General features: G+C 48.7%; 1 protein-coding gene across 1 annotated transcript; it reads left to right on the top strand.

The window, feature by feature from the left end:
• The first annotated feature begins 30,058 nt into the window (after positions 1-30,058).
• Positions 30,059-32,394, top strand: LOC119923138 (olfactory receptor 14A2-like). The gene is made up of 3 exons (XM_038742663.1): positions 30,059-30,949; positions 31,953-31,962; positions 32,369-32,394. The coding sequence occupies exons 1-3, from the start codon at positions 30,059-30,061 to the stop codon at positions 32,392-32,394; spliced, it is 927 nt and encodes a 308-aa protein (XP_038598591.1).
• Positions 32,395-72,089: the final 39,695 nt, after the last annotated feature.

Raw genomic sequence — 72,089 nt, 5'->3', positions numbered from 1 at the left:
GGGAGTAACATGCCCAGAGCGTTTCTGCACAAAGGCGATCCGGGCAGCAGCGTGAAGTATAGATTGAAGTAGGGAGAGAGGATGGGCGATCGGAGAGGAGACTGATGCAGTAATCCAGTCGGGATAGGATGGGAGATTGAACGAGCAGTGTAGCGGTTTGGATGGAGAAGAAAGGGCGGATCTTGGCAATGTTGCGGAGGTGAGACTGGTAGATTTTGGTGACGGATTGGATGTGAGGGGTGAACGAGAGAGCGGAGTCGAGGATGACACCAAGGTTGCGGGCTTATGAGACGGGAAGGATGGTAGTGCCGTCAACAGTGTCGGGAAAGTCTTGACCCCGTTCTCTCTCATCTTATGAAATCTCTAGCTCCCCTCCTTAACTTCCATCTTCAACCTCTCACTCTCCACTGGTTCCTTCCCTTCTGCCTTCAAACATGCCCACGTCTCTCCCATTCTAAAAAAGAAGCCCGCCCTCACCCAAGCACTGATCAGCACGATCTGCTGGTCTGGGGTCCTCTGTTGAATGGGGCAGGTGGACGTCCACCCCCACAAGGCCACCAGGGGAGATGGGAAGGCTAGGGGAGACAAGGTCCTGTAGGTGAGGCCAGACCACTGCCCACCCTTTGCCATTTCGACAAAGCACCCACACCTTCTGGAGTGAAACTCCTGCCCTACTGCAGGCTGAGCAGCTCTCCGACGTTGGCAGGGAGGGAGAGATTCCAGGGGTTCTGGGCAGAAGCCAGGGCAACTCTTAAACACCCACCATGCCAACACAGAAAGCCTCAACTCTCACGCCCAAATGGCACAAACAAAAGCGTGTCATTGGCCAGGGGGCAGAGGAGGCAGTGTCTTGTTCTGAGCCTAGAAAGCTCCCTGCAGACCCTGTTCATTCAGTTTTATTTATTAAGAGCTCACTTTGTGCAAAGCAGTGAACTAAGCCCTTGGGAGAGCCCACTTGGCTGGTCCTTCTAATCAATCAGTGGAATTTAGTGAATGCTCACTATGTGCAGAGCATTGTATTAACCACCTAATCATGGTAGTCTCCCATCAGTCCACTAATAATAATAATAATAATGGTACTTCTTAAGCACTTACTATGTGCCAAGCACTGCTCGAAGTACTGGGGTAGATAAAAGTTAATCAGGTTGGACAGAGTCCCTGTCCCACATGGGGGTCAAACTTTTAATTCCCGTTTTGCGGATGAGGTAACTGAGGCCCAGAAAAGTTAAGTGACCTGCTGCCCAAGGTCACGCAGCTGACATGTGGCAGAGCTGCAAATACAACCCACATCCTTCCGACTCCCAGGCCCATGCTCTACCCACTAAATCATGCTCCTCTAATATCTTCTAGACTGTAAGCTCACTGTAGGTAGTGAATGTGTCTACCGCCTATGTTATATAGTACTCTCCCAAGTGAGAAGCAGTGTTGCCTATTGGATAGAGCATGGGCTTGGAAGTCAGAAGGACCTATGTTCTAATCCCAGCTCTGTCACTTTCCTGTTGTGTGACCTTGAGCAGGTCAATTCATTTCTCTGAGATTCAGTGCCCTCATTTGTGAAATGGGGATTAAGACTGTGAGCCCTGTGGGACAGGGACTGTGTCCAACCTGATTAACTTGTATCTACTCCTAGCGCTTAGTACAGTATCTGGCACATAGTAAGAGCTTAACAAAAACCATATTAAAAAGTCCAGTTCTGGACACCATTCTATAGAGTGAATCTGGTTCTAGAAGCCGTGTTCTGGACACAATGCCCTAGAGATGCTCCAGTTCAGGACACAGTACTTTAGAATGGATCCAGTTCTGGAATTCATGCCTTAGAGTGGCTCCGGTTCTGGACACAATGCTCTGAAGTGGAACCAGTACTGGACACAATGACCTAGAGTGGCCCTAGATCCAGGCGGAGTCTGAGTGGGCTGAGTGGGAAGCTGCCCTACAATTAGCACTGTTACCCTGTCCTCATTGTTTCTTTGTCTTACTCGGGTCCCTTTTACTCCAGAGCATTGAAAGGCCAGAAGCAATTCCTCCTGGATTTTGCTGAGGAAGCAACCCAGAGTCTGAAACCGCTTGAGCACGCGTGGTTGCCCCAGAGGCCTAGTTTGGCAGATTGTCTGGAAATGGTCATGATTCTCAGTCCTAATGAGGCTCTTCGGCCCTGCTCTCAACCAATCCTATTGACAGAAGTCCCTATTTCCCCGCCCCTATCCAGAGCTGCGCTCAGTGGACAGGCTGGGGACAAATGAAGAACAGTTCAGTCCCAGAGAGAGCTTCTCCCAGGCTTAAAATCAAAATTATTTCACAGTCCACAAACCTCAGCGAGATTTGGGAGTGACACACCCCGGACCAATAGACAAGCAAAGAACAAGAGAACGCGGCCTGGACTGATAATCACCAGTCCTCCTGATGTCAGTGAGTTCATTATGAAATGTATGGTCTTCATCAAGGGTTCACACTAAACTAAGCACTCTTCTTAGCACTGGAATAACCACAAGGTCTTCATTGAGCTCAGAGAGAGTCTTGTCTATGGCCCTGAGCCTTATTGAAAGGAAGGTTTCTCCAAGAGGCCTTCCCTTAAAGTACTAAATAACCTTGGCCCCTCATAACTCACCTTGCTTCTCTATAATAACCCACCCCACACACTTTGCTCCTCTATGCTAGCCTCTTCACTGTACCTCGATCTCTTCTATCTCTCCACCGACCTCTCACCCACGTCCTGCCTCTGGCCTGGAATGCTCTCCTTCTTCATATCCGAGAGACGATTGCTCTTCCGACCTTCAAAGCCTTATTGAAGGCACATCTCCTCCAAGAAACCTCCTCTGACTAAACCCTCATTTCCTCTTCTCTCACTCCCTTTTGTGTCCCACTACACTAATGTCCATATCTGTAATTTAATTATTTTCATTAATGTGTATCCTCTGTGGTCAGGAAAAGTGTCTGTTATTTTCTTCTATTGTACTCTGCCAAGCACTTAGTACAGTGCTCTGTATACAGTATGTGCTCAATAAATGACTTACTGATTGATTAGGAATGGACCATCAGGCAGAATGAGGAAATTCTCTCCTGATGTCAATTGCTCTCCAGGCTGAAACTCAGATTTTTTGTCATGGACCAATCAGTTGATCAATCACTGGTATTTTTTTTGAGAATTTACAGGGTGCAGAGCACTGTAATAAGTACCTGGAAGAGTACGATACAACAGAATTGGTAGACACATTCCCTACCCACAACAAGCTGACAGCCTAGAAGGTTATACTGACAATAATAGAAATAAATAAATTACAGATAAGTATATTACACTCTAGAGGGCTAACGGGGTGAATAAAGGGTTCAAATCCAAGTACAAAATCAATCGATCAATGGGGTTTTTGTGTGGCATTTGTTAAACACTTACTATGTGTCAGGCACTGCTCTAAGAGCTGAGGTAGATTGAAGTAAGGTGGGGGGAAGTTAAATGATTTGCTCATGGTCACACAGCAAGCAATTGCCAGATCTGCGATTAGAACCCATGTCCTCTGACTCTCAGGCCCAGGATCGTTCCACTAGGCCACGATGCTTCTATTTTGTGAATTCTTACTGTGTGTAGAGCGTTGTAGAGGTAACTGAGGCACAGAGAAGTGAAGTGACTTGCCTAAGGTCACAAAGCAGAAAAGTGGTGAAGCAGGGAATAGCACCCAGATCTTCCGACTCCCAGGACCATGCTCTTTCCACTAAGCCATGCTACTTTTCCATCTGGGGAGGGAATCCTTTCTTGAACTCTCCTAAGAGCTTAGTACAATGCTCTACACACAGTAAACACTCAATAAATAGTGTTCATTGCTTGAATTCAATCATCTTTATTGAGCACTTACTATGTGAAAAGAACTTTTCCTTCACCTGCTCATCTGTTTTAGCTTTTTTTCCTGTCACCCCAACCAGACTCTAAACTGTTCCTTGTACCTGTAGATGGTCTCAGAAATCTCCAGGAAATGTTCAATGTCACCTAGATGACAAAAATCCTGCTCCTGAGATTCTCGGAGGTCCGGGAGCTGCAGCTGGTCCACGCCGCGTTGTTCCTCCTGGTCTTCCTGGCGGCCCTGACTGGGAATCTCCTCATCGTCGTCATCACCGCCCTCAACCGGCGCCTCCACACCCCCTTGTACTTACTTCTTCCTCAGGAATCTGTCCCTCGTCGATCTCTGTCTCATTTCCGTCCCCGTCCCCTAATCCATCTAGAACTCCCTGATGAACCATAGATCCATTTCCTTCCTCAGCTGTTCCAGCCAGGTCTTCTCCGTGGTCCTGTTTGCCTGTTCAGAAGTTTTCAACCTCAAGTCGATGTCTTACAACCGATTCGTATCCATCTGCCGTCCCCTGCACTATGAGGTCATCATGAGCCAAGGGGCCTGTGGGAAGATGGTGGCAGCTTCCAGGCTCATTGGGGGTCTCATAGCAGTGATGCCCTCAGCTGGGACCTTCTCCATGAACTTCTGTTGTTCCGAGGAGCTCCCCCAGTTCTTCTTTGACTTCTCCCCCATAATCAAATTCTCCTGCTCTAAACTTCACACCGCCTTCGATGTGACCATAGCCATCAGCGCCTGTCTTGGTATCTTCTGTCTGGTTGGCATCCTTGTCTCGTACATGCGCATCTTCTGGGCCGTGCTGAGGATGCCGGCTGCCGAGGGCCGAGCCAAAGCCTTCTCCACGTGCCTCACGCGCCTCGCTGTCATAACTATGTTTTTCACCTTGGCTGCCTTCGCTAATTTAAAACCACAATCGGGTTCCTCGCCTTCTCTGGATATGGTAATGTCCATGTTCTAAGTCGTGGTGCCCCACGTCCTGAACCCCCTCATCTGCAGCCTGAGGAACCGGGACGTGAAGGCGGCGGTGGGGAGGTTCCTAAGTAGGAGTCCTTTCACCCAGGGTAGAAAGTTTCTCCTTCTGCCTTGACTGTCATTTTTCACCCCCTGGATTGTTGCACCAGCATACCTCCTAGGTAGCAGAATTCAGTGGCATCTCTGACATCTAAGTGGCCTGTTCAATTTTGGTTGTTCTTGGGATTCCCTGGGGCAGGTTGGTACACGGCCTCTGTTTTCTTCAGGATAATCCTCTGTCCATTCCCTTGTAACACTTCCCCACAATCGCCATTGTCAATGCTATTTATTGATCGCTTACTGTGTGCAGAGCACCTTGGGAAAGTACAATACAACAGAGTTGATAGACACGTTCCTTGCCCACGACAGGTTTATAGTCCACAGGAGAAGCAACATGGTCTAGTGGACAGAGCACAAGCTCGGGAGTCAGAAGGACCTGGGTTTTAATCCCGCCCCTCCACTTGTCTGCTGTGTGACCTTGGGTAAGTCACTTCACTTCTTTGTGCCTCAGTTCCCTCAACTGTAAAATGGAGATTAAGACTGTGAGCTCCGTGGGGAACAGGGATTGTGTCTAACGTGCTGAGCTTGTATCTAACCCAGTGCTTAGAACACTGCTTGACACATAGTAAGTGCTTAACAAATATCATTATCATTATTCAGGGCTGACCAGTGATGGATTATTTATTTATTTATTTATTTGTTTATTTGCTTACTTACTTACTTACTTATATTAATCATATAAAATTAATGCATTTACATTAATGTCTTTATATTAATTTATATTAATACTTATATTAGAGAGGGAGTGTAGCTTAGTGGCAAAAGCACGGGCTTGGGAGTCAGAGGATTTAGGTTCTAATCCCGCCTCTGCCACTTGTCAGCTGTGTGACTTTGGGCAAGTCTCTTAACTTCTCTGGGCCTCAGTTACCTCATCTGTAAATGGGGACTAAGACTGTGTGCCCCGCTTGGGACAACCTGATTACCTTGTATCTACTCCAGCACTTAGAACAGTCCTAGGCTCGTAGAAATACCATTATTATTATTATTATTATTATTATTATCATTATGTCTCCCCCTTTAGACTGTAAGGTCGCTGTGAGCAGGGAGTGTGTCACATTGGACTCTCCTAATTACTCCGTACAGTGATCTGCACACAGTAAGCACTTAATAAGTACTCCTGACTGACTGATAGAGAGTAGGTGAGTTATGCTCATTAAATACCAGTGATTGCTGGATTATTTGACTGATTAATGTGAATTGGAAGAGAAGCCTGGGAACGGAAAGAATGGAAGTGGTGCACCTCTCTGGGAATGCTCTCGGGTGTTAGACAGACCCAGACTCTGCAGGGAGCGGGGGCTCACAGCGACGGGGCTGGGCTCATAGAAACCAAGATGGTGTCCTTCCTCAGAACAAGGGTGGTAGTTAGACCTTGGCGGGAGCTGCAGAGATGGCATGAGAGGCCGAAGCTGGGGAGGTGGGAAGGGGAGAGACCCTCTGGAACCTGGAGAATGGATGAGTGTCAGAGTAAGAGAGGGAGGTGATAGAAGAGGGAGAGAGCATCAATCAATCAATCAATCATATTTATGGAGTGTTCACTGTGTGCAGTGCACAGCACTGAGACGTTGGGAGAGTACAAAACAACAATTTCACAGACACATTCCCTGCCCGCAACGAGCTTTCATAATAATAATAATAATAATAATAATGGTATTTGTTAAGCGCTTACCATGTGTACTAAGCACTGGAATATTATTAAAAGCATACGATCATTAGGTCCCACATGGGGCTCACAGTCTTAAAAAATGGCATTTGTTAAGCATTTACTATGTGCAAAGCACTGTTCTAAGCGCTGGGGAGGAAATAAGGTGATCAGGTTGTCCCACGTGGGGCTCGCAGTCTTCATCCCCATTTTACAGATGAGGTAACTGAGGCCCAGAGAAGTGAAGTGACTTGCCCAAAGGCACACAGCTGATACGTTGCAGAGTCAGGATTTGAACTCATAACCTCTGACTCCCAAGCCCGTGCTCTTTCCACTGAGCCACGCTGCTTCTCTGAGTCTAAGTAGATGGGAGAAAAGGGATCGAATCCCTATTTTTCAGATGAAGGAACAGAGCAGTGAAGTGACTTGGCCAAGATTACGAAGCAGATAAGTGGCATAGACAGGATTAGAACCGAGGTCCTCTGACCCCAATGCCAGTGCTTTTATCCATCAGGACACACTCCTTCAGCTTTCTGGGACCTGGAATAGGAGTATGTGAGAGGATATTTACCTTATTACTCTATTATTCTACAATTACTACTCTACAGTCTTCTCCAATACTCTACTATTTCCCCTATTTCTAATCTATATTAATGTCTGTCTCCCCTTGAAGATTGTAAACTCCATGTGGGCAGGGCACATATCTACTAACTTTCCAATTTACCAACTACCAACTATTGTACTTTCCCAAGCATTTAGTTCAGTGCTGTGCACACAATAAGTAGAAGCAGCATGGACTAGTGGACGGTGCCTAGGTCTAGGGGTTAAAAGGATCTGGGTTCTAATCTCGGTTATGCCTCTTACCAGCTGTGTGACCTGAGGGGAGTCACTTCACTTCTCTGGGCCTCGGTTCCCTTAACTGTAAACTGGAGGTTAAGACTGTGAGCCCGACGTGGGACATGAACTGGGTCCAACAGGATTAGCCTGTCTGCACCCCAGCGCTTATTACAGTGCCTGGCACATAGTAGGTGTTTAATAAACACCATAAAACACAGAAATAAGCCCTCAGTAACTTCAATCGATTGGTTTGGAAGGCTGAAAAGCTGGTGAGGGAGAGGCTAGTGAAGAAGGAGTGATGGAGTCGTCAACGGAGAACAGGGAGAATAAGCCACTTGTCTGCAGTGTGACCTCGGGGAAGTCACTTAACTTCTCTGTGCCTTAGTTACCTCATCTGTAAAATGGAGATTAAGATTGTGAGTCCCACGTAGGACAGGGACTGTGTCCAACCTGATTTACTTGGATCCACCCCAGGGCTTAGTACAGTGTCTGGCACATAATAAGTGCTTAACAAATGCCATTATTATTGTTATCAATCAATCATCATCATCATCATCATCAATCGTATTTATTGAGCGCTTACTATGTGCAGAGCACTGTACTAAGCGCTTGGGAAGTACAAATTGGCAACTTATAGAGACAGTCCCTACCCAACAGTGGGCTCACAGTCTAAAAGGGGGAGACAGAGAACAAAACCAAACACACTAACAAAATAAAATAAATAGAATAGATATGTACAAATAAAATAAATAAATAAATAATAGAGTAATAAATATGTACAAACATATATACATATATACAGGTGCTGTGGGGAAGGGAAGGAGGTAAGATGGGGGGATGGAGAGGGGGATGAGGGGGAGAGGAAGGAAGGGGCTCAGTCTGGGAAGGCCTCCTGGAGGAGGTGAGCTCTCAGCAGGGCCTTGAAGGGAGGAAGAGAGCTAGCTTGGCGGATGGGCAGAGGGAGGGCATTCCAGGCCCGGGGGAATCAATCAATCAATCAATCGTATTTATTGAGCACTTACTGTGTGCAGAGCACTGCACTAAGCGCTTGGGAAGTACAAGTGGGTAACATATAGAGACAGTCCCTATCCAACAGTGGGCTCACAGTCTAAAAGGGGGAGACAGAGAACAAAATCAAACATACTAACAAAATAAAATAAATAGAATAGATATGTACAAGTAAAATAAATAAACAAATAGAGTAATAAATATGTACAAACAAATATACATATATAGAGGTGCTGTGGGGAAGGGAAGGAGGTAAGATGGGGGATGGAGGGGGGACGAGGGGGAGAGGAAGGAAGGGGCTCAGTCTGGAGGCCTCTGAGGGGGAGCTCTCAGTAGGGCCTTGAAGGGAGGAAGAGAGCTAGCTTGGCGGATGGGCAGAGGGAAGGCATTCCAGGCCCGGGGGATGACGTGGGCCGGGGGTCGATGGCGGGACAGGCGAGAACGAGGCACGGTGAGGAGATTAGTGGCAGAGGAGCGGAGGGTGCGGGGTGGGCTGTAGAAGGAGAGAAGGGAGGTGAGGTAGGAGGGGGCGAGGTGATGGAGAGCCTTGAAACCCAGGGTGAGGAGTTTCTGCCTGATGCGCAGATTGATTGGTAGCCACTGGAGATTTTATTACTATGGGCACAGGGGTAGCGAATGTCAGAGGGCTCATTGTCTAGGACAGTTGTGGAAAGGGCAAGGCGTGGTCACTGGAGCTAGAATTGGAATGTTAGAGGAGTTGGACCAAAAATGGAGAGGCATGGTTTACCCCTCTAAGATGGCCGCTTTCACCCGCCAGCCCAGCCTGGGGAAAACCTAATTGGGTAGGAGGTCCAGCACCTGGATTCTAGCTCTGACTCAGCCAGTAGCCTGCTAAAGAACTCACCTAACCTTTCCGGGCCTCAAAGATCTCAACTGTAAAATGGGAATGGTGAAATGTGTACTTCCCTACGTGGCAGTCACGTTGGACGCTTCGCAGTCTTCACGGTTTGACTGGAACTCCTCCCTGTGAGAGACATCTGGCCGGTGGGTCAGGTGGTCCCCATGGGGTGGTCACCTGGGGCAGGGTCATTACCCTGCCTGTGGGGCCGGGGCCTGAGCGATGCCAGCCCCCCGAAAGCCAGCCCCAAATAGGACATAATGAGCCCCCTCAGCCCAATGTGTGGCCCGTCCCCCGGGAGGAATCCCACACGGAGCAGCAGAGAGCTTCTCCGGAAAGGCTCGGCCTCGCCAAGAAGCCATCACGCTCCGAGCGGGAGGGAAGTTGAGCCGGGACCCTCCACGCCTCCCAGAGACCCTCCTGCGGTGGACGTCTGGGAGCTGAGGGGACGGGGTTGGTTGTAGGACAGTAGAGACCAGCGCCAGCTCGCCCCAGACTGACCATTCATTCATTCATTCAATAGTATTTATTGAGTGCTTATTGTGTGCACAGCACTGTACTAAGCGCTTGGAAATTACACGTTGGCAGCATATAGAGACGGTCCCTACCCAACAACGGGTGAGAAAGGGATGGGAAAGGGTTCGCAGGGGGACCGGCGGTGACAGAGACTGAGAGAAAGCTCCCCTGTCTCTTAACGTCTCCACACAGATCTCTCCCTCCAGTGTCTCAATTGCTCTCCATCCTCCAGATATCCTGGGTGGGTGGCGGGAAAGGACGGCGATTTATTAAGCACTTATCATGTACCATGTACCTAGCACTATGTACTAAGAACTGGGGTAGATGCAAACGTATCAGACTGGACACAGTCCCTGTCCTACATGGGGCTCACCGTCTTCATTCCCATTTTTCAGATGAGGAACATGGGGCACAGAGAAGTGAGGTGACTTGCCTAAGGCCGCACAGCAGACAAGTGGTGGAACCAGAATTAGAAGCCAGATCCTTCTGACTTCCAGGTCGGGACTCTAACCATTAGGCTAGGCTTCTTCTCATTGTCTGTGGACAGGCACAGCGTCCTCTGGGCCTCCTCTGCCTTCAAGGACCTTTCAATCTAATGCAGGGGGCTAGACCTTAAATGAATTACAGAGAAGGGATGGCAGAATGTAAGAATAATGTACACAAGTGCTTCATGGATAGGAGGTGACATGGAAGAGTGGGCCAATCACGTAGGAAAATGAAGTAGTAGTCTGGGAAGGCTTCCTGGAAGCTGTGATTTAGGTAGGGATTCGAAGTTGGGGAGAGTGGTGGCGGTCTGTAGGATATGAAGCAGAAGGGAGGTCCAGGCCAGAGGGAGGTGGTGAGTTAGGGGTCAGCCATGAGACCTACGAGATCGAAGTACAGTGAGTAGGTTGGTGTTTGAGGAGTGACGTGTGTGGGAAATCGAGGAGGTGAGGTAGGAAGGGGAAAGCTGATCGAGTGCCTTAAAACTGATAGCGAGGCATTTCCATTTGATGTCGAGGACGATGGGCAGTTACCGGAGGCTTTTGAGGAGCGGGGAGACATGGACGGAACATTTTTAGTAAAATATTCTGGGCAGCAGAGTGAAGTAGGGACCAGAGAGGGGTGAGACTGGAGGCAGGGAGGTCAGTGAGGAGGCTGTTGCTGTAATCAAGGTGGGATAGGATAACGGTTTGCATTAATGTGGTAGCAATTTGGATGGAGAGGAATGGGGGAGATTCTAGGGATTCCGTGAAGGTAGAACCGACGGGATTTGGTGACAGACTGAAGAGAAATAAGTGGAGGATAATGCCAAGGTTACCAGCTTGCGAGACAGGAAAGATGCTGGTGTTGTCTACAGTAATTGGAAAGTCTGATGGAGAACAGGGATTGGGTGGGAAGATGAGAAGCTCTGTTTGAGACACATTAAGTTTCAGGTCTGAGTGGGATATTAAAGAACAGTTGTGCTGAAGGCGACAGTGATTGAAAAGTCTGAGGGAAGACAGAGTTTGGGAAGTAAAATGAGAAGCTCTGTTTAAGACATGTTAAATTTGAGGTGGGAGTGAGAAATCCAAATAAAGATGCCCTGAAGGAGTACAACCTGAAGAGAAGGAGTGAAATCACGGGTGGAGCTGTAGATTTGGGAATCTATATCTGTGCTATGGATATGGGAGGGAGGATGAATGAAGGAGCAGGTAAGAGTGGCTTAGAATGGAGTGAAAGATTTGAGAATCATCTGTGTAGAGATGGGCGTTAAAGCCACGAAGGCGATTAGAAGAAAGTGGCTAAAACTGAAGTGTGAGAGACACGGGGGAAATATCCCAGACAGAAGGAAATTTAGAGATGCGATTGGGGTGACTGTTTATATGGGACGGCCTGGTTTATAGTTTGTCTGTCCCTTGTCAGGTACGGACGAGACAGAAAGCGGTCTTTTGTCCCCAGTGTCTTATTCCAGTTTCAGCCTCGCTCTGCCTCCTATCCCGCTACTGATTTCTGCAGTTCGGACACGATGCCTGTATTCCAAGGTCCCGAGACGGTGACCTACTGACTTGAGAGTGAATGGCAGGAGATGATCAGCAATCTCCCGGTGACACGTTCTTGGGGCGATTGTTGCAAAGTGGCATGTAGGACGATCACACGCTACCCTAAGGGCCCACCATCAGGTATGTACTCCCTCTCTGATCCACTCTCTTGTGCCAGTGGCCCCAGCTCGCACCCTTAGACCCTTTCAAGCCCACCTATGCACTGGGTCTCGATCTCCTATCTCCCACTACAAACCCCTATCTAAAATCACATCTCCTCCAGGAAGATCTCCAGATTTAATTTTTACTTTCCCCTGGTTTTGATACTGAAGCTACCACATCACACTTTATGCCGATCACACACTTATTTACTCTGAACATCCTATAGCCCACACCCTATTTCTTTAAACCCCACTCTTACATAGTCATTTTCCTTCTTCCTCCTACAACAATAATGATTGTTGTATTTAATAATAATAATAATGACATTTATTAAGCGCTTACTATGTGCAAAGCACTGTTCTAAGCGCTGGGGAGGTTACAAAGTGATCAAGGTGTCCCACGGGGGCTCACAACCTTAATCCCCATTTTACAGATGAGGTAACCGAGGCACAGAGAAGTTAAGTGACTTGCCCAAAGTCACATAGCTCATGAACTCTGACTCCAAACCCCGTGCTCTTTCCACTGAGCCAAGCTGTATTTGTTGAGTGCTTACTCTGTGCCAGGCACTGTACTAAGTGCTGGGGTGAATACAAACAAATGAGGCTGGACACTGTCCCCGTTCCACATGGGGCTCACAGTCTTCAGCCCCATTTTACCAGTGAGGGAACTGAGGCCCGGAGAATAAAGTGACTTGCCCAAGGCCACACAGAAGATAAGTAACAGAGATGGGATTAGAACCTATGGCCTTCTGACTCCCAAGCCCATGCTCTATCCACTGAGCCATGCTACTTCTCGCATATATTTTATAATAATAATAATGGTATTTGTTAAGCACTTACTATGTGCCGAGCACTGTTCCAAGCATGGAGCACAGTTTATCTGTAATATATTTTAAGGTCTGCCTTCCCCACTCGACTGTCAGCTCCTGGAGAGTAAGAACCACATCTACTAAATCTACTGTACTCTCCTAAGCGCTTAGTATAGAGGTGTGTTCCTAGTAAGTAGCATTATTGATGGGCACTTGGTTCTGAATTCTTTGGGCATTTCATAACCACTCCATCCTCAGTCCCACAACACTTATGTCCCTATATGTAATTTATTAATTTATATCAATGCTTGTCTCCCCCTTTAGACTGTAAGCTCAATGTGGGCAGGAATTGTATCTATCAAATCTGTTGTACTCCCCCAAAAGCTTAGCACAGGGCTTCTCGCACAGTAAGCAGTCAATAAATACCATTGATTGACAGACGGATTCCTCTAGACTGTAGGTTTACTGTGGGCAAGGAATATGCCTAACAACTCTGCTGTATTGTTCCCTCCCAAGCGCTCTAAACAGTGCTCTGCATATAGTAAGCGCTCAGTCTAATGGGGGAGACAGACATTAATATGACTAAATAAACTATAGCTATGGACATAAATGCTGTGGGGCTGAGATTCCACCTCCCGTTCTCCATAGGTGATCTCGGCAATCCCCCAGTAATCGTCAATGTCACCAAGGTGACATTCATGGTGCTGGGATTCCCAGAGGTCCGGGAGCTGCAGCTGGTCTGCTCCGCACTGTTCCTCCTGGCGGCCCTGGTGGGGAATCTCCTCATCGTCGTCACCACTGCCCTTGACCGGTGCCTCCACACCTCCATGTACTTCTTCAATCAATCAATCAATCAATCAATCGTATTTATTGAGTGCTTACTGTGGGCAGAGCACTGTACTAAGCGCTTGGGAAGTACAAGTTGGCAACATATAGAGATGGTCCCTACCAAACAGTGGGCTCCCAGACTAGAAGGGGGAGACAGAGAACAAAACAGAACATATTAACAGAATAAAGTAAATAGAATAGATATGTACAAGTAAAATAAATAGAGTAATAAATATGAACAAACATACATACATATATACAGGTGCTGTGGGGAAGGGAAGGAGGTAAGGCGGGGGGAACCTGTCCGTCCTTGACCTTTGCTAAATCTCCATCAACGTCCCCAAATCCATCCACAACTCCCTGACCGACCGTAAATCCATCCCCTTCCTGGGCTGTGCCACCCAGGTCTTCTCGGTGGCCTTGGTTGGTGGTTCAGAGGTGTTCTTAATCACGGCGATGTCCTACGACCGCTATGCTGCCATCCGCCTACCTCTACGAGGTCATCATGGACCGATAGGCCTGTGGGATGTTGGCGGCTGGCCCATGGTTCAATAGGGGACTGGTTGCAGTGATGTCATTCTCTGGGCCGTTCTCCCTACCCTTCTGTGAGTCCTTCCTGATCTGACAGTTCTGTGATATCGCCTCCGTGGTCCGACTCTCCTGCTCCGAATCGAAACTTGTCATCGATATGATCATAGTCACCGCGGCCCTTTTGGACGTCTCCTGCTTCGTCTCCATCGTGGTCTTCTACGTGCACATCTTCCCGGCCGTGCTGAGGATGCTGGCCGCCGAGAGCAGGGCCAAAGCCTTCTCCACCTGCCTGCCCCACCTCGTCGTCACCACTGTGTTTTTCACCTCGGGTGCCGTCGATACTTTACATCCACACTCAGCCTCCTCAGCTCTGGACCTGCCGGTGTCCTTGTTCTACACCCTGGTGCCTTCCGACATGAAACCCTCATCTACAGCCTGAGGAACCGGGATGTGAAGGCCCCCATGTGGAGGGTCCTAGGTGGGAGTCCTTTCACCCAGGATAGAAAGTTCCTAATGATGCCTTGATCCTTTGGTTTCTCTCTTCCTGGGTTGACTCTGAGGAAGGCATCAGAGAAGGAGCGTTTCCTAGTGGAAAGAGCACAGGCCTGGGCGTTAGAGTACCTGTTCTAATCCCGGCTCTGCCACGTGACCACTGTCAGACCTTGGGCAAGTCACTTAACTTCTCTGGGTTTCAGTTTCTCCACCTGTAAAATGGGGATTAAATCCTACTCCTTCCTACTTAGACTGTAACTGGGACAGGGATTGTTTCCAACTCCATTATCTTGTTTCTACTCTAGCACTTAGTACAGCCAGCCTATGGCATATAGGAAGCTCTTAACAAATGTGATTATTATTATTACCCCCATCTTTCAGGGTTCCCTTTTGTGCTTCGTCTTTTTTCTTCTCTCAGCCTTCCAGGCAGGATTGATTGTGCTAAGTGCTTAGTGGTGTTCTGCACACAGTGAGCACTCAATAAATATGATTGCATGAATTGATCAATCAATGAACTGTATGTATTGAGCACTTACTGTGTCCTGAGTACTGTACTAAGCACTTGGGTGAGTATAATAGAACAATATAACAGACACATTCCCTTCCAAAGGGTTATTACAGTCTAGACGGGGAGACAGACAATAATATCAATGAATATATTACAGGTATGTGCATATCATCGTCATCATCATCATCAATCGTATTTATTGAGCGCTTACTGTGTGCAGAGCACTGTACTAAGCGCTTGGGAAGTACAAGTTGGCAACATATAGAGACAGTCCCTACCCAACAGTGGGCTCACAGTCTAGAAGGGGGAGACAGCAACAAAAACAAACATACTAACAAAATAAAATAAATAGAATAGATATGTACAAGTAAAATAAATAAATAAATAAATAGAGTAACAAATATGTACAAACATATTTACATATATACAGGTGCTGTGGGGAAGGGAAGAAGGTAAGATGGGGGGATGGAGGGGGGACGAGGGGGAGAGGAAGGAAGGGGCTCAGTCTGGGAAGGCCTCCTGGAGGAGGTGAACTCTCAGTAGGGTTTTGAACAGGGGAAGAGAGATAGTTTGGCGGATGGGACGAGTGAGGGCATTCCAGGCCAGAGGTAGGACGTGGGCCAGGGGTCGACGGTGGGACACGGGAGAACGAGGCTCAGTGAGGAGGTTAGTTGTGGCAAAGGAGTGGAGTGAGTTGGACTGGGCTGGAGAAGGATAGACGGGAGGTGAGGTAGGAGGGGGCGAGGTGATGGAGAGCCTTGAAGCCCAGGGTGAGGAGTTTCTGCCTGATGCACAGATTGATTGGTAGCCACTGGAGATTTTTGAGGAGGGGAGTAACATGCCCAGAGCGTTTCTGGACAAAGACAATCCGGGCAGCAGCATGAAGTATGGATTGAAGTGGGGAGAGACACGAGGATGGGAGATCAGAGAGAAGGCTGATGCAGTAGTCCAGACGGGATAGGATGAGAGCTTGAATGAGAAGGGTAGCGGTGTGGATGGAGAGGAAAGGGCGGATCTTGGCAATGTTGCGGAGCTGAGACCGGCAGGTTTTGGTGACGGCTTGGATGTGAGGGGTGAACGAGAGAGCGGAGTCGAGGATGACACCAAGGTTGCGGGCTTGTGAGACGGGAAGGATGGTAATGCCGTCAACAGAGATGGGAAAGTCAGGGAGAGGGCAGGGCTTGGGAGGGAAGACAAGGAGTTCAGTCTTGGACATGTTGAGTTTTAGGTGGCGGGCAGACATCCAGATGGAGATGTCCTGAAGGCAGGAGGAGATGCGAGCCTGGAGAGAGGGGGAGAGAGCAGGGGCAGAGACGTAGATCTGGGTGTCATCAGTGTAGAGATGCTAGTTGAAGCCGTGGGAGCGAATGAGGTCACCAAGGGAGTGCGTGTAGATCGAGAACAGAAGGGGACCAAGCACTGAACCTTGGGGAACCCCCACAGTAAGGGGATGAGAGGGGGAGGAGGAGCCTGCAAAAGAGACTGAGAATGAACGACCGGAGAGATAAGAGGAGAACCAGGAGAGGACGGAGTCTGTGAAGCCAAGGTCAGATAGCGTGTTGAGGAGAAGGGGGTGATCCACAGTGTCGAAGGCAGCTGAGAGGTCGAGGAGGTTTAGTATAGAGTAAGAGCCGTTGGATTTGGCAAGCAGTAGGTCATTGGTGACCTTTGAGAGGGCAGCTTCCGTGGAATGTAGGGGACGGAAGCCAGACTGGAGGGGGTCGAGGAGAGTGTTGTTGTTGAGGAATTCGAGGCTGCGCGTGTAGACAACTCGTTCAAGGAGTTTGGAAAGGAATGGTAGGAGGGATATGGGGCGATAACTAGAAGGTGAGGTGGGGTCAAGAGAGGGTTTTTTTAAGATGGGAGAGACATGGGCATGTTTGAAGGCAGAGGGGAAGTAACCAGTGGAGAGTGAGCGGTTGAAGATGGAAGTTAAGGAGGGGAGAAGGGATGGAGCGAGAGATTTCATGAGATGAGAGGGAATGGGGTCAGAAGCACAGGTGGCCGGAGTAGCACTTGAGAGGAGGGATGAGAGCTCCTCTGAGGATACTGCTGGGAAGGATGGGAGAGTAGCAGAGAGTGTTGAGAGCCGGGGGGTTGGAGAAGGAGGGGAAGTGACTTTGGGGAGGTCGGACCTGATGGATTTAATTTTGTCAATGAAGTAGTAGGCCAGATCGTTGGGGGTGAGGGAAGGAGGAGGGGGAGGAACCGGGGGCCTGAGAAGGGAGTTGAATGTACGGAAGAGCTGGCAGGGGCGATAGGCATGGGTGTCAATAAGGGAGGAGAAATAGTTTTTTTCTGGCAGAGGAGAGGGCTGAGTTAAGGCAGGAAAGGATAAAGTTGTAGTGAACGAGGTTGGCATGGTGTTTAGACTTTCGCCAGCAGCGTTCGGCAGCTCGAGCATAAGAGCGAAGGAGGCGGACATTGGCTGTGATCCAGGGCTGTGGGTTAGTGGTACGAGAGCGTCGAAGGGAAAGGGGAGCGAGTGAGTCTAGCTGAGTAGAAAGGGTAGAGTTGAGAGCAGTAATCTGAACATCAAGACTGGGTAGAGAGGAGAGGGCGGCGAGGTGGGGTGTGAGGCGCTCCGAAAGATGGATGAGGTCAAGAGAGCGGAGATCTCTGTGAGGGAGTCATATGGATTTACAGGGGAAAGGAGTGTGAGTGAGGATTCAGGTGAGAAGATTATGATCAGAGCATATGTGTTCTGGGACTGGGCAGGTGAAAAAAGGAGTAAATCAAGGTGATGCAGAAAGTGGTGGGAGACAAGGAATTGAGGACTTAGCTGGGGAAGGCCTCTTGACAGAGCTATGCTGTCAATGTAGCAATGCATACTATGTGGAGTTGAAGACATACAGTGAAGGTGAGAATTGAATACCGATAGAGGTTGACACAAGGAGCCTAGTCTTAGAGAGGGCAGAGAGAGTAGCGAGTGGGATCAGGCGTTGTAGGGTTAACGTTAGGCCTGAAGGAGGGAGGACTGGGAAATCCAAACGATTTTAAAACGGCCACCCCACAGCTGTGAAGTGGTTGAAGCCGGTGGGTTACTGACCAAAAACCAAGATGGACGCCTCATTGTCATTTACGCAGTTCCTCCGGAGGTTCTCCCCGTGAAACGCACGCCAGCGTGACGAATCACAGGGTCCCCAGTGGTGTTGTCACGTGGGGCAGGGCACCTACCCCACCCAAGGTCCCCAAGGCCCCCAGCGGTGCCGGAACCCTGGGGAGCCAGGCCTGAAGAGGATATAATGAGGCCCCTCAGCGCAACCTGTGACTCGTCCCCGGCAGGAATCCCGCAGGGAGCTTTTCCGGAAAGTCCCGGCTTCACCCAGGGCCCAATGTGTCCCAAGCAGGAAGCCAGAAGAGCCAGGACCCCACACACCTCCCGGAGATGCTACCGTGGTCGACGTCCGGAGCTGAGGAGACGGGGGACGGTTGAAGGATTACAGAGAACAGAGCCCGCTCGCTCCAGGCTGACCAGTGAGTCGAGGCCGGACACAACACTGATGGGTAGGGGGTCTTACAGAGGAAACGGCCGTGACGGAGAGTTAGAATCTCCTCACACCTTCTTGCGTAAAAAAGATCTCTCCCCCCGGCGTCTCCATGGCTCTCCATCCCCTGGATCTACTGGGTGGGCGGAGGGGATGGACGGGGATGGATCGGTGACAAATGATCTGGGTGGCCAATCGATCATATTTATCGAGCACATACTGTGTGGAGAGCACTGTGCTAAGTGCTTGGGAGAGTGAAATATAAGATTGGCAGACATATTCCCTCCTCGTAAGGAGCTTACAGTCTAGAAGTGGTTCCTCAAGGTTCAGTTCTTGGTCCCCTTCTGTTCTCGATTTACACTCACTCCCTTGGTGACCTCATTCGCTCCCACGGCTTCAACTATCATCTCTACGCTGATGACACCCAAATCTACATCTCTGCCCCTGCTCTCTCTCCCCGCCTCCAGGCTCGCATCTCCTCCTGCCTTCAGGACATCTCCATCTGGATGTCTGCCTGCCACCTAAAACTCAACATGTCCAAGACTGAATTCCTTTTCTTCCCTCCCAAACACTGCCCTCTCCCTGACTTTCCCATCACTGTTGACGGCACTACAATCCCTCCCGTCTCACAAGCCCGCAACCTTGGTGTCATCCTCGACTCCTCCACTCTCTCGTTCACCCCTCATATCCAAGCCGTCACCAAAACCTGCCGGTCTCACCTCCGCAACATTGCAAAGATCCACCCTTTCCTCTCCATCCAAACGGCTACCCTGCTCGTTCAAGCTCTCATCCTATCCCGTCTGGATTACTGTATCAGCCTCCTCTCCGATCTCCTATCCTCCTGTCTCTCCCCACTTCAATCCATACTTCACGCCGCTGCCCGGATTGTCTTTGTCCAGAAACGCTCTGGGCATGTTAGTCCCCTCCTCAAAAATCTCCAGTGGCTACCAATCAACCTACGCATCAGGCAGAAACTCCTCACCCTCGGCTTCAAGGCTCTCCATCACCTCGCCCCCTCCTACCTCACCTCCCTTCTCTCCTTCTACAGCCCGGTCCGCACCCTCCGCTCCTCTGCCGCTAATCTCCTCACCGTGCCTCGTTCTCGCCTGTCCTGCCATTGACCCCCGACCCACATCATTCCCCTTGTCCTGGAATGCCCTCCCTCCCCACATCTGCCAAGCTAGCTCTCTTCCTCCCTTCAAGGCCCTACTGAGAGCTCACCTCCTCCAGGAGGCCTTCCCAGACTGAGCCCCCTCCTTCCTCTCCCCCTTATCCCCTCTCCATCCCCCCCACCTTACCTCCTTCCCTTCCACACAGCACCTGTATATATGTATATATGTTTGTATGTATTTATTACTCTATTTATTTTATTTATTTATTTTACTTGTACATATTTATTTTACTTATTTTACTTTGTTAATATGTTTTGTTTTGTTCTCTGTCTCCCCCTTCTAGACTATGAGCCCACTGTTGAGTAGGGACCATCTCTATATGTTGCCAACTTGTACTTCCCAAGCGCTTAGTACAGTGCTCTGCACACAGTAAGCGCTCAATAAATACGATTGAATGAATGAATGAAAGGAAGACAAACATTAATAGAAATACATAGATTATGGTTAATTAAAATAATAATAATAATGATGACATTTATTAAGCGCTTACTATTTGCAAAGCACTGTTCTAAGCGCTGGGGACAAGGTGATCAGTTTGTTCCACCGGGGGCTCACAATCTTAATTTCCATTTTACAGATGACGTAACTGTGGTACAGAGAAATTAAGTGACTTGCCCAAAGTCACACAGCTGACAATTGGCAGAGCCGGGATTCAAACCAATGATCTCTGACTCCAAAGCCCGTGCTCTTTCCACTGAGTCACGCTGCTTCTCTATATGGAACTATATATGATTACCGTGGGATCGAGAGAGTGGTGAAGAAAGGCGGCAGATTGAAGTCAAGGGCGACACGGAAGGGAGTGTGAGAAGAGGAAATCAGGAATTAGTCGGGGAAAGCCTCTTTAAGGAGATGTGATTTTAATAAGGATTTGAAGGTGAGGAGAGTGAAAACCTTTCGGCTACGAAGAGGGAAGACATTCCAGGTTAGAGACGGGATGTGGATGAGTGGTCATTGTCGGGAGAGAACATGTGGAGGTACGGTGAATAGGTTAGCATAGGAGGAGGTAATATGCTCTGGGCATATTACCCCCCCTCCCCCAAAAAAAATCTCCAATGGTTGCCTATCAACCTTTATATTCATTCATTCATTCATTCAATCGCATTTATTGAGCGCTTACTGTGTGCAGAGCACTCCTACCTCACCTCCCTTCTCTCCTTCTGCAGTCCAACCCGCACACTCTGCTCCTCTGCCGTTGCTAACCCCCTCACTGAGCCTCGTTTTCGCGTGCCCTGCCGTCGAAATCTGGCTCACGTCCTACCTCTGGCCTGGAACGCCCTCTCTCCTCAAATCCGCCAAGCTAGCTCTCTTACCCTTTTCAAAGCCCTACTGAGAGCTCAACCCCTCCAGGAGGCCTTCCCAGACTGTTCCCTCCCTTTTCCTCTGCTCCTCCTCCCCTCACCATCGCCCTACTCCCTCCCTCTCCTCTACCCCCGTGTGCTCCCCACAGCACTTGTGTATATTTGTACATATTTGTTACTCTATTTTATTAATGATGTATATATATATCTATAATTCTATTCATCTATTTGGTTGGTATTGAAGCCTTTATACTGGTTTTATTTCGTTGTATTAAGCACTAAGTATTAAGCACTTGGGAGAGTATTACAGACACATTCCTTCCCAAAACGAAATTACACTCGAGACAGGGAGACAGACATTAATATCAATAAATATTCATTCATTCATTCGTTCAATCGTATTTATTGAGCGCTTACTGTGTGCAGAGCACTGTACTAAGCGCTTGGGAAGTACAAGTTGGCAACATATATATCACCGATATGTACATATGTGATCTGGGACTGGGCGGGTGAAAAAGGGAGCAAATTTAGGGGACGCAGAAAAGGGTGGAAGAAAAGGAAATGAGGGCTTATCCGGGGAAGCCCTCTTGGAGGAGATGTGCCTTCAGTGTAGCAGTGCATCGTATGTGGAGTTGAAGATATACAGTGAGGGTAAGAATTGAATACCTCAGTGATAATGCAGTCTTCAAGGTAGTAATGACTACGAGGTTCTGAGTCAGGGATGGATTCTATGGAACAGGAGCATAATAATAATGAGAAGAAGAATAATGGTATTTGATAAACGCTTACTATGTGTCAAGCACTGTTCTAAGCGCTGGGGGAGATACAAGGTATTCAGGTTGTACCACTTGGGGCTCACAGCCTTCATCCCCATTTTACAGAAGAGGTACCTGAAGCCCAGAGAAGTGAGGTGACTTACCCAAGGCCATACAGCAGACCAGTGGCGGAGCCGGGATTACAAACTACTCCCTCTGCTTTCCAGGTCAGTGCTCTCGCCACTGAGCCACGGCCTCCCGACAGCTGATTGGATGTGCATGTCTGACTCCACCATGACCTTGAAAGTCAGGTGTAAATAACCCTGAGAGACATAAGGAAGTCTCTACCTACCTGCACTTGGATGTCCCAGAACCAACCCAAATTCTCACGGCAACGAAGAAGTTAATTCTGTGTGACCTTGGATGAGTCACTTCACCTCTCTGTACCTCAGTTAACTCATCTATAAAATGGGGATGAAGATTGTGAACCCTTAATGGGATAGGGACTGTGGTCAAACAAATTCACTTGTATCTACCCCAGTGCTTAGAACACTGCTTGGCACATAGTAAGCGCTTAACAAGAATCATAATAATGACAATGATAATGATAATAATAAATGGGTGCAGGAGGGGTAGAGGGTCTCATGGAGAACAGTGAATGGAGCTGTGGGTAGGAGGGTGGGGAGAAGTAAGGGGGTGGTAGTTGACAGAAGGAGCGTAGTCTTAGAGAGAACAGGGAGGTTAGCAAGTGGGATCAAGAGTGGGATTGAGGTCTGGAGGAGAGAGGACTGGGACAAGCAAACCAATTAAAAATGGCCACCCCACAGCCTTGAAGCAGATGAAGCCGGTGGGTTACTGACAAAAAACCAAGATGGACACCTCATTGTCACCTCCGCAGTTCCTCTGGAGGTTCTCCCCATGAGATGCACGCCAGTGTGACAGGTCACACGGTTCCCAGTGGGGTTGTCACGTGCAGCGGGGCCACTACCCCACCCAAGGTCCCCAAGATCCCCAGCGGTGCCGGACCCCGGGAAGCCAGGCCTGAACAGGACATAATGAGGACCCTCAGCCCAACCTGTGACCCGTCCCCGGGGGGGAGTCCCGCAGGGAGCTTATCCGGAAAGGCCCGGCTTCACCGAAGTCCCGATATGCTCCAAGCAGGAAGTCAGAAGTGCCAGGACCCCGCACACCTCCTGGTGATCCTCCCGCGGCCGACGTCCGGGAACTGAGGGGACGGGGGACGGTTGAAGGATGACAGAGACCAGAGCCCGCTCGCTCCAGTCTGACCAGTAACTCTGGGCTGGGAAGAACACGGATGGGTTGGGGGTCTTAAAGGGGAGCTGGCATGACAGAGAACTAGAATCTCCTCGCGTCTCTATGTGTAAAGCCGATCTCTCCCACTACGTCTCCGTGGCTCTCCATCCCCTTTATCGACTATTTTTCCTCACTTATTGACACCCATGCCCATAATCCCCGTCAGCTGTTCCACACATTTAACTCCCTTCTCAGGCCCCCTGTTCCTCGCCCTCCTCCATCCCTCACCCTCAATGATCTGGCCTCCTACTTCATTAGTAAAATTAACTCTATCAGGTCTGAGCTCCCCACAGTCACCCCACCCCCTACTCTCAACCCACTCCGCTAGGCAGTCTCCCACCCTTCCCAGCAGTATCTCCAGATGAGATCTCCTCCCTCCTCTCATGTGCTACATCATGCACTTGTGCTTCAGACCCCATTCCCCCTCATCTTATGAAATCTCTCGCCCCTTCTCTCTGCCCCTCCTTAACTTCCATCTTCAACTGCTCACTCTCCAATGGCTTCTTCCCCTCTGCCTTCAAACATGCCCATGTCTTCCCCATCCTAAAAAAAACCCCTCTCTTGACTTCACTACCCCTTCCAGGTATTTCCCTATCTCCCTCCTACCCTTCCTTTCCAAACTCCTAGAAAAAATCGCCTGCTCTTGCTTCCTCGAATTCCTCAACTCAGCTCTCTCCTTGACCTCCTCCAATCTGGCTTTCGTCCCCTTCACTCCACCGAAACTGCCCTCTCAAAGGTCACCAATGACCTCCTTCTTGCCAAATCCAATGGCGCCTACTATATTCTAATCCTCCTCGACCTCTCAGCTGATTTTGACACTATGGACCATCCCCTTCTCCTCAACACGTTATCCAACCTTGGTTTCATGGACTCGGTCCTCCCCTGATTCTCCTCATATCTATCTGGCCACTCATTCTCGGTCTCCTTCGTGGACATTTTCTCCCCCTTCCATCCCCTACCTGTAGGGGTTCCTCAAGGGTCAGTTCTTGCTCCCTTTCTGTTCTCCATCTATACTCACTCTTTGGTGAACTCAATCACTCCCACGGCTTCCACGCAGATGACACGCAAATCTACATCTCCCCTGTTCTCTCTCCCTCCCTCCAGTCTCGTTTCTCCTCCAGCTTTCAGGACATATCCATCTGGACGTCTGCCTGCCACATAAAACTCAACATGTCAATCAATCAATCGTATTTATTGAGCGCTTACTGTGTGCAGAGCACTGTACTAAGCGCTTGGGAAGTACAAGTTGGCAACATATAGAGACAGTCCCTACCCAACAGTGGGCTCACAGTCTAAAAGGGGGAGACAGAGAACAAAACCAAACATACTAACAAAATAAAATAAATAGAATGTCCAACACTGAGCTCCTTACCTTCCCTCCCCAACCCTGTCCTCTCCCTGACTTTCCCGTCACTTCCCGTCTCACAAGCCCGCAACCTTGATGTCATCCTTATCTCTGCTCTCTCATTCACCCCACACATTCAATCCGTCACCAAAACCTGCCGGTCTCACTTTCACAACATCGCCAAGATCCTCCCTTTCCTCTACATCCAAACCGAAACCTTGTTGGTTCAATCTCTTATCCTATCCCTACTGGATTACTGCATCAGCCTCCTTTCTTATCTCCTATCCTCCTGTCTTTCCCCGCTTCAGTCTATACTTCACTCTGCTGCCTGGATTATCTTTCTACAGAAACGCTCAGGGCATGTCACCCCCCTCCTCAAAAATCTCCAGTGGTTGCCTATTAATCTTCACATGAAGCAAAAACTCCTCGCTATTGTTTTCTAAGCTCTCCATCCCCTTGCCCCCCATCTCACCTCCCGTCTATCCTTCTCCAGCCCAGCCCACTCACTCCGCTCCTTTGCCACAACTAACCTCCTCACTGAGCCTCGTTCTCCCGTGTCCCACCGTCGACCCCTGGCCCACGTCCTACCTCTGGCCTGGAATGCCCTCACTCGTCCCATCCGCCAAACTATCTCTCTTCCCCTGTTCAAAACCCTACTGAGAGTTCACCTCCTCCAGGAGGCCTTCCCAGACTGAGCCCCCACTTTTTCTCTGCTCCTCCTCCCCTCCCCATCGTCCCTACTCCCCCCCCCCGCTCTATCCCTGTCTGTTCCCCACAGCACTTGTGTATATTTGTAAATATTTGTTATTTTATTTTTTAATGATGTGTATATATTTAAAATTATATTTATCTATTTTGATGGTATTGGCACCCCTCTACTTTTTTGTTTGTTGTACTAAGCACTTGGGAGAGTATAACAGACACATTCCCTCCCAAAACGAAATTATAGTCGAGAATGGGAGACAGATATTAATATCAATATATATATATTACCGATATGTACATATGTGTTCTGGGACTGGGCGGGTGAAAAAGGGAGTAAATCATGGGGACGCAGAAAAGGGTGGAAGAAAAGGAAATGAGGGCTTAGCCGGGGAAGCCCCCTTGGAAGAGTTGTGCCGTCAGTGTAACAGTGCATCCTATGTGGAGTTAAAGATATACAGTGAGGGTTAGAATTGAATACCTCAGTGATAAGGCAGCCAGCTAGGTTGTCATGACTATGAGGTTGTGAATCAGGGAAGGATTCTATGGAACAGGATCATAATAATATCGAGAAGAACAATAATGGCATTTGGTAAGCGCTTACTATGTGCCAAGCACTGTTCTAAGCGCTGGGGTAGGTATAAGGTATTCAGGTTGTCCCATGTGGGGCTCACAGTCTTTATCCCCAGTTTACAGAAGAGGTAACTGAAGCCCAGAGAAGTGAAGTGGCTTACCCAAGGCCATACAGCAGACCAGTGGCAGAGCCGAGATTACAACTCACTCCCTCTGACTTCCAAGCCAGGGTTCTTGCCACTGAGCCACGGTCTCCCGACAGCTGATTGGATCTGAATGTCTGACTCCAGCCACGACCTTGAAAGTCAGGTGTAAATAACCCCGAGAGACAGCAGGAAGTCTCTACCTTCCTGCACTTGGATGTTCCTGAACCAACCCAAATTTTCACGGCAATGAAGACGTTAATGCTGTGTGACCTTGGATGAGTCACTTCACTTCTCTGTGCCTCAGTTAACTCATCTATCAAATGGGGATGAAGATTGTAAACCCTTAGTGGTATAGGGACTGTGTCAAACCAGGCTCACTTGTATCTACCCCAGCACTTAGAACACTGCATGGCACGTAGTAAGCGCTTAACAAGAACCATAATAATGGCAATAATAATAATAGTAATAATAATAATGAATGGATGCAGGAGCGGCAGAGGGGCTAATGGAGAACAGTGAATGGAGCTGTGTGTAGGAGGGTGGGGAGAAGTGAGGGAGTGGCAATTGACAGAAGGAGAGTAGTCCTAGACAAGGCAGGGGGGTTAGGAAGTGGGATCAAGAGTGAGAGGGTTAAAGTAAGGTCTGGAGGAGGGAGGACCGGGACAACGAAACCAATTAAAAGTGGCCACCCCACAACATTGAAGCGGATAAAACCGGTGGACTACTGACAAAAAACCAAGATGGACGCCTCCGCAGTTCCTCTGGAGGTTCTCCCCGTGAGACGCACCCCAGTGAGACGGCTCACACGGTTCCCAGTGGGGTTGTCACGCGGGGCGGGGCAACTACCCACCCAAGCTCCCCAAGCTTCAAAGAGGCGCCGGACCCCCGAGGGAGCCAGGCCTGAACAGGACATAATGAGGTCACTCAGCCCAATGTATGACCTGTCCCCGATGGGGGAGTCAGGCAGAGAACTTTTCCGGAAAGGCCCGGCCTCACCGAAGTCCCGATATTTTCCAAGCTGGAAGTCAGAAGAGCCAGGACCCCGCACACCTCCCGGAGATCCTCCCGCGGCTGACGTCCGGGAGCTGAGGGGACGGGGGTTGGTTGAAGGACGACAGATACCAGAGCCCGCTTTCTCCCGGTTGACCAGTGAGTCTGGGCCGGTGAGAACACGGATGGGTAGGTGGTCTTACAGGGGAGCCGGTGGTGACGGAGAACTAGAATCTCCTCACGCCTCCATGCCTAAAACAGATCTCTCCCTACGGCGTCTCCATGGCTTTCCATCCCCTGGATCTACTCGGTGGGTGGCGGGGATGGACGGGGATGGATCGGTGACAAACGATCTGGGTGGCCAATCTATCATATCTATCGAGCATTTACTGTGTGGAGAGCACCGTACCAAGTTCTTGGGAGAGTAAAATATAAGACTGGCAGACATATTCCCTGCACGTAACGATCTTAGAGTCTAGAATGGGAAACAAACATTAATAGAAATACATAAATTATGGCTGTACAAATAAGTGCCTTGTGATCGAAAGAGCGGTGAATAAAGGGGGCAGATTGAAGTGACGGGCGACACGGAAGGGAGTGTGAGAGGAGGAAATCAGGAATTAGTTGGGGAAGGCCTCTTGGAGGAGATGTGATTTTAATAAGGATTTGAAGGTGGGGAGAGTGAACGTCTGTCGACTATGAAGAGGGAGGAAATTCCAGTCAGGCTACGGGTCGTGGACGAGATGTCGTTGGCCAGAGAGAGGAGATGGAGATACGGTGAATAAGGTGGCCTTAGATGAGCAAAGGGTGCGGGCTGGCTTGTAGTAGGAGAGTAGTGAGGTGCGATAGGACGGGGAGAGGGGATTGACAGCTTTAAAGATGATGGTGAGGAGTTTCTGTTTGACGCAGAGATGGGTGGACAACCACTGGAGGTTCTTGAGGAGTGGGGAAACATGTTCAGAGCTGGTAACGTCTGCCGTCTCAGCGGTGTTTACTAAGTACCAACTTTCAGAAGAGCACCGTGCTCAGTTCTGAGGAAGAGAACAAAGGTGGCTACATTAGACACGGTTCTTTGAGAGGGCCGTCACTGACAACTAGATGAGGTTAAGCTCACATGGGAGAGAAAAGGCTCTCCTACCGCAGATTTGCCATGAAACAGGAGACCACATCTGGTGAGGGATCATTTATTTCTTTGTGATCAGCACAGCACTCTGCACGTAGTAAGTGGTCAAGATATCAGATCGACTGATTGATTTTGGTTTCCTTCCGTCTGAACAGTGAAGGTTAAGGAGACAGCTTCTCACGGTCACCCAGCCCATACATCTGGTTCATCTAAAAGCAACCTACTCACCGTATTTTGGTCTCATCTATCCTACTACTGACCTCGGCCCATGGCCTTCCATTGGACTGGAACTCCCTCCCTCTTCGTATAATCATAGTAATAATAATAATAATAATAATGATAATAATAATAATACTTGTATTTGGCAGCACCATTCTAAGCGCTGGGGTAGATACAAGGTTATCAGGTTGGGCACAGTCCCTGCTCCACGTGGGGCTCATGGGCTTAATCTTCAAATTAATGATGAGGGAACCGAGGCACAGAGAAGTGAAATTACCCAAATCCTGTCCTCTCCCTGATCACTGTAGCACTACCGTCCCTCTCGTCTCACAAGCCCGTAACCTTGCTGTCTTCCTTGACTCACTATCTCATTCACCCCACACGTCCAATCCAACACCAAAACCTGCACCAAAACCTGCCGGTATCACCTCCACAACATCACCAAGATCCGCCCTTTCCTATCCATCCAAACCGCTACCTTGCTGGTTCAACCTCTCATCCTATCCCCACTGGATTATTGCATCAGCCTTCTCTCTGATCTCCCAGTCTCCTGTCCCTCCCAGCTTCAGTCTATACTTCATTCTGCTGCCTGGATTATCTTTCTACAGACGTGCTCTGGGCATGTCACTCCCCTCCTCAAAAATCTCCAGTGGTTGCCTATCAATCCTCACATGAAGCATAAACTCCTCACTATTGCTTACAGAGCTCTCCATCCCCTCCCCCCACCTCATATTCCTTCTCTCTTTCTCCAGCCCAGCCCGCACACTCAGTTCATCTGCCACCGCTAACCTCCTCTCTGTGCCCCGTTCTCGCCTTCCACGCCTTTGAAACCTGGCCCACGTCCTGCCCCTGGCCTGGAATGCCCTCCTTCCTAGCACCTGCCGAACTAGTTGACTAACTAATTAACTCTTTCTCTTTTCAAAACCCTACTGAGAACTCATTTCCTCCAGGAGGCCTTCCCAGACTGAGCCCCCTTTTCCTCTGCTCCTCCTCCCCTCCCCAATCGCCCTTACTCGCTCCCTCTGCTGTACCCCCTTCTCCTCCCCACAGCACTTGTGAATATTTCTACAGATTTATTATTCCATTTATTTTATTAATGATGTGTATATATCTAATTCTGTTTATTTTGATGGAATTGACGCCGGTCTACTTGTTTTGTTTTGTGGTATGTCTCCCCCTTCTGGACTGTAAGCCCATTGTTGGGTAGGGATTGTCTCTCTTTGTTGCCGAATTTTGCTTTCCAAGCGCTTATTACAGTGCTCTGTACACCGAAAGCACTCAACAAATACCATTGAATGAATGAATGAATGAATGCAGTGATTTGCACAAGTTCATACAGAAGACAAGTGGCAGAGTGTGGACTGGAACCCAGGTCCTTCTGTCTCTCAGGCCTTTGCTCTTTCCACTAGACCTCGCCGTCTACTCTGACAGACCATCGCTCTGCCCATTTTCAGAGATTTCTTAAAATCACATCTCCTCCAAGAGACCCTCCCCGATTAAGCCCTCATTTTCCCGACTTTCTCTACTTTCTGCCTTGCCCTTGCACTTGGATTTGCACCCCTTATTCTCCCCACCCTCATCCCCACAGAACATATGTACATATGTGAAATTTATTTCAATGTGTCTCCCCCTCTAACCTGTAAGCTCCTCGTGGGCAGCAAACATTTCTGCCAACTCGGCTCTATTACACTCTCCCAGTCGCTTAGTATAGTACTCTGGATAAAGTAAGTACTCAATAAATACACTTGATGGATTGATATGACTGTCATTGTCTGTTGAGGTTCTGAAATAGCTTCCTCTTCATTGTTTTTGTAGGTGGTCTAGACAATAATTGGGAAATGGTCAACCTCACGGTGATGAGGGATTTCCTTCTACTGGGATTCTCAGAGGTCCGGGAGCTGCAGCTGCTCCACGCCGCGCTATTCCTCCTGGTCTACCTGGCGGCCCTGGCGGGGAATCTTCTCATCGTTGCCGTCACCGTCCTCGACCGGCGCCTCCACACCCCCATGTACTTCTTCCTCAGGAACCTGTCCGTCCTCGACCTCTGCTACATCTCCGTCACCGTCCCCAAATCCATCCACAATTCCTTGACCAACAAGAGATCCATTTCCTTCCTGGGCTGCGCCACCCAGCTCTTCTCAGTGCTCCTGTTTGCCTCGTCCGAGCTGTTCCTCCTCACGGCGATGTCCCACGACCGCTACGCCGCCATTTGCCTCCCTCTGCGCTACGAGGTCCTCATGGACCGAGGGACCTGTGGGAAAATGGCGGCCGCCTCCTGGCTCGGAGGGGGGCTGTTAGCACTGCTATTATCCCCTCGGACGCTCTCCCTACCCTTTTGCGGGTCCATTCTGATCCAACAGTTCTTCTGTGATATCGCCTCCGTGGTCCAACTCTCCTGCTCCGAAACACACCTCTTCATCGATATGATCGAAGTCACTGGGTTCCTTTCGGGTGTCTCCTGCTTCATCTCCATCGTCATCTCATACGTGTGCATATTCCGGGCCGTGCTGAGGATGCCGGCCTCCGAGGGCCGGGCCAAAGCCTTCTCCACCTGCTTGCCCCACCTCGTCGTCACGACCGTGTTTTTCACCTCGGCTGCCTTTGGTACCTTACATCCAACCTCAGATTCTTCTTCAGCTCTGGACCTGCTGGTGTCCGTGTTCTACACCGTGGTGCCTCCTGCCCTGAACCCCCTCATCTACAGCCTGAGGAACAGGGACATGAAGATGGCAATGCGGATGGTCCTTGTTGGGAGTCTTTTCTCCGCAGATAGAAAATTTCACTTCACGCTCTGACCCTGCTATTTCTCTCCCCGTGGATTGACCCTATACAGACTTGGGCGGCCTACAAAGATCTGAGATATATGTCGTCAGAGACTTTTTCTGGATGCCTATTAACGATGGCTTTGTCTAGTTTGGTAGAAGAGTGTTTATCCAGCTGTTCTTGACTGGTATTTAAATCTACTTCCCATGCCTGGGGACGGATCCCTGCACTTGGATTCACTCCCTTTACTCATCACCAGCAGAGGGTAGAACCCGGGCCTGGGAGTCTGAAAGATCTGAGTTCTATTCCTAGCTCTGCCACTTGTCTGCTGTGTGAGCTTGGGCAAGTCACCTCACATCTCTGAGCCGCAATTCCCTCATCTCTAAAATGGAGATGAATACTGTGGGCCCCATGTGGGACATGGACTGTGTCCAACCTGATTATCTTGCATCTATCCCAGTGGTTAATACAGTGCCTGGTACATAGTAAGTGCTTAACAAATGCCATTAAAGAAAATTGAAGAGGTAGCTACCGAAGGGTGTTTTAGACTTAATTCTGACGCTTAAATCTGCCCCAGAAGCCAGGAGCAGGAGAAGAGGTTGAATTTTTTCCAACCACTTAATGCTCTCAGTTTTCACACAATAAAAACCATTCTGATTTCTCCTCCTACTCTTACTGTTGTTACTATTGTTATTTATTGTATAATATACTTCAATATTTAAGTATTAATACAATCAATCAAATTGAAGTACAACAGAAGACTTTCTTTACACACAAGGAGCGTACATTTTTCAAAAACGTTACAGGTGCCTGCGACCTCCAGTCATTCAGTGTCAAAACTGGAATGAAATCTTGGGGTCCTTTTCTTTTTGTTATTGCCAAGCCAATCTGAATATTGGATTCAACCATGACTAACCAAATGGGCTAGAGTGACTATTCTCCCTACCACGATATCTCTCCAATCCCCAGAGTTGTAAAGGTAAGATTTTATTAATCATGGAAAGAGAATGATGAGTCCGTTGAGGTTGTTCTAGGAAGAAGTCCTAGAGTGGGGACCATCATCATCATCAATCGTATTTATTGAGCACTTACTATGTGCAGAGCACTGTACTAAGCGCTTGCCCAGACCACGTGGGACTGGGCAGGTATTTAGGTTGTGGAGGCCGGGACCACAGAGAACCCACGATCCTGGCCTTCCTAGATTCCCGGACGGTCAGCCGTCTCAGCGGAGCCCCGGACCCATCCGTCCTCCCACGGGGAATCCCCCCGGAAATAACCTGGCTTTCATCTGAGGGGATGGCACAGCCAGCGGGAGAGCGGAGAAGGTGGAGGAGGATTCTGACAGCCTTCGCCCCTCACCCAGACCTTCCTGTCACCCCCACTAGTGTCCAGGACTGACGAGATGAAGTGAGTCTCTCTCTCAGCAGAGGTCGGTGCACCGCAGCCCAGGACAATCCCGGTGACTCCGGAGAGGAGCAGGGGAAAGGTGAGGGCCAGGGAAGGGAATTTCAATGTAAACCTAGAATAAGAGGATCAAAGTTAGAATTCCTCCTATTCTTTCATGTTACGTCCCTGAGGAAAGATGAACCATTCCAGCTAGTATTCCCACCAGGGCCAGATGACGGGGCAGGGATCTTTGTGAATGAGGGGAGCTCAGCCACCAATCAGTTGTCAATGGAAAGAGCCAAGATCTGAGTCTCAGAAGCCCCCCATCTCTGCCACTGGCCTGCTGTGTGACCTCGGGAAAGCCGCTTAATCTCTCTTTGCTCCAGTTTCCTTATCTGCTGAGTGCTTAGTACAGTGCCTAATACCCGGTAAGTGCTCACTAGATATCGTTGATTAATTCATACACTGTGGGCAGAGATCCAACAATCCATTATATTATAAACTCCTCAAAGGCAAGGATATCATTTTTGCTCTCCCTCTCTCTTAGACTGTAAGCTTCAGGCAGACCAGATACTGTGTCCAACATGCCTATCCCAGTGCTTGGCATACAGTAGGAGCAAAATGGAGATTCAACATCAGTTCTCTCTCATACTGGGACTGGGGACCCTAAAAGGACCAGATTATCTCGTATCTACCCCAAGACTTAGTATAATGCTTGACATATAGTACGTGTTTATAAAATACCACAATTATTGTTATTATATTGTCTATATCATACATTTATATATATTTTTATTATAGTGCTTATGAACTATTCTAGGTATCTTACCAATTTGCAAATTGTAAAGTAAGGAAAAGGGGCAGGTTTGAGCCTAGGGTGAGTGATAGAAATGAACTGGTCTCTAGACTGAGAGCTCATTGTGGGTAGGGAAAACATCTACCAATTCTGTTGCATTGTCCTCCCCCAAGCGCTCAGTACAGTGCTCTGCACACAGTAAGCACTCAATAAATACTATCGACCGATTGAATGTGGGCAGGGAACGTGTCTAGCAAATCCGTTGTACTCTCCCAGCTACTTAGTTCAGTGCTCTGCACACAGTAAGCGCTCAATAAATACCATGGATTGTGGGAAGGTAAGTTGTCTGCCAACCATGTTTTATTGCACTCTCCCAAGTGCTTAGTGCAGTGTTCTGCACTGTAAATGCTCAATAATTGTCATTGATTAATTAAGGTTGTCTTCTGGTTTAAGACTGGTTGAGGGATAAGGAAGAAGTCATAATTAAGTGTTGGCCCATGGGAAGCAAAAGACCAGTATTGACACGTTTTCTGCCCACAAAGAGCTGAGACTGATCAATCAATCAATCAATGACATTTATTGAGCGCTGACTGGGGGAAGAGCACTGTTCTAAGCACTTGGGAGAATACAAAAGAGCAGCGCTGGTAGGCATGTTACCTTCACGCTTAGAACAGTGCTTTGCACATAGTAAACGCTTAAAAAAAGCCATGAAAAAGCTTGTCAGCGTGGCTCAGTGGAAAGAGCACGGGCTTTGGAGTCAGAGGTTATGGGTTCAAATCATGGCTCCATCAATTATCATCTGTGTGACTTTGGCAAGTCACTTAACTTATCTGTACCTCAGTTCCCTCATCTGTAAAATGGGGATTAAGACTGTGAACCCCATGTGGGACAACCTGGTCACCTCGTATCCCCCCAGCTCATAGAACAATGCTTTTCACATCGCAAGTGCTTAACAAGTACCATCAAAAGGGGGAGACATAATTAATAAAAGTAAGGGAAAGGGGAGATATACATAGAAGTATTTACAGCTGAGCAATCTAGAGAGTTGGCTGTGCAATAGAGTAAAACCCTATACATGCCAAGGAGGAGTACCAGTCGGGTCCATGATGGGTAGAGATGGTGGATGGGTTTGTCTGCCTGACAGTTAACAGGGAAAAGCTCATTGGAAGAGAATGGCTTTTGTTCGGGAATTGGAATGTGGGAGGAGTGTCGTCTGTCAGGAGTAGCAGCATGATGGAATGGATAAATCACGGGTCTGGGAGTCAGAAGGTCATGGGTTCTAATCCCGGCTTCGCTACTTGTCTGCTGCGTGACCTCGGGCAAGTAACTTCATTTCTCTGGGCCTCAGTTACCTCATCTTGAAAATGGAGGTTGAGACTATGAGTCCCGCGTGAGATCAGCCCGATTTGCCCGTATCCCCCCCAGCACTTAGTACAGTGGCTCACACATAGTAAGTGCTTAAAACATACTGAAATTATTATTTGAAGGGGTGGGAGTTCTAAGATGGGGAACAGCCCGAGATAGGGGAGAGACGTGGTGGTAATGAGAGTGAAGCACAGCTAGAAGATTGGCCAGGGAACACCATACTACGTGCTTGGTAAGTACAAGTCGGCAACATATAGAGACAGTTTTTACCGAGCAACGGGCTCTAGAAGGGAAAGAATTAAAAGAATATGTTAGGAAGTAGACGCTGAGGAAAATAGATGTGAAAGATCAAGGAGCTATTGAATGGGAATAAAGGGATAGGAAGAGATTTAAGAATAATCATCATAATAATGATACTAATGGTATTTCTAAGTGCATACTACGTAATAAGCACTGTACTAAGTACTGGGGTAGATACAAGTTAATCAGGCCCCTCATGGACCCCACAGTCTAAATAGGAGGGAGAACTGAATCGCCATTTTGCAAATGTGGGAACTGAGGCCCAGAGAAGTGAAGTGACTTGCCCAAGGTCACAAAGCAGGTAAATGGCAGAGCGGGGATTAAAAGACAGATCCTCTGATTCCCAGGTCTGAGCTCTTTCCTCTAGGCTGTGCTGCTTCTCAAAAGATGTGGAATTATGTGACTGCAATCCTTGCAGATATTTGCAAGTGGAATAGACACCTAAGAAACAGGAATGGTTTCTGCGCTGGCCTGATCAAAGGCAGGTGAACTAAGGGAGATGAACCGTGTGATTAGTTTCTAGCTTCCCTAACGCTTAATGCAGTGCTTGGTACATAGTAAGAACTTAACAAATACCATGAAAAACCTAAAAATCTGAGATTTCCCTCCAACACAAATATTTTCTCCTTCTCTATACACTTTTCTCTGAATCATTCTCGTCCCCATTTGAATCTCCTTCTCTTTTCTAAATGTCCTTAGGCAGTCAGTGTCAATTCCCAGAAAATGGCCTATGTCACCATGAAGACAGAATTCCTGCTCCTGGGAATATCGGAGGTCCAGGAGCTGCAGCTGGTCCACGCCGTGCTGTTCCTACTGGTCTATCTGGAATCTCCTCATCGTCGACGTCACCATCCTTGACCGGCACCTCCACACCTCCATGTACTTCTTCCTCGGGAACCTGTCCGTCCTTGACCTCGGCCTCATCTCCGTCATCGTCTCTAAGTTCATCCACACTTCTTGAACAATAATAACTCCATAGCCTTCCTAGGCTGCATCGCTCAGCTCTTTCTGTGGATCTTCTTTGTGGGTTCTGAGGATTTCGTCCTCAAGGTGATGTCCTACTACCGCTACGCCGCCATCTGGCTCCTCCTGCGTTACGAGGTCATCATGGATCGAGTGGCCTGTGGGAAGATGGCCGCCGCATCCTGGCTCATAGGAGGACTGATTGAGGCCTTGTTTTCATGTTCGACCTTCTCCATGTCCTTCTGCGGGTACAACGTCATCTCCCAGTTCTTCTGTGACGTCCCTACTCAGCTCAAGATCTCCTGCTCCGAGGAACACGTCGCCACGGACGTGATCCAGGGGTAGTGGTAGCCGTCGTCTGCATCGTGTTCATCATCATCTAGTATATCCGCATTTTCTGGGCCGCGCTGAGGATGCCAGCCACCGAGGGCCGGACCAAAGCCTTCACGACCTGCTTGCCTCATCTCGCCGGCGTCATTGATTTTTCTCTACCGCGTCTTCCACCTATCTCAAACAGCCTTCGGACTCCCCCTCGACGCTTGATCTGCCGCCATCCACGTTCTACACCGTAGTGCCCCACATCCTCAACCCCCTCATCTACAGCCTGAGGAATAAAGATTGAAGTCTGCCCTGGGGAGGGTCCTAAACGGTTCACTCTCCCAGCTCCCTCTCTGGCATAAAAAGTCGTGCCAATGATCCCAGCCTTTGTCAGAGGCATTGTCCACGGACTTGTCCAGATTTACAGCCGTCCTCCGGCTTTAAAGGCAGAGTCCCGACAGAGAAGGTATTCCAATGCATGCTGCTGTGGCTGAGAAGGCCCTTCTTCATGATCAGGATTTAGAGATCTTCCCTCGATCCCTGTTAGATTTGCATGGGAAAAATGCAAGGTACCCAATAAACACTCAATAAATACGATGGATTGAATGAATGAATGATTATTTCTTCAAAATCCAGTCGGTTCCTAGCACCCACCTGCACATGACAGTCCCCGCAGATGCTTAAAACTGAATACACCTGGTCTGAATTCCAATCAACCATTCAGGAGTATTTATTGAGTGGTTACTCTCTGCAGAGCACTATACTAAGCTTATGAAAAAGTATGATTAGAGTTAGTAGGCGTGAGCCCTGTTCTCAAAGAGTTAATAATCTAGAGGTGGACTTGAACACTGAAACAAAATGCAGGTGGAGAAAAACAATATAGTGAAATGATACATATATAAGAACGATGAGGGAGATTGTTGGTATCCAAGTGCATCGGGATTTGCCCGAAGTCACACAGCTGACGAGTGGTGGAGTCGGGATAAGAACCCATGACCTCTGACTCCCAAGCCCGTGTTCTATCCACTGAGCCACGCTGCTTTTCCTAGCTTCCTCCCTCGGCCTTGGCCGATGTCATCAGATTAGCGATAAGCATCCCAAGCAAAAGAGATTTGGCAGGGTGCGGCTGGTAAGCCTGGGACCCCAGCCTCATTATTCTGGGGTCATTATTCATTATTATCATTATCATTATCATTATTATTATTATATTCTCATTATTATTCTCATTATTCTGGAGAAGCAGTGTGGCTTACTGGAAAGAGCCCGGGTTTGGGAGTCAGAGGTCGTGGGTTCTAATTCCAACTCCACCACTCATCAGCTATGTGACTTTGGGCAAGTCACTTAACTTCTCTGGGCATCAGCTGCCTCATCTGTCAAATGGGAATGAAGACGGTGAGCCCCACGTGGAATAACTTGATGACCTCGTAACTACCCCAGCGCTCAGAACAGTGCCTGGCACATAGTAAGTACTTAACAAATACCATCATTATTAATATTATTATTACGAGTTTCCATTCAGATGAGTGATCATTAGTTAATTGACGTCATACTAGGAAGGAGTCCCAGAGAGGGAACCACATGGGAATGGGCAGTTATTTAGGTTGTGAAGAGATTGTGAGGACCAAGACCATAGTGAGTCGACGATCCCGGCCTTCCGAGATTACCGGATGGTCAACCGTCTCAGCGGAGCCCCAGGCCCGTCCTCCCATGGCGAATCCCCCAGGAAATAACCCGGCCGTCGTCTGAGGGGATGATGCAGCAAACCGGAGGGCCCAGAGGGGGAGGAAGGATCCTGACAGCTTTCACCCCTCGCCCAGACCTTCCTGTCACCACCACCCACGTCCAGGACCGACGAGAAGGAGAGTCCTCTCTCTCAGCAGAGGTCGATCCTCCCCAGCCCAGGACGGACCCGATGACTCCAGAAAGAAGCAGGGGAAAGGTGAGGGGCAGGGAAGGGGAATTTCAATATCTGCCCAGGAAAAAACAGGAATCTTCCTGTTCTTTCTTAATAATAGTAATGGTGGTGTTTGTTAAGTGCTTTGACCATGTCCAAACACCATACTCAGTACTGGAGTAGATACGATATAATCGGATTGGACAGTGTCCCTGTCCTACATGGGGTTCATCTTCGTAAACCGCATTTACAGATGAGGGAATCGAGGAACAGAAAAGTTCAGTGACTTACCCGAGGTCGCCCAGCAGGTACGTGGTGGAGCGAAGATTAAGACCATGGTTCCCTAGGCTCCCAGGACCATCCTCTTTCATTCATTCATTCATTCAATCGTATTTATTGAGCGCTTACTCTGTGCAGAGCACTGTACTAAGCACTTGGGAAGTACAAGTTGGCAACATATAGAGGCGGTCCCTATCCAACAACGGGCTCACAGTCTAGAAGAGGGAGACAGACACTAAAACAAAACACGTGGACAGGTGTCAATTCGTCAGAACAAATAGAAATAAAGCTAGATGCACATCATTAACAAAATAAATAGAATAGTAAATATGTATAAGTAAAATAAATAGAGTAAAAAATCTGTACAAACATATGTACAGGTGCTATGGGGAGGGGAAGGAGGTAAGGTGGGGGATGGGGAGGGGGAGAAGGGGGAGAGGAAGAAGGGGGCTCAGTCTGGGAAGACCTTCTGGAGGAGGTGAGTTCTCAGTATGGCTTTGAAGGGAGGAAGAGAGCTAGCTTGGCGGATATGCAGAGGGAGGGCATTCCAGGCCAGGGGGAAGACGTGGGCTGGGGGTCGATGGCGGGACAGGTAAGAACGAGGTACAGTGAGGAGCTTAGCAGCCGAGGAGCGGAGGGTGCGGGCTGGGCTGTAGAAGGCGAGAAGAGAGGTGTGGTAGGAGGAGGCGAGGTGATGGAAAGCCTTGAAGCCGAGAGTGAGGAGTTTTTACTTGATGCGTAGGTTGACGGGCAGCCACTGGGGATTTTTGAGGAGTGGAGTAATATGTCCATAGCGTTTCTGCACAAAGATTATCCGGGCAGCAGCGTGAAGTATAAACTGAAGTTGGGAGAGACAGGAGGATGAGAGATCAGACAGTAGGCTGATACAGTAACCCAGTCGGGATAGGATGAGTGATTGAACCAGCAAGGTAGCGGTTTGGATGGAGAGGAAAAGGCGGATCTTCGCGATGTTGCATAGGTGAGACCGGCAGGTTTTGGTGACATATTGGATGTGAGGGGTGATCGATGATGACACCAAGGTTGCGGGCTTGTTAGACTGGAAGAATGGTAGTGCCTTCTACAGTGACAGGAAAGTCAGGGAGAGGGCAGGTTTGAGAGGAAAGATAAGGAGTTCAGTCTTGGACATATTGAGTTTTAGATGGCTGGTAGACATCCAAATGGAGATGTCTTGAAGGCAGGAGGAGACACGAGCCTGAAGGAAGGGAGAGAGAGCAGGGGAAGAGATGTAGAATTGGGTGTCATCAGCGTAGAGATGATAGCTGAAGTCGTGGGAGCGAATGAGTTCACCAAGGGAGTGAGTGTAGACAGAGAACAGAAGGGGACAAAGAACGTACCCTTGAGGAACCCCTACAGTAAAGGGATGGGAGGGGGAGGAGGAGCCCGCAAAGGAGACTGAGAATGAACGGCCGGAGTGATAAGAGGAGAACCAGGAGAGGACGGAGTCTCTGAAGCCAGGGCTGGATAGCGTGTTGAGGAAAAGGGGGTGGTCCACAGTGTCGAAGGCAGTTGAGAGGTGGAGGAGGATTAGGATAGAATAGGAGCCGTTGAATTTGGCAATAAGGAGGTCATTGGTGACCTTTGAGAGGGCAGATTCAGTGGAGTGTAGGGGACAGAAGCCAAATTGGAGGGAGTCAAGGAGAGAGTTGGCATTGAGGAATTCGAGGCAGCGGGTGTAGACGATTCATTTTAGAAGTTTGGAAAGGAAAGGTAGGAGGAAGATTAAGCGATAACTAGAAGGGGAGGTGGGGTCAATAAAGGGTTTTTGTAGGATGGTGAGACGTGGGCATGTTTGAAGGCAGAGGGGAAGGAACCCGTGGAGAGTGAGTAGTTGGAGATGGAAGTTAAGGAGGGGAGGAGAGAAGGGGCGAGAGATTTCATAGGGTGAGAGGGAATGGGGTCTGAAGAACAAGTGGATGGTGTAGCACATGAAAGGAGGGAGGAGATCTCATCTGAAGATACTGTTGTGAAGGATGGGAGAGTAGCGGAGTGGGTTGAGAGCAGGGGGTTGGAGAAGGGGGAGGAGTGACTTTGGGGAGCTCAGACCTGATGGAGTCAATTTTACTAATGAAGTAGGAGGCCAGATCGTTGGGGATGAGGGATGGAGGAGGGGGAGGAACAGGGGGCCTGAGAAGGGGGTTAAATATACAGAAAAGCTGACGGGGATGAGGGGCATGGGTGTCAATAAGGGAGGAGAAATAGTTTTGCCAGGCAGAGAAGAGGGCGGAGTTGAGGCAGGAAAGGATAAACCTGAAGTGAACAAGGTTGGCTTGGTGTTTAAACTTTCAACAGCAGCGTTCAACAGCTCGAGCATAAGATCGAAAGAGGCGGACAGTCGCAGTGATCCTAGGCTGGGGGGTAGTGGCACGAGAGCGGCGAAGGGAAAGGGAAGCGAGCGAGTTGAGTTGAGTAGAGAGGGTAGAGTTGAGATCAGTAATCTGGTCATCACGTTTGCGTAGAGAGGAAAGGGAGACGAGGTGGGTTGTAATGCACTGAGAAAGCTGGATGGGGTCGAGAGAGCGTGGATCTCTGTGAGGTTGTAATATAGATTTACAGGAGAGAGGAGTGTGAGTGATAAGATTATGATGAAAGAGAGGGATTTCAGAGTTGCTGATGGTGGAGATAGTGCAGCGTTAAGAGATTATGACGTCACGGTGTGGCCAGATTGGTGAGTGGGAGAGGTGGGGTGGAGCAGGAGGTTGGCAGCATCAAGGTGAGATAGAAGGCGGGCGGCAGAGGAGTCACCAGGGAGATCCATGTGGAGGGTGAAGTCTCCTAGGATCAGAGTGGACATGGAAAAGGAGAGAAGGAAGGTGAGAAATGGGTCAAAATCGTTAAAGAAGTTGGAGGTGGGGCCGGGGTGTCGTTACATGACACATACAAGAATGTGGAGGGGGTGGTAGAGGCAAAGAATATGGGCTTCAAAGGAGGGGAAGGAAAGGGAAAGGGGAGGAGGGATAATGAGAAAGCGACATTGGGGAGCGAGAAGGAAACAGACACCTCCTCCTTTTCCTGTGAGCCTTGGGGAGTGTGAGAAGAAGAGCCCTCCACTGGAGAGAGCAGCAGAAGAGACCATGTCATCCGGAGAGAGCCATGTTTCAGTTAGGGGGAGGAGGAGTAGAGAGCTGGAAAGGAAAAGGTCCAGGATGAAAGGTAGCTTACCTATAATGGAGCGGGGGTTCCAAAGGCCACACTTGGCAGCAGCTGTGGAGGCAGGGGATGAAGGGGGAAAGGTGTGAGTGGGGGCGGTTCAAAGCCCTACTGAGAACTCACCTCCTCCAGGTGACCTTCCCAGACTGAGCCCCTTTTTTCCTCAGAGAACAGAGAGCAGATAACAATTGATATGTGTTGGCCAACAATAAGCAGATGATAACATCACAGGGAACAGTTAATAATTTACATGTGCTGGCAGTAAAATAAGCATTCATTCATTCATTCAATCGTATTTATTGAGCGCTTACTGTGTGCAAAGCACTGTACTAAGCCCTTGAGAAGTACAAGTCGGCAACATCTAGTGACGGTCCCTACCCAACGGCGGGTTCACAGTCTAGAAGGGGGAGACAGACAACCAAACAAAACATATTAACAAAATAAAATAAATAGAATAAATATGTACAAGTAAAATAAATAGAGTAATAAATGCGTGCAAACATATATACATACATACAGTCTAGAAGGGGGAGACAGACAACAAAACAAAACATGTAGACAGGTGTCAAAATCGTCAGAATAAATAGAATTATAGTTATATGCACATCATTAACAATATAAATGGAATATTAAATATGTGCAAGTAAAATAGAGCAATAAATCTGGACAAATATATATACAGGGGCTGATGGGAGTAGAAGGATGTAGGGAAAGGAGTGATGGAGAGGAGGAGAGGGAAAAGGGGGCTCAATCTGGGAAGGCGTCCTGGAGGAGGTGAGCTCTCAGTAGGGCTTTGAAGGGAGAAAGAGAGCTAGCATAGCAGAATCATTCATTCATTCATTCATTCATTCAATCGTATTTATTGAGCGCTTACTGTGTGCAGAGCACTGTACTAAGCGCTTGGAAAGTACAAATCGGTAACATATAAAGACAGTTCCCATCCAACAACGAGCTCATGGTCTAGAAAGGGGAGCCAAGCAACAAGACAAAACATGTAGACAGGTGTCAAAATCATCAGAACAAATAGAATTAAAGCTATTTGCAGATCATTAACAAAATGAATAGAATAGTAAATATGTACAACTAAAATAAATAGAGCAATAAATCTGTACAAACATATATACAGGTGCTGTGTGGAGGGGAAGGAGGTAAGGTGGGGGGATGGGGAGGGGCAGGAGGGAGACAGGAAGGAGGGGGCTCAGTCTGGGACGGCCTTCTGGAGGAGGTGCACTCTCAGTAGGGCTTTGAAGGGAGGAAGAGGGCTAGCTTGGCGGATGTGGGGAGGGAGGGCATTGCAGGATATGGGAAGGACGTGGGCCAGGTGTCGACAGCAGGACAGGTGGGAATGAGGTACAGTGAAGAGGTTAGCGGCAAAGGCGTTGAGGGTGCGGGCTGGGCTGTAGAAGGAAAGAAGGGAGGTGAGGTAGGAGGGGGAGAGGTAATGGATATCCTTGAAGCCGAGAGTGAGGAGTTTTTTGCTTGATGCGCAGGTTGATGGGTAGCCACTGGAGATTTTTGAGGAAGGGTGTAACATGCCCAGAGCGTTTCTGCACAAAGATGATCCGGGCAGCAGCGTGAAGTATAGACTGAAGTGGGGAGATACAGGAGGATGAGAGATCAGAGAGGAGGCTGATACAGTAATCCAGTCGGGATAGGATGAGAGATTGAACCAGCAAGGTAGCGGTTTGGATGGAGAGGAAAGGGCGGATCCTGGCGATGTTGCGTAGGTGAGACCGGCGGATTTTGGTGACGGATTGGAAGTGAGGGGTGAACGGGATAGCGGAGTTGAGGATGACACCAAGGTTGTAGGCTTGTGAGACGGGAAGGATGGTAGTGCCGTCTACAGTGATGGGAAAGCCAGGGAGAACTCAGGGTTTGGGAGGGAAGATGCGTTCAGTCTTGGACATATTGAGTTTTAGGTGGCGGGCAGACATCCAGATGGAGATGTCCTGAAGGCAGAAGGAGCCCCGAGCCTAAAAGGAGGGAGAGAGAGCAGGGGCAGAAATGTAGATTTGGGTGTCATCAGCGTAGAGATGATAGTTGCAGCTGTGGGAACGAATGAGTTCAGTAAGGGAGTGAGTGTAGATAGAGAACAGAAGGAGACAAAGAACGTACCCTTGAGGAATCCCTACAGTAAGGGAATAGGAGGAGGAGGAGGAGGAGGAGGAGGAGCACTCAAAGGAGACTGAGAATGAATGGCCAGAGAGATAAGAGGAGAACCAGGAGAGGACAAAGTCTCTGAAGCCAAGGCTGGATAGCGTGTTGAGGAAAAGGGGGTGGTTCACAGTGTCGAAGGCAGTTGAGAGGTCGAGGAGGATAAGGATAGAGTAGGAGCCGTTGCATTTGGCAAGAAGGAGGTCATTGGTGACCTTTGAGAGGGCAGTTTCAGTGGAGTGTAGGTGACGGAAGCCAGATTGGAGGGTGTCAAGGACAGAGGTGGCGTTGAGGAATTTGAGGCAGCGGGTGTAGACGACTCGTTCAAAAAGTTTGAAAATGAAGGGTAGGAGGGAGATAGGGCGATAACTAGAAGGGGATTTGGGGTCAAGAGAGGGGTTTTTTTAGGATGGGGTAGACATGGGCATGATTGAAGGCAGAGGGGAAAGAACCATTGGAGAGTGAGTGGTTGAAGATGGAAGTTAAGGAGGGGAGGAGGGAAGGGGCGAGAGATTTCTTAAGATGAGAGGGAATGGGGTCAGAAGCACACGTGACTAGAATAGCATTTGCGAGGATGGAGGAGATCTCATCTGAAGATAATGCTGGGAAGGATGGGAAAGTAGCAGAGAGGGTTGGGAGCAGGGTGGTTGGAAAAGGGGGAGGAGTGACTTTGGGGAGCTCAGACCTGATGGAGTTAATTTTACTAATGAAGTAGGAGGCCAGATCGTTGGGGGTGAGGGATGGAGGAGTGGGAGGAACAGGGGGCCTGAGAAGGGAGTTAAATGTACGGAAGAGCTGACGGGGATGATGAGCATGGTTGTGAGTAAGGGAGGAGAAATAGTTTCGCCTGGCAGAGGAGAGGGCAGAGTTAAGGCAGAAAAGGATAACGTTGAAGTGAACAAATTTGGCTTGGTGTTTATTTAGACTTTCTCCAGCAGGGTTCAGCAGCTCGAGCATAAGAGCGAAGGAGGCGGACAGTGGCTGTGCCAGAGCGGTGAAGAGAAAGAGGAGCGAGCGAGTTGAGCTGAGTAGAGAGGGTAGAGTTGAGAGCACCTCGGCGTCATCTCTGTTATCCTCTCTGCGGGGGTATTTGTCTAAATCAAGCCGCCTGCATACTCCGCCTCGATCGTGGATCTGCTGGTGTCTGTGTTCTACACCGTGGTGCCCCCCGCCCTGAAACCCCTCATCTACAGACTGAGGAACCGGGACACAAAGGCCGCCATGGGCAGGATCCTAAAAGGGTCACTCACCCGGCCTCTGCTCTGGGACAAAATGTCTCCTTTCTTGTGCAAATCATCTCACCCCACCACTTAATTAAGCAATTGCCCTTGGACCTAACCAGATACTTAGCTGTCTTACAGGGTTCACAGAAAACGCTAGACGTTGATGAATTTTCAAAGTCTGTGAGAGAGGCGGCTAAGACTGAAGTAGAACTGACAATCCAATTTTGGGGGGCATCATGGTCTAAAAGAAGGGGAGTCCCTGCAGACTGTTAGCTCATTGTGGGCAGGGAATGCATTTAACAACTCCGATAAACTGAACTCTCCCACGTGCTTAGTACTTCCTCAAACAATAAATCCTGTTTGGGGGCGGTTCTAAGCCTTGCTCGGCCACGTGTCTTCTGTGTGACCTTGGGCGAGTCTCTTAATTTCTCCATGCCTCAGTTACCGCATCCGTAAAATGGGGGATAATACCGTGAGCCCCACGTGGGCTCGATTACCTTGTATCTACCCCAGTGCTTAGAACAGTGCTTGGTACATGGCAAGTGTTTAACAAATACCATAGTTTTTTAAATTTTATCATGGCCTTAAAGGAATAGGAATCGCTGTAGCTGTAAACTGATCGTGTGCAGGAAACGTGTCTCTCAACTCTGTTATATTGAACTTTTCCAAGTGCTTACTACAGTGCTGGGTCCAGAGTAAGTGCTCAATAAATATGATTGATCGATTGATTGAAACTTTAGTTCTGATATCAGCTTTGTTACTGGTCTGCTGTGTGACCTAGGGGCAGTGACTTAACATCCCTACCATCCTTCTTCCTCTTACACTCTGAGCCCCTGTGGAACAGAAATTGTGTCCGAACTGATTCTTTTGTTTCTACTCCAGCAACTGGAACAATTTAGGCACACAACTCCTTAATAAATATGATAATGATATTATTAGTAATGACTATGAAAATATAATGATACGGTCTTTAGCATGACTATCGGGGTGGGAATGAAAGTTGGAAAATGGGAGGTGGTATAGGAGAAGGGAAGAAAGGATGACTGCAGCTCCATCTGTCCTTTCAAATCCTCCCTCTCCCAGCAATCAATCAATCAATCAATCAATCATATTTATTGAGCGCTTACTGTGTGCAGAGCACTGTACTAAGCACTTGGGAAGTACAAGTTGGCAACATATAGAGACAGTCCCTACCCAACAGTGGGCTCACAGTCTAAAAGGGGGAGACAGAGAACAAAACCAAACATACTAACAAAATAAAATAAATAGAAGAGATATGTACAAATAAAATAAATAAATAAATAAATAAATAAATAGAGTAATAAATATGTACAAACATATATACATATATACAGGGGATGTGGGGAAGGGAAGGAGGTAAGATGGGGGGATGGAGAGGAGGATGAGGGGGAGAGGAAGGAAGGGGCTCAGTCTGGGAAGGCCTCCTGGAGGAGGTGAGCTCTTAGTAGGGCCTTGAAGGGAGGAAGAGAGGATGACTTGGCGGATGGGCAGAGGGAGGGCATTCCAGGCCCGGGGGATGACGTGGGCCGGGGGTCGATGGCGGGATAGGCGAGAACGAGGCACAGTGAGGAGATTAGCGGCAGAGGATTGGAGGGTGCGGGGTGGGCTGTAGAAGGAGAGAAGGGAGGTGAGGTAGGAGGGGGCGAGGTGATGGAGAGCCTTGAAGCCCAGGGTGAGGAGTTTCTGCCTGATGCGCAGATTGATTGGTAGCCACTGGAGATTTTTGAGGAGGGTAGTAACATGCCCAGAGCGTTTCTGGGCAAAGACAATCCGGGCAGCAGCATGAAGTATGGATTGCAGTGGGGAGAGACACGAGGATGGGAGATCAGTGAGAAGGCTGATGCAGTAGTCCAGACGGGATAGGATGAGAGCTTGAACGAGCAGGGTAGCGGTATGGATGGAGAGGAAAGGGCGGATCTTGGCAATGTTGCGGAGCTGAGACCGGCAGGTTTTGGCGACGGCTTGGATGTGAGGGGTGAATGAGAGAGCGGAGTCGAGGATGACTCCAAGGTTGCGGGCTTCTGAGACGAGAAGGATGGTAGTGCCGTCAACAGAGATGGGAAAGTCAGGGAGAGGGCAGGGTTTGGGAGGGAAAACAAGGAGTTCAGTCTTGGACATGTTGAGTTTTAGGTGGCGGGCAGACATCCAGATGGAGATGTCCTGAAGGCAGGAGGAGATGCGAGCCTGGAGAGAGGGGGAGAGAGCAGGGACAGAGATGTAGATCTGGGTGTCAGCGGCGTAGAGATGATAGTTGAAGCCGTGGGAGCGAATGAGGCACCAAGGGAGTGCGTGTAGATGGAGAACAGAAGGGGACCAAGCACTGAACCTTGGGGAACCCCCAGAGTAAGTGGATGGGAGGGGGAGACTGAGAATGAACGACCGGAGAGATAAGAGGAGAACCAGGAGAGGACGGAGTCTGTGAAGCCAACGTCAGAGAGCGTGTTGAGGAGAAGGGGGTGGTCCACAGTCTCGAAGGCAGCTGTGAGGTCGAGGAGGATTAGGATAGAGTATGATCCGTTGGATTTGGTAAGCAGGAGGTCATTGGTGACCTTTGAGAGGGCTGTTTCCGTGGAATGTAGGGGACGGAAGCCAGACTGGAGGGGGTCGAAGAGAGAGAGAGAGAGAGCAATCTTTCCATCCATCTTTCCTTCCATCCATTCATCTATCCATCCATCCATCCAGAGCACAGGCTTGGGAGTCGGAGGTCCCAGGTTCTAATCCCAGTTCTGCTACTTGTCTGCCGTGTGACCTCGAGCAAGTCACGTCACTTCTCTGGGCCTCAGTTCCCTCATTTGTAAAATGGGGATTGAGACTGTGAGACCCATGTAGGACAGGAACTGTGTCCAACCCAGTTTGCTTACATCTACTTCAGCACTTAGAACAGTGCTTGGCACATAATAAGCACTTAACAAAGACCATAGTTATTACTATTATTATTATTATCAATGGCATTTATTGACCTCATCCTGGGTGTAAAGCACTGTAGTAAGCTCTTAGGAGAGTTTGAAAGAGATAAAATTGCATTGTTCCTGCTCTACAGGAGATAATGATCTAATGGCAGAGCTAGACACAGAATAGATTACGTAGAGGAGGAAGGAGAGAAGGGAAAGATGAGAAAGAGGATTAACGCTTGAATCAAGAGTATAGTTTATATTGTCAGTATGAGCAGAGCTTCAATGGATTTGCAATCGGGAAAAGTCAGAAGAAGCAACGTGGCCTAGTGGGTAGAGTGCAGGTCTGGGATACAAACGAACATGGGTTCTGATCCCGGCTACACCACATGTCTGCTGTGTGACCTTGGGCACGGTCGCTTAGCTTCTCTGTGCCTCAGTTCCGTCATCTGTGAAACGGGGATTGAGATGTGAGCTCCAGTGGGGACACTGACTCTGTCCACTCTGATTAGCTTGTAACTACTCCAGTACTTAATATAGTGCCTGATACACAGTAAGCGCTTCAAAAAGGCCAGAGGAAAAAGTTACAGTGGGCTGATTGACTGACAGATTGAGTCTGAGGAGTGTGAAGAGTGTGAGGAGTGTGAAACCATTCGCAGTGGCTAAAGACGGTCATTGAAAACAGGAGCCGTTGGGACGCTGGGTTGGAAATGGCACTGTCTCCGCAGAAACCACGAGGGCCTTCTAGTTATTGCCCCATATCCCTCCTACCATTCCTTTCCAAACTCCTTGAACGAGTCGTCTACACGCGCTGCCTCGAATTCCTCAACACCAACTCTCTCCTCGACCCCCTCCGGTATGGCTTCCGTCCCCTACATTCCACGGAAACTGCCCTCTCAAAGATCACCAACGACGTCCTGCTTGCCAAATCCAACGGATCATACTCTATCCTAATCCTCCTCGACCTCTCAGCTGCCTTCGACACTGTGGACCACCCCCTTCTCCTCAACACGCTATCCGACCTTGGTTTCACAGACTCCGTCCTCTCCTGGTTCTCCTCATCTCTCCGGTCGTTCATTCTCAGTCTCTTTTGCAGGCTCCTCCTCCACCTCCCATCCCCTTACTGTGGGGGTTGCCCAAGGTTCAGTGCTTGGTCCCTTTCTGCTCTCGATCTACTCTCACTCCCTTGGTGACCTCATTCGCTCCCACGGCTTCAACTATCATCTGTACGCCGATGACACCCGGATCCACATCTCTGCCCCTGCTCTCTCCCCCTCTCTCCAGGCTCGTATCTCCTCCTGCCTTCAGGACATCTCCATCTGGATGTCTGTCCGCCACCTAAAACTCAACATGTCGAAGACTGAACTCCTTGCCTTCCCTCCCAAACCCTGCCCTCTCCCTGACTTTCCCATCTCTATTGACGGCACTACCATCCTTCCCGTCTCACCAGCCCGCAACCTTGGAGTCATCCTCGACTCCGCTCTCTCATTCACCCCTCACATCCAAGCCGTCACCAAAACCTGCCGGTCTCAGCTCTGCAACATTGCCAAGATCCGCCCTTTCCTCTCCATCCAAACCGCTACCCTGCTCGTTCAAGCTCTCATTCTATCCCCTCTGGACTACTGTATCAGCCTTCTCTCTGATCTCCCATCCTCGTGTCTCTCCCCACTTCAATCCATACTTCATGCTGCTGCCCGGATTGTCTTTGTCCAGAAACGCTCTGGGCATGTTACTCCCCTCCTCAAAAATTTCCAGTGGCTACCAATCAATCTGCGCATCAGGCAGAAACTCCTAACCCTGGGCTTCAAGGCTCTCCATCACCTTGCCCCCTCCTACCTCACCTCCCTTCTCTCCTTCTACAGCCCACCCCGCACCCTCCAATCCTCTGCCGCTAATCTCCTCACTGTGCCTCGTTCTCGCCTATCCCGCCATCGACCCCCGGCCCACGTCATCCCCCGGGCCTGGAATGCCCTCCCTCTGCCCATCCGCCAAGTCATCCTCTCTTCCTCCCTTCAAGGCCCTACTAAGAGCTCACCTCCTCCAGGAGGCCTTCCCAGACTGAGCCCCTTCCTTCCTCTCCCCCTCATCCTCCTCTCCATCCCCCCATCTTACCTCTTTCCCTTCCCTACAGCCCCTGTATATATGTATATATGTTTGTACATATCTTTTTACTCTATTTATTTATTTATTTATTTTACTTGTGCATATCTCTTCTATTTATTTTATTTTGTTAGTATGTTAGGTTTTGTTCTCTGTCTCCCCCTTTTAGACTGTGAGCCCAGTGTTGGGTAGGGACTGTCTCTATATGTTGCCAACTTGTACTTCCCAAGCGCTTAGTACAGCGCTCTGCACACAGTAAGTGCTCAATAAATACGATTGATTGATTGCAGTCATTGAGCAGAGACCCTTCAAGCCGATCGTGAGTTTTTGTTGCTTGTGAAAAGACACAGTTGTCCTGAGCAGAGGTTAAGGAGAGGAGAGATGTAGGCTGAGCGATGCTTTAGGAAAGGACTAGATGAGATATGCCTGCGTTTATGTGTGTATCAATGGGAATGCAGATATGTCGTCAAATGGAATCAGCTTGGTGTACATGTGGGTTTTATTTTTGTTGTTTCATATAAGGTATCATTAAGTGCTTATTATATGCCAGGTACTGTACTAAGCACTGGGGTGAAAACAAGCTCATCAGGTTGGACACAGTCCATGCCCCACATGGTACTTTCAGTCATAATCCCCAATTTACAGATGAGGTAACTGAGGCACAGAGAAGGTTGGTGACTGGCCCCAGGTCATACAGCGGACAAGGGCAGAGATAGGATTAGAATCCAGTTCCTTCTGTCTACCAGGCTCATTCTCTCTCCACTAAATTTAAGTATAAAGGCCCTTCTTGTTTGACTCTAAAACCACCGAAAAAATTTCACTGCATTCATGTTTATATCTTTACGTTCTCCGACCTCTCCTATCCGCTATTCATTTTAGTTTCAGTCTCCTCAACCAAAAATAATACTAAAATGATAATACTAATACTAAAAATAATAATACCAATGCTAATACTAATTATAATAATAATATATAATAATAATAATAATAATGTTTATTAAGTGCTTACTACGTTCCATGCAAAGTATTAAGTGCTGGGGGAGATTCAGGACCATCTGGTAGAACACAGGCTGTGTTCCACAAGGTATTCACAGACTAAGTAGGAGGGAAAACAGATATTGAATCCACATTTTACTGTTGAGAAAACTGAGGTATAGATAAATTATGTCATGGCTATGCATGGCTATGCAGCAGAGAATTGGTAGAGTTGGGATTAGAACCCAGGTCCTCTGACTCCCAGGCCTGTGTTCTTCCCAATAGCACCCTGCATCTACACAGTTTGAAGCGTGGTGCTTCCAACAGAATGAAAGCTCCCTGGGGGCAGCGATTAAATGCATTAATACCACATTCTCTGTAGGTACTCAATAAACAGAACTGTTTGACTTAGCCCTATTCCTTCACCCCCAACATAGATGTCGCTGAGTTGAAGTCTTCCCTCTTCTTGTCGACATCATTCCCCAGAAATGTTCAGTGTCTCCACCGTGAACTCAGAGATCGTTTTGAATTCAATAACTGTCTCCTCTCCATAGAGAGTCATTCATTCATTCATTCATTCATTCAATCGTATTTATTGAGAGCTTACTGTGTGCAGAGCACTGTAGTACGCACTTGGAAAGTACAAGTCGGCAACATATTGAGACAGTCGTTACCCAACAACGTGCTCACAGTCTAGAACGGGGAGACAGACAACAAGACAAAACGTGTAGACAGGTGTCAAAACCGTCAGAATAAATAGAATTATAGCTATATGCACAACATTAATAAAATACAGTAGTAAATATGTACAAGGAAAATAAATAGAGTAATAAATATGTACAAATATATATACAGGTGCTGTGGGGAGGGGAAGGAGGTAGGGCGGGGTCGATGGGGGGGAGGAGAGGAGAAAGGGGGCTCAGTCTGGGAAGACCTCCTGGATGAGGTGAGCTCTCAGTAGTGCTTGGAAGGGAGGAAGAGAGCTAGCTTGGTGGATGTGTGGAGGGAGAGCATTCCAGGCCAGGGGAAAGACGTGGGTCAGGGGTCGACGGCGGGACAGGCGAGAACGAGGTACAGTGAGGAGGTTAGCGGCAGAGGAATGGAGGGTGCGGGCTGCACTGTAGAAGAAGAGACGGGATGTGAGGTAGGAGGGGGCAAGGTGATGGAGAGCCTTGAAGTCGAGAGTGAGGAGTTTTTGCTTGATTCGTAGGTTGACAGGCAGTGACTGGAGGTTTTTGAGGAAGGGAGTAACAGGCCCAGAGCGTTTCTGCACAAGATAATCAGGGCAGCAGGGTGAAGTATAGACTGAAGTGGGGAGAGGCAAGAGGATGGGAGATCTGAGAGGAGGCTGATGCAGTAATCCAGTTGGGATAGGATAAGAGATAGAGCCAGCAAGGTAGCGTTTTGGATGGAGAGGAAAGGGCGGATCTTGGCGATGTTGCAGAGGTGAGACTGGCAGGCTTTGGTAAGGATTGGATGTGTGAGGTGAACGAGAGAGTGGAGTCGAGGATGACACCAAGGTTGAGGGCTTGTGAGACAGGAAGGATGGTAGTGCAATTGTATGGTAGAGCTGGAATCACCAGCAAGTGTCCTGTCAGTTCTTTCATAAATCCCATCAATGGACTCTAATTTTGGCTGTTCCCTCATCAGATGCAGAAAGTCAATGCTGCCTCCCCAGAATGCCCAACGTCTCCACGGTGAGGGAATTCCTGCTCCTGGGACTCCCTGAGGTCCGGGAGCTTCAACTGGTCTACTCCCCGCTGTTCCTCCTGGTCTACCTGGCGGCCCGGACGGGGAATCTCCTCATCGTCGCCGTCACCGCCCTCGACCGGCGCCTCCACACACCCATGTACTTCTTCCTAAGGAACGTGTCCGTCCTCGACCTCTGCTACATCTCCGTCACTGTCCCCACGTCTGTCGTCATCTCCCTGACCGATCGTAGAGCCATCTCCCTCCTGGACTGTGCCGCTCAGGTCTTTTTGGTGGTTCTGTTTGGTGGTTCACAGCTGTTCCTCCTCACGGCGATGTCCTACGACCGCTATGCCTCCATCTGCCTCCCTCTGCGCTATGAACCCATCATGACCAACATGACCTGTCAAAAGATGGTGGCCGCCTCCTGGTTCAGCGAGGTGCTGTTTGGGGTCAGGTTCAACTTTCTCCCTGAGCTTCTGTGGTTCCAGCATCGTACAGTAGTTCTTCTGTGACGTCCCTTCCCTGCTGAAGATCTCTTGCTCCGAAGACCATGTCGCCATGGATGTGGGCATCAGCGGTGGGGTAGTTTTTGGTGTCATCTGCTTCGTCTTCATCGTCTTCTCCTACGTGCGCATCTTCCGGGCCTTGCTGAGGATGCCAGCGCCGAGAGCCGGGCCAAAGCCTTCTCCACCTGCCTGCCTCACTTCGCCGTCGTCACTGTCTTCCTCTCGGTTGGAGCGGTTGACTACATTAAGCCCGTGTCAGACTCCCCTTCGACCCTGGACCTGCTGGTGTCCATGTTCTATATCGTGGCTCCCCCCACTCTGAACTCTACAGCCTGAGGAACGGGGTCATGAAGGCCACCCTGGGGAGAGTCCTAAAGGGGAGATTCCTCCTCCCTCCTTTACGGAACAAAATGTCTGTTTGCTTTTGCTGACTATCCCACTTCTCAACAGGGTTCTGAGCATGGGGCTAGCCATATAAAAAGCTGTCGAAAGAGGAAGTCCAGCGTCTGAGGATTTGTCAATGACAGAGGCTGATAAAACGTGTGTGACTGTAAGCCCGGTGTGGGGAGGGATTGTCTCACTTCATTGTGAATGGTACTTTCCGAACACTTAGTACAGTGCTCTGCACATGGTAAGCACTCAATAAATATGATGGAATGAATGAACGAATGAATGATAAATGATTGTTTGAGCAGCATCATGGCTTAGTGGAATGAACATGTGGCTGTTAGTCATGAGATTTGAAAGGTCTGCCCGATTCTGCCACTGGCCTAATGTAAGACCTTGGTTCAGCTATGTAACCTCTCTGGGTCTCGCTGTAAAATTGGGGTTCAAGATGTGCCCTCTCTTTCTCTCACAGTCTGAGCCCCCGCGGGTCAGGAAACGTGTCCGATCTGATTAGTGTTTGTCTGCTCCAACACATGGCAGTGTTTTGCAAATAAATTCTTCATAAATTCAATAATGATATTGTTGATACTACTACTGAGAATAACAGTAATTCTGTGAATTTTAAGATCACTCTTGGTGGTTATGAAAATCAGAAAATCGGAGGGTGACAAGGAAGAAGGGACGCAATCATGGAAACTTTTCCCCAAATTTGACTGCCTGGTCATTTATTTTGATTCCTGTCTCCTCAATTCTTGACTGGGAGCCTCTTGTGGTCAGGGATGATCTCTATTTGTCGCTGAATTGTACTTTCCAAGCAATTAGAACAGTGCTGTGCACACCATAAGCGCTCAATAAATGCGACGGAACCAGTGAATGAATGAATTTGGCTGATCAAATCCTTGCCTCGAATCCATTCGTTCATCCATCCATCCATCCATCCGTCGGACCATCCATCCATCCATCTGTCTGTCAGTTTGCCCATCTGTCTGTTCATCCATCCACCCATCCATCCATCCATCCATCAATCCATCCATCCATAATAATAGTGGTATTTGTTAAGCGCTTACTATGTGCCAGGCATTGTACTACGTGCTGGGGCAGATACAAGCTAATCAGGTTTTACACAGTCCCTATCCCACACGGTGCTCGCGGTTTCAATTCCCACTTTACAGCTGAGATAACTGAGGCATAGAGAAGTGAAATGCCTTGCCTAAGGTCAGAAAGCAGATAATCCACCCATCCATCCATCTACCCACCCACCCTTCCGAGCATCCATCCATCCATCCATCCGTCAACTCAGCCATGCATTCATCTATCAATTCATCCATCCATCAATCAATGATATTTGTTGAATGCATCCTGGGTGTAAAGTACTGTAGTGAACACTTCACAGAGATTGAAATAAATTAAACACCACCCCTGTCTTCCAAGACCTTAAAATCTAACAGGGGAGATTGACACATAATTAATTAATGACAGGACAAAGAAGAGAATGGAAAGCATGGTAAATAGATGACTATGTGCTTCAAGAGTAAATTTTATAAAAGCCACGATGTACAAAACTATAATAGTGGGTGTGAGTGCAAAAATGGAGAAGTGGACTAAGATGCTGATTGGTAGTTGGGAGAAGATGACTTAGGGAGGAGAAAAATGAATCGTGCGAGGCATCCTGGAAGTTCCGGGATGACGGAGGGGTTTTGAAGATGGGGAAAGCGGTGCTCTGATGGTCTGGAAGGTGGGGAGTAGGAAATGTGGGCTGACCGATTATTTCTCCATTTTCCCTCACTGAGATATTTTGAAAGGGGACAGGGCCATTCAGAGGAGAGAGTGCAGTGACCGCCTCACCCCAGTTTGGTACAGTGTCTCAGCTCTGAGGTAGAAAAGGACGACCCCTAGGCTCCAACCTATTCCTTCTGAAACCAGGCATTTTCCCGTCGTGTCCACACACCCAGTATCGGTGATTCCTTCCCATCACCCCGTTCTCAGAACCCCTCGGCCCCTCTCAAGTTGATAATAATAATTACAATAATAATAATTGCATTTGTTAAGTGCTTACTATGTGTCAAGCACTCCTAAGCACTGGGGTAGATACAATATAATCAAGTTGTCCAGTTTGGGGTTCATAGTCTTAACCCCCATTTTCCAGGGGAGGCACTGAGGCCCAGAGAAGTTAAGTGTCTTGCCCAAGTTCACACAGCAGACAAGTGGTGGAGGCGAGATTAGAAACCACATCCGCTGACTCTCAAGCCTGTGCTCTTGCCACTAAGCCATGCTGCTTCTCATGCTGCTTCTCTGGGTTGATTTCCACATGCCAGCCCGGGGGAGGGGCTTAGGATGGATTTAACGTCATTTCTCGTTCTCTCTAGATTTGCAATCAGAAGACGTCAGAAAATGCAACTGATTAAGTGACCGACTGATTTTTTGAGGTCATGAACAAGATGAAACTCAGAGATGCAGTGTGGCCTAGTAGATAAGGCGTGGACCTGGGAGTCAGAATGACCTGGGTTCTAATCTCGGCTCTGCTACTCTTCTGCTGTGGGACCTTGGACAAGTCTTTTCATTTCGCTGGGCTTCAGTTCCCTCGTCTGGAAAATGGGGATTGAGAATGTGACCCCCATATGCGACAGGGACTATGTCCAACATGATCAGCTTGTATCGAATTCCAGGACTCAGTACAGTGCCCGGCACGTAGTAAGCGCTTAACAGGTACCATTGAAGAAAAATGAAAGAAGCTGAAGCGCCCACCCGTTGACCCAAATGGTCACTAACAGGGAGAACCGTTAGAATGCCGTTGCCAGAGAAGCCCTGCAGATAAGTGCCATCACTGGATCCTCATCTCTTTGGGGACCCAAAGACTGTGGGGACTAGCCGCCGTGACCCGGTCCTCCTGAGACCCCCCTCAGTGCATTGGTGGCTTTATCTAAGGAATGAGGGCCCTGTCTGGAAAGTGTGTCTCAGTGTCCGCGGGAGAGAGGACTCCTCGCCGACCCTCCGTGGCCGCTGCATCCAGGAGTCCGAGGAGGGGGGGACCAGACCAGCCCACAGTCCCCCAGCCCCACGCTGGCCCGGTGAGCGTGAACGAGGGTGGGGAGGGATGGGGAGGGACCAGCAGGCTAATCTATGTGAGTGTGAGGGTCACTCTGGGAAGACGTTCTTACCCGGGGTCCAGGGTGGAGTTGGAAACAGGCCTGCGTACACAAGCAGAGAGAAAACATTTGCCTCTACGGTAGCTCCCTGGCCACCTCCATCCACCTCCCAAACCCCGGTTACCGTGGCTGCCGGGCTAGGGTGTGATGGCATGGCGTCAGCCCCGGGCCGCGGTGACTTAAACCATCAGCTCGACCCTCTGGGCAGGGACAAGAGGGTATGAATGAGACTGCACCAGCTAGATGTTTCATCACCAATTCCTCTTCTCAGGTCTCTACTCCCGCAAATTTTGGGCGGTTGCAAGAGGGAAGTAGAGCGGCCTAGTGGACAGAGCATGTGCTGGGAGTCAAAGGCCTTGGGTTCTAATCACGGCTCTACCTCTTTTTTATTTTTTCAATGGTATTTGTTATAAGCTTACTATGTGTCAAACATTGTACTAAGCCCTGGGCAAGTTGATCAGGTTGGACACAATCCCTGTACCTCACAGGGCTCACAGTCTGAGCAGGAGGGAGAACAGGAGAGGTGAGGCACAGAGAAGATATGTGACTTGCCCAAGATCACACAGCAAGCAATTGGAAGAGCTGGAAATAAAGACCAGGCCCGTGCTCTTTCCACTGCGCCAGGCTGCTTCTCTTCTGGGTGATTTGGGGCATGTCACCTAGCTTCTCTGTGCCTCAATTCCCTCATCTGTAAGACTGTGACTTACAGACTAACTTTAACGTCATTTCTCGTTCTCTCTAGATTCGCAATCAGAAGACGTCATAATATACAACTGATTAAGTGACCGACTGATTGTTTGAGGTCATGAACAAGATGAAACTCAGAGAAGCAGTGTGGCCTGACTGAGACTGTGAGCTCTGTGTGGGACGGTGACTGTGACCCACTCAATTTTCTTGGATTCACCCCAGAGCTTAGTACAGAGCCTGGCACATATTGAGAGCTTAAGAAATACCATAAAAAGAGAGGTAAAAAGCCTGATTCTTGATTTTCAATCTAATAGGCTAGATAGGGAAAATGTCATTTACAACTGGGAGAAAAGAATGGAAAAATTGATATGTGGATGATAAACAGCGAGGCTTATTGGAAAGAGCACAGGCATGGGAGTCAGAGGTCGTGGGCTCTAATCCCAGCTCCGCCACTTGTCAGCATTGGGCAAATCACTTAACTTCTCTGTGCCTCCATTATGTCATCTGTAAAATGGGGGTTAAGACTGTGAGCCCCAGGTAGGACACCCTGATTACCTTTTATCTCCCCCAGTGTATAGAACAGTGCTTGGCACATAGTAGGCGCTTACCAAATACTATCGTTATCATTATTAGTGCTTGATAATTATATTTTTGCATGCTTAATGTGTACAGAGCACTAAACTGAATGCTGAGGAGAGCAACCTATAAAAGAATTGGTATGTTCCCTGTCCACAAGGAGCTCACCGTCTAGGCGGGAAACAGACGTTAATCAGTCAACCAATCGGAGACATTTATTGAGCGCTTACTGTGTGCAGAGCACTGTACTAAATGCTTTGAGGAATACAATTTTAAAGATTTGGTAGACATGTTTCCTCAAGGAGCTTACAGTCTAGAGTAATCAACCTTACCTTCAGGATCAATATCCTGAGGGTCTGCAGATGCATTAAGTCTGGAGATGGTCACTGACAGATGGTGGGAAGAAGTGAATTAGCTAAATCCTCCTCTCAAGGAGGTGGAATTCCAGAGGGTTTTCGAAAGTGGGATATCTTCGAGCTGGGGAATTGAAAAGGGTGGATTTCCAAGCCAAAGGAAGGCTGGGAGACAGAGGTGGGAGGAGGAAGTGTTGAAAATGAGTCACAGTAAGAAGGCTATTTTTGGAGGGTTGGAGTCAACGTAAGAAGGTTATTTTTGGAGGGTTGGTTGAAGAGAGTGGATAATGAAGAGGAGGACAGGTGGATGACACTGTAGCCAGTGAAATCAACCCAACTACAAACCGTTATTCCTCTAGACTGCAAGCTCGTTGTGGTCAGGGACTGTGACTATTGACGGTAAGTGCTCAATAACTACGACTGAACGAATTTATTTTCCACCTTACAGGAGCTGATGCAGTCAGGTTCCCTGTGCTAGAAGCTTTGTGTGTGTGTATATGTGTGTGCACGCAAAGTATTGGTTAGTGGAAGCAGCGAACACGTTCAGGCAGTGGGGAGGGTTGAAGACGAAGATAGAAAAAGATCTCCCTCCAGACTGTAAACTCGATGTAGGCAGGGAATGTGTCTACCAATTCTGTTGGGGTGGCGGAAGGGAGGCAATCTCAAGAATTTCCTTTAAATCAACCAAAATAATGTGAAAATCTGGATCTTTCCCTATCGTTGCTGGATAAGGAACTCAAAGATCATTTTGAATTAAATAACTGTCTCCGCTCCATAGAAAATCACCAGCAAATGTCTCGTCAGTTTCTTCACTCATTCCATCAGTGGACTCTAACTTTGACTCTTCCCTCATCCACTGTAGAAAGTCAATGATGCCTCCCAAAAATGTCCAATGTCTCCACGGTGACGAGATTCCTCCTTCTGGGTTTCTCGAAAGTCCAGAATCCTCCTGCTGGGTTTCTCGAAAGTCCAGGAGCTGCAAATGTTCCATGCTGCGTTGTTCCCCTGGTATACCTGGAGGCCCTGAAGGGGAATCTCCTCATAGTCGCCGTCAGTGCCCTCGACTGGCGCGTCTACACCCCCATGCACTTCTTCCTCAGAAGCCTGTCTGTCCTCTACCTCTGCCTCATCTCCTTCACCGTCCCCAAATCCTTCACCATCTCTTTGACTAATAAAAGTTCCATCTCCTTCCTGGGCTGTGTGACTCAGCTCTTACTGGTGATCTTGTTTGCCGCATCGGAGTATTTTGTCCTCACGGCGATGTCTACGACCGCTATGCCGAAATCTGCCACCACCTGCACTACGAGGCACTCATGGACCAGGCGGCCTGTGAGAAAATGGCCGCCGCCTTCTGGCTCAGTGGAGGGTTGTTAGGGCTCCTATTTTCAACTTCGACCTTCTCCCTGTCCTTCTGTGGGTCCAACGTCATCCAGCACTTCTTCTGTGACGTCCCCTCCCTGCTGAAGATCTCCTGCTCCGAGGACCACGTCGCCATCGATGTGAGCATGACCGTCAGGATAGCGTTAGCAGTCATCTGCTTCGTCCCTATCATCATCTCGTATGTGCATGAGCCCCCCTTCTAGACTGTGAGCCCACTGTTGGGTAGGGACTGTCTCTATATGTTGCCAACTTGTACTTCCCAAGCGCTTAGTACAGTGCTTTGCACACAGTAAGCGCTCAATAAATACGATTGATTGAATGATTGATTCCCGGCCGGTCTGAGGATGTTGGCTGCCGAGGGCCGTGCCAAAACCTTCTCCACCTGCCTGTCTCACCTCGGCGTCTTACCTCTCTTCATCATGACTTGTTTCTGTGCTTACTTGAAGCCTCCATCAGGATCCCCCTCGACACTGGACCTGCTAGTGTCCGTGTTCTACACCGTTGTTTCCCCCTCCCTGACCCACTAATCTGAGGAACCGGAACATGAAAGCTGCCATCGGGAGAGTCATAAAGGGAGATTTTCCACCCTTTTCTCTGGAAAAAAACAGTCTCCTTGTGTTGATATTGGCATCGCTCACCTCACTAAGACATCCTATAGAGGGGTACATGTGAACAGTTGTCTTTTCTGGCTGAAAGGAGTCTTTCTCAGGGTCCGGATGAACGTCTGATAAGATCAGTGTGTGAAGGACAATCCTGCCTCAGAGGGCATTGCGCTGGGGTCAATACAAGCTAACAGGTTGGACCAAGTTTATAGTCATTCATTCATTCACTCAATCGTACTTATTGAGAGCTTACTGTGTGCAGAGCACTGTATTAAGCGCTTGGGAGGTACAAGTTGGCAACACATAAAGACAGTCCCTACCCATCAACGGGCTCACAGTCTAGAAGGAGATAGACAACAAAACAAAACATGTGGAAAGGTGACAAGGCATCAGAATAAACAGAAATAAAGCTAGATGCGCGTCATTAGCAAAATAAATAAAATAGTAAATATGAATAAGTAAAATAAATAGTGTAATAAATCTGTACAAACATATATACAGGTGCTGTGGAGAGGGGAAATAGGTAGGGCGGGGGGGATGGGGAGGAGGAGAGTAAAAAGGAGGTTCAGTCTGGGAAGGCCTCCTGGAGTAGGTGAGCTCTCAGTAGGGCCTTGAAGGGAGGAAGAGAGCTAGCTTGGCGGATGTGCGGAGGGAGGGCATTCCAGGCCAGGGCGAGGACGTGGGCCGGGGGTGGATGGCGGGACAGGCGAGAACGAGGTACAGTGAGGAGGTTAGCGGCAGAGGAGTGGAGGGTGCGAGCTCGGTTGTAGAAGGAAAGAAGGGAGGTAGGGTAGGAGGGGGCGAGGTGATGGAGAGCCTTGAAGCCGAGAGTGAGGAGTATTTGCTTGATGTGTAGGTTGACTGGCAGCCACTGGAGATTTTTGAGGTGGGGAGTGACATGCCCAGAGCGTTTCTGTACAAAGATGATCCGGGCAGCAGAGTGAAGTATAGTCTGAAGTGGGGAGAGACAGGAGGATGGGAGATCAGAGAAGAGGCTGGTGCAGTAATCCAGTCGGGATAGGATGAGAGATTGAACCAGCAAGGTAGCGGTTTCGATAAAGAGGAAAGGGCGGATCTTGGCTATGTTGCTGAGGTGAGACCGGCAGGTTTTGGTGACGGATTGGATGTGAGGGGTGAACGAGAGAGCGGAGTCAGGGATGACACCAAGGTTGCGGGCTTGTGAGACAGGAAAGTCAGGGAGAGGGCAGGGTTTGGGAGGGAAGATAAGGAGTTCAGTCTTGCACATATTGAGTTTTAGATGGCAGGAAGACATCCAGATGGACATGTCCCGAAACCAGGAGGAGACCCGAGCCAGTAAAGCTTTGAAGGGAGAGAGAGCAGGGGAAGAGACATAGATTTATATCCCACAAGGGGCTCGATCTTCATCCCCATTTTACAAAATAGGTAACTGAAACTACAGAGAAGTGTAGCGACTTGTCCAAGGTCCCACAGTAGACAGGTGGCGGAGCCGCGATCATCATCCAGGTCATTCTGACTCCCAGGCCTGAGCTCTATCCACTTGTCCACTCTGCTTCTCTTGGGAAAGTCATTTAACCTTCAGAATTAACCAAAGTATCTTTTCCTTCCCAGACCATTGAAACTCTCCAAAATCTATCGGTCTCACGTGATGTGGAAAAATTCCCTCCTTATGTTGCATTCCTTTATATGGATGTCTTCTTCTGATCAAGGATATCTGTCCGATTTGCTCTTTTTCTTTTCTGAGAGTGAACGTGTTATCAGTGCTGTGACTTGTGAAGCGAAGTAGTGTGATCTAGTGAAAACAGAATGGGCCTAAGAGCCATTCATTCATTCAGCCAATCGTTTTATTCATTCATTCAATCAATCATATTTATTGAGCACTTACTGTGTGCAGAGCACTGTACTAAGCGCTTGGGAAGTACAAGTCGGCAACCTGTAGAGACGGTTTCCGACCCCACAACGGGCTCACAAGTCTAGAAGGGGGAAACAGACAACAAAACAAACACGTAGAGTGTCAAAATCGTCAGAATAAAGCGTTTATTATGTGCCAGATTGTGTACTAAGCACTGGGATTGATATAAGGCAATTGGGTGGATAATAATAATAATGATAATGATAGCATTTGTTAAGCACTCACTATGTGTAAAGCACTGTTCTAAGCGCTGGGGAGGATACAAGGTGATCAGGTTGTCCCACGTGGGGCTCTCAGTCTTAATCCCCACTTTACATATGTGGTAATTGAGGCACAGAGAAGTGAAGTGACTTGCCCAGACTTGCCCAAAGTCACACAGCTGATAAGTGGCGGAGCCGGGATTAGAACCCATGAACTCGGACTCCTAAACCCGTGCTCTTTCCACTAAGCCACGCTGGATCACAGTTCCTGTCCAACATAATAATAATAACTATTATTATTTTTATGGTATGTTAGGTGCTATATGCAAGAGACTGTACCAAGCGCTGCGATGGACGCAAGCAAATCTGGTTGGACACAGTCAATGCCCTACATAGGGCTCACAGTCTTAATCCCCGTTTCCAGATGAGGTAACTGAGGCACAGAGAAGTGAGGTAACTTGCCCAAGGTCACACAGCAGACAAGTGGCAGATCAAGGATTAGAACCCAGGTCCTTCTGACTCCCAGGCTCTGTGTTCTATCTACTAGAACACACTGCTCCCCTCACCCCTTAGAAGGCCCGAGGCATGAGCTCTTAATGTGTGCAGAACACCGTCAGAGCGCCTGAGTAGACTGTAAACTCATCCAAACTGTCAAGGCTGTGCCACAGTGCCAAAACCTAGTAAGCGGCTGCCCGGTAGCCATGGTTGGGCAGTGGATAATAATAATAATAATAGCATTTGTTATGCTCTTACTATGTGCCCAGCACTGTACTAAGCACTGGGGTGGATACAAGACAATCAGGATGGAGGGGTTTGTGATGTTGGGGATAACTGCAGTGGACAGTGCCCTCCTTCTGCAAGCCCCCTGTTCGGTCTGAACTCCAACATAGTTCCCGAGTGTGAGCATCTCCCCAGACTGGCTCTGACTCTTCCATCCTCCTCCTTGTCTTTCCCTGTCACCCCACCGCCTCCACCAAAGTCACTCTTTCTAGGGAAGCGTGGGTCTGAGCTCCATTACCCTTGGTCTTCTGGGTGTGGCAGGTCACGAAGTCTCCAAAAAGCTGGCTACTGCACTTGGCGCACAAGATGTGCTCAATATATTGCGGTGATGGACTACTGGATGGATGAATGGATAGATGGTTGGATGAGAGGAGATGGATCTGAGCAGTTGGATAGGATCTGCATCCGCCTTTTACTCCCCTTCTTCCAACGGTTGTACCTAAAAGTGTGCCTTATTCTCCACCTCTTCAAAGCTTTACTGAAGGACGTATCCTCCAAGAGGCCTTCCCTGACTAAGCCCTCTTTTCCTTTTCTTCCACTTCATTCTGCGTCGCCCTGACTTGCTGTCTTTATTCATCCCCCTGCCAGCCCCACATCAGTTATGCCCATATCCGTAATTTATTCTTATTAATGCCTGCTCCCACTCCAGACTGTAAGCTCATTGTGGGCAGAGAATGGGTCAATTATATTGTTATACTATACTCTCCCAAGTGCTTAGTACAGTGCTCTGCAGACCATAAGCATACGATTGACAGAGTCCTAAATTATTTTTATTAATCATCATCATCGTTATTCAAAAGTATATACTGAATATTTATAATGAGCACTCCACTGAAATCTTGGGAGAGTACGATACAACAAAATCTGCCAGCACATTCCATGTCCATAGCAGACTAGCGATCCAGAGAATGCAGCGTGACTCAGTGGAAAGAACATGGGCTTGGGAGTCAGAGGTCATGGGTTCTAATCCCGGCTCCGCCATGTCAGCTGTGTGAATTTGGGCAAGTCAGTTAATTTCTCTGTGCCTCAATTACTACATCTGTAAAATGGGGATTAACACTGTGAGCCCCACGTGGGGCAGGGGACTGTATCCAACCTGTGTCCAAAGAAAGCACTTAAGAAATACCATAATAATAATAACTATTATTATTGCCAATGCACCTGGAAGAGACCCTAGAAAGCAATTACAAGAGCCCTTTAAATATACTGTTGTAAGATTCTGCATGGGGTAGCTGCATCTAACCAAGGAAGTATAAATTCATGGGCTCCTGATCATAATCATAATTAATTATCATAATTCTAATTATCAACATGATCATTATAGTCTTTAATAGCAGTTTACATGCAAAAGGCTGTAACCAGTGCCCAGTAGAAACAAAATGATTATCTCAGAATAAGTCCCTGACCATAAGAGCCTCAGAATATAAGAGAACGTATGTATCAAATCCTCATGTTACAGACAGGCCCAGAGAGGTTAAGTTGGTCATCCAAGGTCACACAGCTGGTCAGTGGCAGGGTTGGCGTTAGAACTCGTGTTATGGCTCCCGGTTGTCCTCTAGACTGTAAGCTATTTGTGGGCAGGAAACATGTCTACCAAATCCTTTCTTTGTCTTCCCCTCCAAACCCCGTCCTCCCCTTGATTTTCCCATCACCGTAGATGACCCACCATTCTTCCTGTCTCACAAGCCCATAACCTTGGCATTATGCTCAACTCCTCTCCCTCATTCACAATCCTTCACAAAATCCTGTTGGATCCACCTTCATAACAGCGCTAAAATCTGCTCTTTCCTCTCCACCTGAACTGCTACCACGTTGATCCAATCCCTATTCTATCCCATCTTGATTACTTTATCAGCCTCCTTGCTGACCTCTCATACCTCCTGTCTCTCCCGACTCCAGTCCATACTTCACTCTGCTGCCCGGATCATTTTTCTATAAAAGCTTTCAGTCCATGCTTCCCCACTCTTCGAGAACCTCCAGCATTGCCCATCCACCTCTGCATCAAATGGAAACTCCTCACCCCTGGGTTTAAAGCCCTCAATAACTTGCCCCCTCCTATCTCACCTCGCTACTCTCCTACTACAACGCAGACAGCACGTTTCGGTCCTGTGGTAAATATGATTGATTAACTGAAGGACTGAACATCAGCACGAGGAAACGGAAAATTTCGGCCTGTAGAGGAGTCTGGGGGAATCTCTTTTTAAGACTGTCCACAGAGTAGCTTTCAAATCCCGCTTCCTCAGGCTGTAGATGAGCGGGTTCAGGGCCGGGGGCACCACGGCGTAGAACACGGACATCAGCAGGTCGAACACCGAGGAGGAGTGTGAGGGAGACTTGAGGTAGCCAAACACACCTGTGGAGAAGAAGACGGTGATGACGATGAGACGGGGCAAGCAGGTGGAGAAGGCTTTGGCCCGGCCCTCGGCGGCCGGCATCCTCAGAATGGCCCGGAGATGCGCACGCACGAGGCAACGATGGAAATGGAGCATAGGGCAGCTATGGTTAGCGTAAAGATCACTCTCACGTTGATGGCAGAGTGGTCTTCAAAGCAGGTGAACTTCAGCAGGGAGGGGACGTCGCAGAAGAAATGCTGGACAAAGTCGGACCAGCAGAAGGACAAGGAGGAGGTCGAAGCTGAAAACAAGACCCCGAACAGCCCTCCGCTGAGCCAGGAGGCGGCCGCCATCTTCCCACAAGCCCCTGGTTTCATGACGACCTCTTGGCGCAGGGGGAGACAGATGGCGACGTAGCGGTCGTAGGACATTGCCGTGGGGACGAAAAACTCCGAGGTAGGAAACAGGGCCACCAGGAAGAGCTGAGTGGCACAGCTCAAGAAGGAGATGGATCGGGAGTTAGTCAAGGAGATGTTGATGGATTTGGGGACGGTGATGGAGATGTAGCAGAGTTCGATGAGGGCCAGGTTCCTGAGGAAGAAGTACATGTGTGTGTTGAGGCGCCGGTCGAAGTGATGATGACGACGATGAGGAGATTCCCCGTCATGATCGCCAGGTAGACCAGGAGGAACAGCGCGGTGTGGACGAGCTGCAGCTCCCGGACCTCCGAGAATCCCAGCAGGAGGAATTCCCTCACCGTGGAGATGTAGGAGATTCCTGAGGGATGATTTCGACTCGCTGCACAGGAAGAGGGAAGACTTTAATTCACAGGCCTTGACGGCGTCGTTAAGGGAATCAACATTAATTCCCGCCAGAGTAAATCAATCATTCGTACTGAGCACCTACAGAGTTCAAAAACATTAGTACAAATGATCCCTGCTGCCAAGGAATTCCAAGCTCACGGTCTTGTAGGAGTGGAATGGTGTAGTGGAAAGGGCACAGTCCTTGGAGTCGGAGGACTTGGGTTCTAAGTCTGGCTCTACCACTTGCCTGCTGTGTGACCTTGGGCAGTATACTTAACTTCTATGAGTTTCAGATTCCTCATCTTTAAAATGGAAACCCAAGACCTGTTCTCCCCGTTGCTGAAACTGTGAGCCCCGTGTGGGGTAGAGATCGTGTCCTACCTGATTACTTTGCATTTACCCCTTTACATAATAGTGAAATTGGTGTATAATTAACATTTAATAAGAACCGCAACTATCATTATTATTTGAGGAGACAGAAATTAAAATAGATTGCAGATAGGAGACTTCCAGAGAGCGTGAAGAGTTGAACCTGGCTACTGTGAAATGTTGTAGGTCAATCAACGTATTTGTTGAGCAGTTACTGTATGCAGAGCACTGTACTAAATGTTCGGGAGCGTCCAGCATAATGAAGTCGGTAGGTACATTCTCTGCCTCTGACGAACTTATAGTCTAGAAGTGATTTTATATTCAAACTAATATCCTCAGCCCCTCTCGGGGTCGCACCTGGAGACTTTCCAGTCCTCTACCAGTCTCGACTACGGGAGGAAAAGTCAATCAGAAGCCTACCCATTCCATTCATAGCTTAGGCAGTGGCTAGCGAGTGAAAGGTAATTGGTTAGAAGTCAAAACTCCCCTGTGCAGGGCAGCAACTGCGTGCGAGAGAGTAGAGGGCAGAGACTCAAGTTTGCCAGGTGGAAGAAGGCAATGGTAAACCACTGCCATGTGTTTATCAACAAGGCTTTATGAAGTAGTCATTCTGGTATGTGTATCCATAAAGTTTTCTTGGTAAAGATAAAGAAGTGGTTACCATCGCCTCCTTTCCTGCAGTGAAAATGTGTGTCTTCACCGTTGTCTTTGAACCACATTTTGATCATTTGTCCATCTGCCTTTGACTCTTTCCCATATCCGCTGCTGCCCAGCACAAGTAAATCAACTTTTTATGATGCTTCCGCTTAGACTTTTCCGTTATAGGTAACCCTAGCGAGAGTATCTCTCAATGGCATCGCTCTAAGCTTCATTAGCATACACAAATTCTTCTGCCACGGTAAGGCGTTGATTCGTAGGACAGCTTCCGTTCAGAAGAGTTGATGATGGTGCCGGGGTTTTTCCAAGAATCGGTCACACTCTCTCATCCCTGACAATCACGTTACCGCTGAAAACGTTTTTGACATACGGGCACCACGAACAGCCGAAGTGACTGCAGCATCGTGCCGATGCTCGATTGTAGCATCCGAGCCTGGCTGGCAGTTACCCTGCTATCCGGGGGGGGATGCTAGAGGGAGGAGAGCTGTGTCGGTGATGGGGCCACTGCTGGATAGACCACAGGCCTGGGAATCAGAAGGATGTGGGTCCTAATCCCGATTCCCTCACAAGTCTGTTTTGTGACCTTGGGCAAGTCACTTCACGTCTCTGTGCCTCGATTACCCCATCTGTAAAATGGGGATAAGAGTGTGAGCCCCATGATGGACAGGGACTGTGTCCAACCTGATTAACTTGCATCTAACCCAGCGCTAAGAACAGTGCTTAACACACAGTAAGCGCTTAACAGGTACCGAGATTATAGATGATTGATTATTGCTGGCAAGCCATTCCCCTCCTACAAGCCTGCCCTGTTTAGGGTACGGTCTTGGTCTGAACTGGTCTCTCCCAGTTTTAGACTGTGAGCCCGTTGTGGGCAGGGATCGTCTCTATTTGTTGCTGAATTGTACTTTCCAAGCGTTTAGTACAGTGCTCTGCCCACAGTAAGTGCTCAATAAATGTGGCTGAATGAATGAATGAACTCTGTTCCCTGAGTGCGAGAATCTTCCCAGAATGGCTCCATCTCTGGTTTAATCCTTCTGATTCAATCCTGCCTCTCTCCACCCCCGGTCACTCTCACCAGGGCAGCCACCAGGGGGTGGCGGGGGGCACTGCCCACTTTGGACTGGGCTGGTCTCCTCTTTATCCTCGGATTCTAGGGTTCGGTCAGCCATACAGGGACAGCCAGGAGCCCAGAGCCACTCTCTGCTCTAACATGGATGCCGACCTGCCTTCAAGGTGGGCCCGTTTCCCGAAGATAAAGCAGTTGCTGCTCTGAGGGAGATCCCTGGAGGACCGGTTTGGGCCCCTGTGGAGGGATCCTGTGGGCCAGGCGATGCGAGAACGCTCTGGAGATAGGAACCTTTACACTCCCAACTGTAACAATGGTCCTGGCTCGTGATGTTCCCATGGCAACAACAGCATCTTCTTCTACATAAATACACCAGTATCCAGAGAAATAGAGACAGGATAGGAGAATAGAAGAATAGGAGAAGCAGCATGATTTGGTGGAAAGAACCTGGGCATGAGAGTCCCAGCTCTCCCGCATGCTTCCCGGGTGATCTTGGCCAAGTCACTTCACTTCTCTGGGACTCATTTTCCTCAGCTCTAAAATGGAAATGCAATAACAGTTCTCCCTCCTACATAGACTGTGACCCTCATGTGGGACAGGGATTGTGTGCAACCTGCATGATTTGTATCTGTCCCAACGCTAAGACCAGTGCTTGACATGAAGTAAGCGCTTAAAAAATACCATATCAAAAAGAGAATAGATCCTTATATCCTCACTGGGGGAGTAAGAGTGGTTGCTCAGAGTAAACAAACGAGAATCAGAGCCCTCAGCACAGAGGTAGGGAGTGACAGATAGGCAAGCTTACTTAGTGTCTGGAGACCTTCCTTCATTCACTCAAACATATTTATTGAATGCTTACTTTGTGCAAAGCACTGTACTAGGCTCTTGGGAAGTACAATTAAGCAACAAATAGAGAAAATCCCTGCTCACAATAGGCTCCCAGTCGAGAAGGGGGGATACAGGCATCAAAACAAGTAAACAGGGAGTCAAATGTGGGGAAAAGTTTCCATGATTGTGTCCCTTCTCCCTTGTCACCGTCTGATTTTCTGATTTTCATAACCATCAAGAGTGATCTTAAAATTCATAAAATTACAGTTGTTATCACTAGTAGTATCGACATTATCATTATTGAATTTATGAAGAATTTATTTGCTAAAGACCACCATGTGCTGGAGTAGAAACAAACGAATCAGATCGGACACATTTCCTGACCCACGGGGGCTCAGATTGTAAGAGAAAGAGAGAGCACATATTGAACCCTGATTTTACAGAGAGACCCAGATAGGTTATGTAGCTAAACCAATGTGATAAAGCAGACCGGTGGCAGACCTGGGCAGACATTTCTAATCTCCTGCTCATTCCACTAAACCATGATTCGCCCAAACAATCACTTGTCAGTCAGTGATTCATTCATTTATGCAATCATATTTATTGAATGTTTACTGTGTGCAGAGCTTGGAAAGTACCATTCAGAATAAAGAGAGAATCCCTGCCCACACCGGGTTTACAGTTACACCGAGCTTATCAGCCTCTGTCCCAGACATTGGCAAATCCTCAAGCACTGGACATCCTCTTTGGACAGCTCTTTGGCTACCCCCACCATCAGAATCCTGATGAGGAATGGGGTATTAAGCAAAAGAAATAGACATTTTGTCCCTTAGAGGTGGAGGAGGAATCTCCCCTTTAGGAATCTCCCCAGGGCGGCCTTCATGCCACGGTCCCTCAAGCTGCAGATGACGGGGTTCAGAGTGGGGGGCATCATGGTGTAGGGCATGGACATCAGTAGGTCCAGGGTCGAGGGGGAGTCTGACACGGGCTTGAGGTGGGCGAAGGTTCTGGTCAAGAGGAAGATGATGACGACGGCGAGGTGAGGCAGGCAGGTGGAGAAGGCTTTGCCCCGACTCTCAGCGCCCGGTATCCTCAGCACGGCCTGGAAGATGCGCACGTAGGAGACGACGATGGAGACGAAGCAAATGACAACTAAAGCTACCCCACCGGTGACGCTCATATCGATGACGACGTGGTCCTCGGAGCAGGAGATATTTAGCAGGGAAGGGACGTGTTAGGTTAACGAAATATTTCTTCAGTTAACCAACGAATAAGGTTCAGATCCGCGACTACAAGTCCCCTTTTTTTCTGAGAAAGAAGCGCAGACACATAGCAATATAGGTGTATCGTTACAATTTTAATAGAAGGACAATTTTAATAGAAGGAAGGGAATACGAAAGAAGAAAACAAATACAAAAAAGGGGTTAAAACAAACACAAAAAAGGGGTTACATCACCAATTCGGGGGAACACCAACTCCTGAAGTTTCATGCTGGGGAATCTCGGATTCAGCTTTCAGGGTCCCGAATGGGAGGGTCCCAGGCAGAGCGTCCTCTTCGTGGGTGAGATTCCGAGTTGGCTCCAACGTACGAGCCTTAATAAACCCTTTACAAACCAAGAAGGCATTTTGCCAATTGCACAAGTTCCCGGGTGACTGGCCAGGTCACCCTGGGAAGATGTGTTTATTCAAGATGTTTCTGTACTGTGGGAAATGGCCCGTTTCCAGAGTACAGAGATAAGTTGTTTTTCTTCTCCTTTGTTTTGCAATTGGTTATCTGTCAAGCCCGGTCGAGGTCGCCCAGCAGACAGGTCGGTCTAGGCGTTGCCAAATCGAAGCCTATACTTAATGTGCAAGAGTTTCTAAATTTACCCATCAGGACGTCACAGAAGAACTGCTGGATGATGTTGGACCCATAGAAGCTCCGGGAGAGAGTCGATGATGAATACAAGACCCCAGGCAGCACCCTGCTGAGCCAGGAAGCGGCCACCATCTTTCCACAGGCCGTGTTGGTCATGATGAGCTCATAGCGCAGTGGGTGGCAGATGGTGGCATAGTGGTCGTAGGACATTGCCGTGAGGACGACCAACTCTAAAGCAGCCAATACGACCACCAGGAAGACCTGGGCGGCACAGCCCAGGAGGGAGATGGCTCTACGATCGGTCAGGGAGACGACGGCAGACTTGGGGATAATGACAGAGATGTAGCAGAGGTCGAGTATGGACAGGTTCCTGAGGAAGAAGTACATGGGGGTGTGGAGGCGCCTGTCGAGGGCGGTGATGGCGACGATGAGGAGATTCCCCATCAGGGCCGCCAGGAAGACCAGGAGGAACAGAGCAACGTGGACCAGCTGCAGCTCCCACATCTCCTAGAAACCCAACAGGAGGAATTCCTTCACCGTGGAGACTTTGGGCATTTTGGGGAGGCAGCATTTACTTTCTGCATATGATGAGGGAAGAGCGAAAACTAGAGTCCATTGATGGGATGAGGGAAAGAATTGACAGGACACTTGCTGGCGATCCTCTATGGAGAGGAGAGAGTTATTGAATTCAAAATGTTCTCTAAGTTCACGGTGGAGACACTGAACATTTCTGGGGAATGCACCGGAAGAGGGAAGACTTCAATTCAGAGTCATTGATGTTGAGGGTGAAGGAATAGGACTATGTCAATCAGTTCTATTTATTGAGTACCTACAGAGGATGTGGTATTAATACATTTAATCACTGTCCCCAGGGATCTTCCATTCTATTCGAATTACCAAACTTCGAGCTGTGTAGATGCAGGGTGTTATCAGAGGACCTGGGTTCTAATCCCAACTCTACCAGTTCTCTGCTGCATAGCCAGGGGAAAGTGACTCAATTTCTCTACACCTCAGTTTTCTCAATAGTAAAATAAGGATTCAATATCTGGTCTCCCTCCTACTTAGACTGTGAATCCCTTGTGGGACACAGAATGTGTTCTACCAGATTGTACTGAATCTCCCAGCACTTAGAACTTTGCTTGGAACGCAGTACTCTCTT

The sequence above is a fragment of the Tachyglossus aculeatus genome, unplaced genomic scaffold (genome assembly GCF_015852505.1).
Source record: "Tachyglossus aculeatus isolate mTacAcu1 unplaced genomic scaffold, mTacAcu1.pri scaffold_148_arrow_ctg1, whole genome shotgun sequence".
In the NCBI taxonomy this organism is placed as follows: Eukaryota; Metazoa; Chordata; class Mammalia; order Monotremata; family Tachyglossidae; genus Tachyglossus; species Tachyglossus aculeatus.
The sequence above is the reverse complement of the archived record's forward strand: the minus strand, read 5'-3'. Positions and strand labels throughout refer to the sequence as shown.

Excerpts from the sequence above, each read along its gene's own strand:
- LOC119923138 (XM_038742663.1), top strand. The coding sequence starts at position 30,059 with ATGGTCAACCTCACGGTGATGAGGGATTTCCTTCTACTGGGATTCTCA.